General features: G+C 35.5%; 3 protein-coding genes and 1 long non-coding RNA gene across 4 annotated transcripts; 3 read left to right on the top strand and 1 right to left on the bottom strand.

Moving 5' to 3' along the window:
- Positions 1-3415: 3415 nt before the first annotated feature.
- Positions 3416-6577, bottom strand: nanos (RNA-binding protein nanos). The gene is made up of 4 exons (XM_017610185.1): positions 6542-6577; positions 5983-6466; positions 5085-5551; positions 3416-4696 (listed from the first exon to the last, which is right to left on the bottom strand). The coding sequence occupies exons 1-4, from the start codon at positions 6575-6577 to the stop codon at positions 4430-4432; spliced, it is 1254 nt and encodes a 417-aa protein (XP_017465674.1). The 3' UTR covers positions 3416-4429.
- Positions 6578-9995: 3418 nt separating this feature from the next.
- LOC108358725 (mitochondrial import inner membrane translocase subunit TIM44) lies at positions 9996-16587 on the top strand. The gene is made up of 4 exons (XM_017610187.1): positions 9996-10161; positions 10284-10364; positions 10416-10959; positions 15433-16587. Exons 1-4 carry the CDS (start codon positions 10159-10161, stop codon positions 16095-16097), a joined length of 1293 nt encoding a protein of 430 aa, XP_017465676.1. The 5' UTR covers positions 9996-10158; the 3' UTR covers positions 16098-16587.
- A 10168-nt stretch (positions 16588-26755) lies between these two features.
- On the top strand, positions 26756-45342 carry LOC108358724 (uncharacterized). The gene is made up of 2 exons (XR_001846823.1): positions 26756-27012; positions 45236-45342. It is a non-coding gene; the product is annotated as an uncharacterized LOC108358724 (long non-coding RNA).
- A 7-nt stretch (positions 45343-45349) lies between these two features.
- Positions 45350-65425, top strand: H (transcriptional corepressor hairless). Its single transcript, XM_017610186.1, has 7 exons — positions 45350-46039; positions 46097-46664; positions 49354-49524; positions 49587-50506; positions 50561-51984; positions 52118-52620; positions 64612-65425. Exons 1-7 carry the CDS (start codon positions 45806-45808, stop codon positions 64638-64640), a joined length of 3849 nt encoding a protein of 1282 aa, XP_017465675.1. The 5' UTR covers positions 45350-45805; the 3' UTR covers positions 64641-65425.
- The last annotated feature ends 6664 nt before the right edge of the window (positions 65426-72089 follow it).

Genomic DNA, 72089 nt, shown 5'->3' with positions numbered 1-72089 from the left:
CTTTGGACTAAAAATTTGGTTTTTTGCGTTCCTTTACTTTTCATGTTATTCTCTTTTAGTGAGCGCATTTGGCTTACGCTCTGGCATTTTGACACTTTTCAGATTTTAGTCCAAAAAGATAAGGAATGAACCTATTGTAAATAGCAGTTTGAACCATGATAAAAACATTACAAGGTAAAATCATTGAGAGGCAGTCTGACGTTTTCAAGCAATATAATAGGAGAATTCAATCTCAACCCTGCAAACATATTCCCCAGCAAACATTTGGGAGACATAAATGAGTATTTAAGGAGTCCTATTTCGGAGCCATTATGATCATAATGAGCTCATTTAAGAGTCCGATATGAGGGTGTTTCCCTTCCTCCGAAGGTCGACTTATTTATATATTTAAACGCCAATCGGCTTTATACATAATTAAATAATTGACTAAAAAAGTAATAACAAACGTGTGTGATTGTGGTCGCTTTAACAGAAAAAAATCAAAACGATATGAAATGATATTGCAATGTAACATATAAAATATAATTCAGAGAATTGCGAGACCCTCAAAAGAAATTTACATTCGGTGCATGTTGGTTGACAAGGTTCGCTATCCTGTTGTATGGACCAAAGGCGACGTAGTTCCCATTTGCCTGCACAACATCTAGTAGCCTTCTAGTTCGGAGATCAGCTCTATAGGGTAATAAATCTGAACTGCTCCAGTATTTCTGGTGAGTCAGTCAGCCCATTGACGACTTTGTAAACGTTCCCACGATAGTCGGGTCTACGTAACCGGAACGACCCAGATTTATATTTGGCCAAGGACTGTCACTCCAGCAACACTCCCCAAAAACTCTTTGGGGAGCTTGTATGCTGCTACAACAACAACAACAACGACTTTGTAAAAGAACGATAGATCCGCCATTTGCCTTCTGCTACATAGAGTTTTAATGTTGTTCCTGAGATATACATCATTGACGTCCATTATGCTTTCGACGCGCGAGTGATACAGCAAAAACTTGCAGAACTTTCGTTGAAACTTTTCAACGTTGTTGGTTTGTTTTTTCGGTATATGGTGCCCAGGCAATGAAACCATATTCTAGTATTGGTTGGACGAAGGTCGAGAAGAGTCTGAGGAGGGTTTTTACATCCTCGAATTCCTTGCCAAATGATATGTGGTTGATGTGATCAGAAAAATACAGTTTATCGTCAATCATCACCCCCAAGTCCATTATGGTACTGACTATCTGTACACACAGATAATAGTTGGCGGGCATTCGATTATGACGTCGGTTGCAGTTTATTCATCGCACTCCACTCTTCTAGTTCCGAGATATCCTCCTGAAGAGCCTCCATGCCGTGATTGTTACCTATTGCTCTGAATAGTTTCATATCATCGGCATATAACAAGTACTCGGATTTAAGTTTCACACCTATGTCGTTTATAAATATGCTGAACAGAACTGGTCCCAGATCCTTGTGGTACACCAGATATAACATCAAACTCATTTGACGGATGACAATTGGCACGGACTTGCACACGTCTGCCATATGAGCTTAAATTCATACATCAAATGAGCCTCAATATGAGTCGTATCGGACTCTTATTGGCCTCCTATACGGCTCATTTTGGACTCTTTAAAAAAATTTTAACTTGCTACACCTTAATGCAATCAGCTCTTTTCCGCATCAAAATTGCCATTATGCAATTACTGCTGCAATCACTAAGAGCAGCGTGGTTCGCGTAGTGGTGTCTTTTTGGAAACTCTTGCTTTGCCAACGGGTTATAAGATTTAAAAACAAATCAGAAAGATGAAAAACCGATACCTAGCGGGGCTTATATTTCTATTGTATGCTCTAGTATAGAAAAAATTGCAACTGAATTCGAAATTGCCATCTTAACTCCATCCAATTGGATTCACACTTTTGAAATTATTTCATTTTACCGTTTATCTTCTTTCAAATTGTTTATAAGATTTTGGTTTGTCACTTTTACTTATTCATAACTTTTGCACTTCAGTCTTCTTTTTATAAAATGGCAGTCTTTGATTTTAATCGCTAGATTAAAGGTTTTTGTTCAGCAATTTTTTCTCCAATAACTAGGTTTAAAACACTCGACGAGTCGAGAAATATAACTGATTTCGAAATTCGCCAAAGCATCCATAATATAAAGATTTTGACACTGGTCAAGGATTAAAAATTAAATTTTTTCTCATTCTTTAAAAAACGTCAAAAATACTAAATAGTGGCGGCCGCTGTGGTGTTGTGGTAAGCAGTGCGCGCTTCCACTCCGCAGGGCCTGGGTTCAAGCAACATCCATCGTAAAAAAATGTAGGACAAATGTAACAACGGTCGCCCCTCGGCAGGCAATGGCAAACCTCCGAGTGTAATTCTGCCATGAAAAATAAAAACATCTTAAGTGCCATTTTACCTTTAGAAAGCTAGTATTCAAAAACGTTTTTGTCCATTTTAAACAAAATAAATTTTTACACTGCTTAAGGGAGAGTTAAAAAAAACTCGCCTTTATTGTCGCTTACGATAAAATCGGTCGATATATTACTTACATGAAAAGTAATATCTAACTCCACAAAAAAATATGCCGGTGGGTGGCGTAGGAGTCGGGCTATTTGGAAAACCCGTATATATGGTCCGATTGGTTGTGGCTATTTTTCCATTGTTTGTTTAATGTTTACCATATAAGTCCAAATTTTTTTACAACAAAGTTTTTATTAGGATTTTCTAGAAAAGTTTTAGGTATGCCCATTAAATTATAGCTTAAGTAGCTAAGAATTCGCGTTGAAATTAAATAATTTTGATAATTTTTTTTTTGGTGTTATTATTTTATTCCATACAAAAAATTGTATAATGGGCTATAAAATTGCATACCTTTTCTAGAAAATCCTAATGAAAAGTTTGTTGTTGTTGTAAAATTTTTCTAGTAAGTTTGAAATTTGGGACTTATCTTGTCAGATAATGAGCTGTATTTTTATTTAAAAAATAAACATTAAACAAAGAGCTTTTGGACGCAGGCGGAATGGTTGGGCGCACTGCTAACCACTACACCACAGTGGCCGCCAATATAATAATAACATACATCTTTTTGCCTTTTTAAACAACGTAAGCTAGTCTGACAAATACAAAACAGTAAAGGAATATTTTATAATTGGACCACACCTTCAACAAACGTGGAATATATACGGCCTCATCGCGAATTCCATGTGAACAAACATTCCCAAAAACGATTTGTTCACATGAAGTTGACGATACGGCTGATAAATAGTATTTACATACACATGCATGTGTACATAGTAAATATTAGGATTACAGTTATACCAACTGCGATTTTAGACAAACCGTAACCTTACCAAATTAGTGAAATTATAGAACCAATATTTAAAGCATATTTTTTAAATTAGTTAACTACGGTATGAAATGATTCAACACAAAATCAAGGATTCTTATTTATTTTTAAATGTTTATTTGATTATATTGTTTTTGTAACTCTTCAATATTTAAAAGTTCACCATAAGTATATTTCACATATGCTGGTATGTAAAATAAAAATTGTACTTAAAGCTACAACGTAATCCAACATCCAGCATTAATTATTTACTAACTACACAAAAAAAAAACCGAAAGTTCACGTGGGTATAGATTGAACAATAAATTTCAAACGTTTTTCGTAATTTAAAAACGATATAATTTAATATAAGAAGTTATCTATTAAAAATATGTTTCAATATACCAAATTGCGTGATGTTAAGAATTCAGTTACAAATATTATACGCAATACTTGAATACATAAATCGAATCGAGAACAAATTAATTCTCAAATAATATTTACGTAAATTATCGTAATTCAACGCAAGTAGATGAACTAGCTCTATAGCTATTTAAAAATAAATACTGAGGATGATTTGAGTTAGTACCATAATTAATTTCTGTTCCTTTGCAATCGGTAAAAGTAAAATCGACACATTTCAAATTGGTTAAAACACATTGTTCACAATTAAAATGTCTTTCATTTCGATATTTTAAAATTATTGTGAGCAGTGTACTTTATTTCACTGTACACTTAAAAGTCAATAGAAGATAATATAGCTCATACTTTAACGTACATAATTTTTCTTGTACAAATACTTAAAAACTACATTTACTAAAAAAGAAAAGTCGATAAGTAAGAAAAAATTAACAAATCTTCGTGAGCAATAAAAAGGAGACTATGTAATAAATTCGCATAATTTCCAAAATGTAATTTTATTCTAAATTTTTGGGGATCTTTCCAAGATACTTTTTCTTTTCATACTTATGGTAGTTTCTTCAATTAGCTTTTGAAATTTAACTCCCTTTTAAACACAATTTTTGTTCAAAAAAAAAAAAACGTGTTATAAGGGCAGATCAATTTAAAAGTTACTTGAGAAAACAATATATAAAGTTTTTATATAAATATCTACGCTTTCGTTCCATGCTTATAATAAGAGCTTTTTGCTAAACGTAAGGATTCTGCTTTAACAGCGTCTTCCATTGTAATAATAGGCTTTTGTGGACAGTATTTAACAGTATGTGCTTTATCACCGGATGCCTTGCAAATTGGGCAGACATAAGTGCGCAGCTTCGGACATAGTACTCGACCGAGGGAATCGCGAACTGCATGGCTCTTCACTACAGCTTCTGGTTCATGGTTGTTTTCACAGAAGACACAATGCTTTACCGCAGCCTGAAAAATATAATTCAGTTTTACTTAAACAAGAACTAGCCAATGTTTTAAGCGGTGATGGGCAAACGCTGCGCGCTTTTTGAGCTTTTTGTGCTTTCAATGTACTACCCCCCTCACCTTTAGTTCATACACTTCACACTTCCAGTTCATACAATCCCGAAGTAGAAATATTTCAAACTATATGAACCATGATAAATAAATAAATATATATATATATATATGCTGTTTTTACCATGGTATGAACTAATGGGCAGGGTAGTATTTCGAACTACACGCCAAAGATTAAATCTCTAACAGTTTTAAAGCACGGTCCAGTCGTTATTTGGCTAAATAAAACATTAACTTGCTTAAGCAAAACAAGAAAACGAATGATGTGTATTTTACTCACAATTTTGTCAAATTTTGTACACCCATAGCGTTTTTGCAGTTTCTTTATGTTTTGGCTGTTATATTCGATGTTCGCAGCAGCTGCTGCAACAGTTGCTGCATGGTGTTGGGCGGCTTGCGAAGTAATCCCACTGCCCAAAAAAGGCGACGGAGTGTGAAAATGCAACTTCCACAAGTTTTGATTTAAACAGTGCGGATTAAAAATAGCTGCGCTATTATGGTTGTTGGGAATAGTATTACCACTACCTGCGTTACTTGTTCCAACATTTATTATATTAGAATTCAAATTGCTTTCGACACCATTATTGTAGTTATTATTCGAACTATAATACTGGTCAATATGTGATGAAGTTTCCACCGAATCATTTCCATTTCGATAGAGATTCGATTCATCTGTCACATATCCATTACAATAGAAGTCTTGCATTACATCATCCACCAAAGAATCCGTATCATGTTTAATAGGATCTATTAGAATCAAGACAGATACATATATATAAGAATATGCCATGATTAATTATTGAATCATGTGAATATGCTGCATTTTAATTTTTTTTTTTTTCAACTTACATACTTCAACAACGATAGAAGTATTTATTTCATTAATTTGACCAGCTGGCCAAATTGTATATCTCCAATTGGCATATTCATTTTGGTTTGTATTTACAGATTTATAAAATCCAATTAGAGAATATGTAAATATGTACATACATATGTAAATATGTACATACATATGTACATATAAAGATAGATTTATGTCGACAGACAGGCGCCATTGACGGCGCCAAGCGACTACTACCCGTTACAGAAAACATTTTACACTTTAATTAGCCCGAGGGTTGAAATTATTATATCACCTTGAAAGCCTCTTATGCATATTTTTTATATTTTATAATTACCATTTCTATACTTGCAAGCAGCCAACATTGCAAACATTTTTAGGGATTTTGATATCTCGTTTTTTTGTTGATTTTGGGCCAATGTGGCTTTAGACGTTCTATATGGTTCTTTATGTTGGATATTAAAGTTTTCGTCGAATTTGCTAAATTCTTGAGACTGATATGTATTTTTCTTTCCCATAAAACCTGAATGTAGTGCCGTGTCTGTTACAGATATTCCGTTGCCAATATTAAAATATCCATAACTATGTGGTTGCGGCTGTGACATAGTTATAGGACTAGCGTTGCTGGGACTTGGCGTCGAAGAAAGCAATGGTAATGGAATTGAGTTTATCAAATTAGGCGAAAGTTGAAACATGGACGTTTCTAAAGACGAAGGTGAGATACTCTTTAGTCCATCAAAGGTGCTTGTAGTATCCAGATGCATTTCCTGCATGCACTTAACGTCAAGAGATCCAATTTCCAAGAACGAAGCAAAATGGTCCTTTTAGGGAGTATTTAGCAGTATTCATTAAGGTTATGTTATTGAATAAATAACGGGTATTTCACTTTCTCTTACCCTTTTAAGATCTACATCATTGTGCGTGCGTAGCATGATTTCAACTCCAAAGCAGACTCTTGCTCTAGATGCCCGTTATTTTTTTTACTTTTCACTTCACTTCACTTGCTCAACCAAGAAATTAAAACATATTACCATTACGCACTTATAACTTGCAAGTACTTTTAATTTGCCTCTAGAATTTAGGTTTTTAGGGCAACCAAAGTTTCTCACTCCAATAAATTCTTTACTCAAAATACATATTCTGTTGATTCCACGAATTAAATGTTTGTTTTTGTATTTTCCAATTGAAGGCACATGCTAACGGTTTTTGTTATGTCGTACAGGGTGTTCGTAAATCAAAGAAATTGTATAAGTACCAAGTGGCATTTTATTTACTTCAACGTTTGGCATCTCTTATAGGGAATTTACATGAGGCGATTTTTAGTTTAAAGCAACAATCGCCTGGTGTAAACGGCCTTTCAACTAATCGCTTTCAATGAAGTTGGTCGGCTGCCTACTTTCGTTCAACTTTTGGTTCAACTAATCGCCTGTGAAAGGTGAATCATGTAAATTCCCTGTTAGGGTTCCCATTCCCAATACCTGCAAACATGCAAACAACCGGCCGTCTTCATCTCCTTTTAACCGGCTGTCTCGCACGCGTTCTCACCCCTATTCTGCAATACTTTCGTATTTACGAATCGTAGAAATGGTATGCTGCTATCCGAAATTCGTAACAATGGCATACCTAAAAACGAACGAGTAATAAATTGACAGCGTTTTTGCGTAATTTTGTACGTAACCATTCTGCGTCGCAAGCGAAATAAAAATTAGTCAAAAAGATGTAAGTCGATGTGTGGTTTATTTGAACGAACTAAAAGATTTGTTGCCCTTTATAGAGAACCTTGGGTACGGTTGTTATTCGCACAAGGTTTTTCAGTTGTTGTGTCCAAACGCATGACCCGAACCTAAAAGCTTTAACATACACGTGTAGTCAAAGGATTAAGCTTCAATTTAACACCCCTGTTCTGCAATTCTTTCGTATTCGGATTTTGCTACGAATCGTAGAAATAGTATGCTGCAATCCGAACCGTATTTTCGAATTTTCGAAATTCGTAACAATGGCATGCCTAAAAACGAACCAGTAAGCTTTTTTTCGTAATTTTGTACGAAAAAAATTCTGTGTCGGAGGCGAAATAAAAGATGTAAATCGATGTGTGTTTGCAAGAAATATTGGTGGTGTTCATTTAAACAGATAAGTTTGCCTTTCGCATATACGTATATTTTTATCCACTGCTTTATATATTTTCGGTTGTTCGGCGTGGCCGAAGGCAGAAGCAAGCGCAACAGGTGGTGGACCTAACAAAGTCCATGGCCCGTAGTTATAGTCAAAATAAAGTCGACTTTAAAGTTAAAAGCAGGTTTTTTGACAGATATCCCATTGAAAGTTATGTCAAAAAGCTGCTTTTAACTTTAGAGTCGACTTTATTTTGACTATAACTACGGGCCCATGTTTTCAATGGCTTGGAAGAAGTTATTGCATTAACTGGATTGAGAACCAGTTCTTCAGGCATAGGAGTAGTTCTGGCTTGTGGTTCAACAATTTAACCAGAAGCTGACATATACGCGCCCATGGTTACTATGCCCGACAGCTCCGCATGTCTTTGTGAAATCATTCCCATAGCGCCCGCTTACTCTGCTGCTATAATTGCAAATGCAATAGAATCCATAGTTTCCTCCAAAATATGTAAAATCAAACAATTTTACTATAAATAAGCACTTCATGAGTGTTTTTTTAATTCCTTTCCACTTTGTTTTCCTTCATTCAGCTATCTTCGAAAAACAACTGATAGCTGGCAATGCTGCACATGTTTCCGCAAGGGTTGTAGCATGTGGATTTTTCGTTTTTCGTAGCTTAGCTACGAATCACGAATTACGAAAATTCGGGTTCTACAATAAGGAGGAAAATTCATGTAAACTTTGGGTGTGAATTGAGATTTTGAAATAACACCCGTAATGCAAAATACTTGCGATTGTAATTTAGAGCTGTAAAATGATTGAATCTGTAGGATCGGCATTCACTTGGCATTCGTTTCAAAATTTTGATTGTTTGGTTGTATAAAAAAAACCTCATTCCTGAGTGGCTTAAATTATTTTGAAACAAAAACAAACGTAATCTGTTATTGAATGGCGGAGTTCCATTCAGTATAGAATGTGAATGTAACAAAAGTATTCGCAATCATCGTGATTGTAAATTTTGGTTGAATGCAACCAGTTTTAGTAATTCATTACTACACTGAAAAATATGCCTTGACACTAGAAGAAAATCTGTATAGGAGAAAATAGTCGTTTTACTTCTGCCTTTCTACTACTGCTACAATTTGGCAAAGACGGCCGGTCATAATGCGAACATCGGCTCTGCCTTCACTCTTGGGGCTTAAAATCTTTCAAGATAAATTGAACAAATTTTAATTAACATTGGAAATTTTAAAATAATTAAGGAATGCATTTTCCGTAAATTATACGTACAAAATAAAAATATTTTCTTGCGTCATAATAAGCGTTCAGCACAAAAATTATGCAAATACTGACGCGATAAATATTGAGCATGTAGCATTCGTGCGCGGTCCATCAATCCATCAATATATCGTGATAATTACTGACCGTGAGACAGAGCCCTGTCGATCTTGGTTATAAGACTGTTATATACGTATGTTTATGTGTACGGGACCGAGGCGAGAATTTTTAGCTGTTTCCTTGACGACAGCGTTTTGAAAATAAAATTGACTATCAAGTTGCATACAGTCTACGATATATCTGTCAATTCAAATAAATTTCGACAAGCAGTATGTGTGATCAATTTGACTGCAAGTTCACGATTGTGTAAACACACCGAACCCAAATTAAAATTGTCATATAGTGTGAGTCCGGCAGCGTTAACCTTTGACAGTTCTGATCAGTGTTGCCATTATGTATCACTTTTTTAGCTCCAGAAAGTTTAAGTTGTATTTGGTATATATAAGCCAAAACTTTAGCGTTGATAATTTGGAAAATTTCGAGATGCAGTGTATCCACCATAAACTCTTGGATCTAGGTTAAAGAATTCAAAAATTAATTAAAAGAAAAACCTTTTTCTGATAGCGCGGATTTTTTTAAGGAGAGCTTGAAGTAAACTTTCCAAAAAAATTTTGCGAAAAAAGTATTCAATACAAATATCTGAAATTTCAGACTTAAACAGTTTGTAAAGTATTTTTAGTTCATTGTTATAAGTGCCATAGCACCGAATTCGAAATATATGCACATTATTTTGGTTTTAAAAGATTTTTTCAGCACTTAAACCTATAAAATTCGTTGTTTTTATTGAAATTGCCGAAAATGTAAAACCAACCTTACGTAAATAAAAGCTCTTCATTTTAGCTACTATTAGCTCTTATTTTCGATCGTTTTAGCTCCAAACGAAATATATCTGGCAACACTGGTTCTGATCAGATTATTACGTCTGGCACTTCAGCGGCATGATTTCTTCAAAATATTCCCTTCATTGGCAATAGCTCGAAATTACATAAATTCATTTGGACATTTATCAAATCATTACTTTCAATTCCATTAAAATTAATAGTTGCACGAAAATTAAAAACATGGTAAGCGAACACAATTTTGATATGAATATAATTGTTGGAATTAATCATGTAATACTTTTAACTCATGGTTGGTTAAACTATTCCGGTGCTCGCTTATTTGTGTATATTTGCTTTCATTGAAGAACAAATTCTTAACGACGTCGCGCGGCACATGTAGCCGGCTTGTGCAAGGCTACAATTTTTGGAGAGGGCATTTAAATGAGGTAAGTTACTGTGTTTATTGCAGAATTTGAATTCTTATATGTAAGTTGCAGCGCTGGTATACGCAACCAAGTCGAAGGCCTGGGTTTTTCTCGAAGTTCATCGACAATTTAAAGTCTGAAATGGATAAAAATAAGGAAATGAAGGAAAATATAAAAAAATTCCGAGAAGAAGCACATAAGTTGGAGCAGTCTGAAGCCCTTCAATCCGCCAGACAAAAATTTAACATTGTCGAGTCTGAAGCACAAAAGTCTTCGAATATTTTAAAAGAACAATTAGGAAGCATAAAGGACAAAGTCAGTGATGCAATTGACGAAGCAAGTAAATCCGATATTGCAAAGAGAGCATCCAAATTTTCTGAAGGTATTTCGAAGACAGCTAAAGGTGTAACAGATACCATAACCGAAAAAGGTGAAAAAATTGGGCAGACAACTGCTTTTCAAGCTATATCATCTACAACGGAGATGATTAAACAGGAAATGGGATCTCAGAGCATAAATTCTAGAGTTTATCGTTCTCCTCTAAAACTACGAAGACGCGTTGAGGTAGAGCATGGGAACGACGACCGTGTAGTCGAGCCTAATGTTGATGCCACAGGTAAGAATAGAGTTAAACATTTTTTGCGCACATTATAAAATTGCAAAACCATGAACTATGTTTATACATACTTTGTGCAGTTTGTATTTAACATGTATTATGCTTACGGTGACCATTCGTACCGATTTTGGCGGGACAGTATCGATTTTGAGAAAATTGTTCCACTGAATTTTTCATATTTCTTAGTGCAACAAGAGTCTTCCAGTACTCTGGCCCAAAAAAAAATTTTTCATACAAGCGTGGCAGCACTTTCGTTATCGAACATACATGCCAATTCTTAATACTCCCGGGAAGTTTGTTCTCCGGGAATTTGTTTCGCTCGAGAAATAAATCCCTCAATAATTAACTTCTAGGAGTAACATTTTCCCCGAAAACTTGGGAGGAGGAAATTCGAATTTCGAAAAAGGGTTTGCCACTTTTTTGAGAGCCAACTCCTCCATTATTTAATATAAAGGATCCTGGTGAAATTTTTATTCATGATAGGCGGAAAGGAAAAAGAGAAAACCCCGGGGAGTTTCTGTTCAGAATCGGCCTTATAGAATATAGGGGAGCCACAAATATGGCAAGTATCCGTATTTTCTATGAACTTTCGTTATGTTTTGTTCTGTCAAACTGGTACGTTCCCTATATTGCTGTCATTATTCTTGCTAACAGTTTTTTAAGGTCTGATGGTATCAGATTTTGAAGCGTGTCCTAAAAAGTATGTCAAGTGAAATTCTGTTTGATTCTGAGTAACGTAAAATTTTTATATTTTAAATTGTGGTCTAAAATACACGCTATCTTCCAAGGAACGCGAATGTTTTTACCGGTCCTTGGGGAGATATTTATGCCTTTTTAGGAACAAATTCTAAAAAAAAAACGCTTTAATTGGTATTGATTGATAGCGCATTTTCGAAAGGCTTTTAAAGTAACAATTTCGATCTGAAAGTGGTCTAAGTCGCTAGGTCAGTAGAAGATGGTTGCTTAACAGAAGGATTTTAAAGTAACAATTTCGATATGAAAGTGGTCTAAGTCGCTAGGTCATTAGAAGATGGTTGCTTAACAGTTACTCCAAATGACGTTGTATTGTGGAGCCAGCCCATAATAGTCTGTACACGAGTGTTTTCATACAAAATGATGTAAACTACTACTACAAACGTAAGAAGTTAAGTAGTATTAAGCGTTTAAAAACAAGTTTTAAATTAAACTAGTAAAAAAATATTTTATAACTATTTAAAAAGCTAATCAGCCTCATCATGAGTTTCATTTTCCCCGAACGGGTTCACGTTTCACTTTTGGTTCCATCTTTCAGGTGAATTTTTTTTTCCCGGAAACTCGGGATCACGGTTAGAACCATGATAAAAAAGAAGGTAATTTCTTTACTACAATTTTTTGATTAGAAAGCAGATTTTTGACATTTATCCAGATATAAACATTAAGCATAGCTGTGCCACACCGGAATTTTTTGAGAACGGATATTTTTCATGATATAATTGGGATTGCATACAAAATTAATATTAGCATACAAAAAATTACAAGTTGAAAACGGTTTGGGAATCAATAAAAAATACATGTATTTATTAAAAAGCTTTAGATGTTAACAAATATTGGTTTTTCTAACTCAATTACAGTGCCGGACAAAAGTATTGGCACCAGGGTACGAAGATAAACTATATTGTACGTTACTATTTCGTTTCGTTTACTCACGAAATCCCGCGATCAAGCCCTCCGGATCCCGAGATAGAATTTAATTTACTACCAAACTAAAATAAAACGACATTCAGACGCTGTAATGGCATACAAGAATAATAAAATGCAACCCTACAAATAATCAAATAATATATTACAATTCTAATACTACTATTATTCTGTTATAATATATATAACATACATATGAGGCATTCTTTTTCATACCGGACACCAAATTTGGTGTCACAATTTCGATTGGCTTCATATTTTTCCTTTTTTCTTCGGATATACATACATATGATCTGTCAAATTTTGGATTTTTTCGTGATTCTGACTAAATACTTCTTCAAATCTTTATATCTCGGGTTCTGTTCATCGCACAGTGGCCAATTTTTCGAAAAAGCGAAGTCGAAGCGTGGTGCTATTGTAATCAAACCTTGTGTATTCGTCATTATTTTGGTTGCTGGTTTTAAATTTCACCACATAATTTCGAAATTGAAAATGGCGGATCCATAATGGCTGCTGTGGTCGCTTAGAATAATCAGATTTTTAGCAAAACGGAGGTAGTTAAGTAAAAAATGTCATGTGTTCGGCTTTTTTGTTATATAATGTGATGTAGCGGTTAGCAATATACGCTATCATTCCGCAGGGCCTGGGTTCAAGCCCAATTTCCGACCAACATCAAAAAATAAGAAACAAACAAGTTTTTTTGTAATAAAGTCGCCCTTTGGCAGGCAATGGCAAACCCCCGAGTGTATTCAACCACGAAGAACAGCTTCTCATAAAAATAAAATCCCCGTTCGGATTCGGCGTTAAACTGTTGGTCTCTCCCCTTTGTGCGCCAACATCAAGGCGCACGCCACAAATCGGAAGAGCAGCTCGGACAAACACTAACGAGGTCTTAATGTTTGTTTCTAAAAATCTTGATGTTCAAATTTACACGGGAACTGCGGGATTTTGAATGAATCAATAAACAAGACATACATATTTGTTGGTACAGGAATATATTTTTCAGATAACAAATTTATACACCGTCAGACTCGCAGTCTTCTGAAGTATCCAAGCTTCTATCTATATTTACTGATGGCAAATCCGCATCCGCATTTACAACAGTTGATAATAATTTAATGGCATCTGACGACAGTTTATGATTTTTTTTGGTGGGTTTAAACGTAAACTTGAAATGACAGGGGCCGAGGATACAAGCAGCCGATATTTTTTAATATCCTTATTCCTTGACTCTTGGGTTTCTTCGGAAATTTACCCAATTGGCAGGGGTGCCCATTCAATAATGAGAGGCCCATGGATGAGCACTCTAATATAGTAGTACTTTCTGACATCATATCTTTAAAACATCAAAATCTTGACAGAAATATTTTTTTACATAATTTAAATCTTTTAAACATAAAAAAATTAAGAATCGCATATAAAAACTGATGTCCAAACTACAGTGGCGGCTTGTGGCAGGCGGTTTTAACCAAGGTGGATGGGAAAAACTTTAGTATATATGAAAAAGAAAATTAGACCGCTAATCTTGACCACTCTCGTAACTATTTTCCTAATCTATAATATAATGAGTAAACAAAAAAGATCCATCCGTGAATATCTATGCCAGTTTTTGGATGGCGTGACAATGAAAAAACATGTTTTACATACTCTAGATTATAATGTCCATGAGCGGATGCTTGAAAACTGTTAATTTTTTTTAAGAATATACCACGATTTTAACAAAGACGAAAACTCTAATTTACGAAAAGTTTAGAGCGAATTGCTAGCAACAGTCACTTCGATCTTCTGTAACACTAAATGCCTTAAGAGAATCGACTTGTTGTATAACGATACGCAGTAGAGNGAGTCACTTCGATCTTCTGTAACACTAAATGCCTTAAGAGAATCGACTTGTTGTATAACGATACGCAGTAGAGCCCTCCTAACAATATAAGATGGTTATGCCTACGAATGCACCAATTTTTTTTTTAGTTTTGGCCAGGGTTTTTCACAAATTGGCCACTGTGCATCGTAGAGACTTCATTGTTGACTCCCATAAAAGAAACCACCTCGTCATAAAAAAAAATTAAATAGTTCTTAAAAAACTCCCAATTTTTGAAACATGTAATGTGTAATTTTAAATCCCAAATTTACTGGTCTTTACTATGCAAATCAACTTAAAAAAGTTCAATGTGTGGATACCTTAATAGTCCATGAAAATTCCACACTACCTCAACTTCAAGGCCCAACATCTCAAGAAATATCGATCTTAGCGATTTGGTGTTGCAAATTGAATGTCTACAAGTACGTCATTTATATTTTCGAGATAGTAGCAAAAAACGATTAATGAAAAATTGGGTTTAGTGACCCGTACTACCTCGCTGGTGGGAGTAAGGATTACACCGCAGTGAACACTTTTGTTTTGTGGAGCATTCAATTCTGAAGAAAACTCATCATTGACCAAGATTATACCGTAAAATTCCTCTGAGTTGTAGACTTTTGAAGAAAAACACTCAAAGTTTAAGTGTATTTTATATTGGAAATCTTTGCACGCCTTGAGCGAGTACTTAATGTTAATATTAAGGGTTAAAATTGTCAGGGTGTTTTTTTTTTAGGCGTTTTCCACTAAATTTCGAGGTAGGAGTGACAAAAAAAACNTTCAGGGTGTTTTTTTTTAGGCGTTTTCCACTAAATTTCGAGGTAGGAGTGACAAAAAAAACACCCCAATATTCATACAAGTATTTGAATTAAGATTAGCTTAATTTTTACCAATAACATTCAGAACTTCTAACTTTAAGCAATTTTTAATCCTTCTAGGTGTGGAACTACACAAGGATTCGAAATTCTACCAATCGTGGGAAAATTTTAAGAATAACAACGCATATGTTAACAAAGTGCTTGACTGGAAACTTAAATATGATGAGTCAGAAAATCCTGTTATACGCGCCTCTCGCCTTTTGACCGATAAAGTTTCAGACGTTATGGGTGGACTTTTTTCGAAAACAGAGCTTTCTGAAACGCTCACTGAACTTTGTAAAATTGATCCCAATTTCGATCAAAAACAGTTTCTTCGTGATTGTGAGACTGACATAATACCGAACATCCTAGAAGCGATGGTTCGTGGAAATTTAGACATTCTGAGAGATTGGTGCTTCGAAAGCACATACAATATTATAGCAACACCAATAAGCCAAGCAATAAAAGCTGGTATGTACTTGGATTCAAAGATCCTGGATATCGAAAATATAGACTTGGCAATGGGCAAAGTTATGGAGCAGGGTCCGGTGTTGATAGTAACCTTCCAGGCTCAACAGATTATGTGCGTTCGTGACCGTTATCACCAAATAGTGGAAGGTGATCCTGATAAAGTCATGCGCGTGAATTATGTGTGGGTTCTATGCCGAGACCCAAACGAGTTAAATCCAAAGGCAGCTTGGCGGCTTATGGAGCTGTCCGCAAACAGTCAAGAACAATTTGTATAATAAACTTTTACATGTTAGCTTTTAACAGTTTCACACTTTAATGCCAACATGTCACGAACTGTTTCTAGGTAATTAATTGTTTCCTATATATGTAGATACGCATATGTACATACATACATATATTAGATGAAAATAATTTTCGGTTTTCGCTAGCGAATTATCCAAAAACATTAAAGCATGAAGAGGTAGGTTGTAGCAATAATTTCTTGTTACGTTGGGCAAATTAAGTTAAGTTATTAACCACTTTGTATATAACTAGTTTAAAATAATAAAAAATAGTATAGTATTTCGATTATAAAAAATTTCGGCACCGTTTTAAATAACTTTTTTGCATAATTTTTAAATCATGTCCGAGACCTCTATCGCATATTTACGAATAATAGGTTTGTTTTTTTTTTAATTTTCGGGCTAGTTTCGGGCAAATGACTGGAAGAATGAAATGCTCTTACAAAAGTGAGTAAACTGCCCAAAACCACGAGAACGTAAAACCAGGGACCGAAAATAATCGTTATCATGAAGGATTTTTATTTAAAAATCATTCTATAATCGTTATTTTATGATTTATATTTTTTCAATCAAAAATAATCGTTATAATAATCGTATACTGATTGGTCAGCTATGAGGATTTTCGTCGTGGAGGAGTTATCCATTTATATAGATAGGCACATGCAATTTCGCAATATTTCCACCCATTATCAAAAGAATAATTACAATAAAAATGACGAATATCGGGTCGCTATAACCTACAGCCTCCATACAACTGATTGTTCAGATATGAGATTTCTTTTTATAACTTCTCCATTTATGCAGCTGGAAACATGAAATTTCGCAATATTTTCACTCATCAACAGAAAGTTTACAGTGAAATGAACAAAGACCGGGCCACTATTTCCTTTTTATTACCTCCATACAACTGATTGTTCAGATCCTAGGGGGTGAGAGCATTACAATTCCGACTTTACTGTTTTTAGACCATCCTAGTGTACATATGCATGCCTTGTAATACTGCTTTTTAAGTCAAATCTGTGCACATTCGGTTTATACATTAAAAAACTAAGAATAACCGCTATTTTTGATCGAAAAAATTAAAATCATAGTATAACGATTAAAAATGATCGAAAAAATAGAAATCACAAAATAACGATTAAAAATGATCGAAAAAATAAAAATCATAATATAACGATTAAAGATGATCGAAAAAATAAAAATCACAAAATAACGATTAAAAATGATCGAAAAAATAAAAATTATAAAATAACGATTAAAAATTATCGAAAAAATAAAAATCATAAAGTAACGATTAAAAATGATCGAAAAAATAAAAATCATAGTATAACGATTAAAAATGATCGAAAAAATACAAATCAAAAAATAAAAATTATAAAATAACGATTAAAAATTATCGAAAAAATAAAAATCATAAAGTAACGATTAAAAATGATCGAAAAAATAAAAATCATAGTATAACGATTAAAAATGATCGAAAAAATACAAATCAAAAAATAAAAATTATAAAATAACGATTAAAAATTATCGAAAAAATAAAAATCATAAAGTAACGATTAAAAATGATCGAAAAAATAAAAATCATAGTATAACGATTAAAAATGATCGAAAAAATACAAATCAAAAAATAAAAATTATAAAATAACGATTAAAAATTATCGAAAAAATAAAAATCATAAAGTAACGATTAAAAATGATCGAAAAAATAAAAATCATAGTATAACGATTAAAAATGATCGAAAAAATACAAATCAAAAAATAAAAATTATAAAATAACGATTAAAAATTATCGAAAAAATAAAAATCATAAAGTAACGATTAAAAATGATCGAAAAAATAAAAATCATAGTATAACGATTAAAAATGATCGAAAAAATAAAAATCAAAAAATTACGATTAAAAATGATCGAAAAATACAAATCACAACATAACGATTAAATTTTGATTTTTATTATAAAAATCATAACGGTTACGGTCCCTGCGTAAAACACATATTTTGTGCCCGAAACTAAACGTCAAATCTCACAAAATTATAAATTTAAGATTTGAAACTCGCCCGGAAAAATAGGCTGGGCGATCTCGGGCTAATGAAAAACTAAATTTGCTCTCTCAAAGTGACACTCAACCGCTCGAGAACCTACCAAAGAAACATAAAATGGGCACTTTCGTGCAGCAAAAAAAAACAAACGTAATCAGCCTCATTGCGTAAGTCGTAAATTAGGCTAAGGGCCGGTTGCTCAAAGCCTGGTTGACACTAATCTCCGCTTAAACATCGTTATCGACATTACCGACACCGTGTTATATGCATGAAGTCGAAAACGTCGATAACGATGTTAACCGAGGATTAGTGTCAACCAGGCTTTGAGCAAACCGGCCCTAAATTGTACGCCTCGACAACATCTGCATTGTCGACTGTCGTGCTGAAATAAGTAAACAACGAAATTCGGTGAAAACTATGCAGTGCTGCCAAGTTTTTCTGTTTTAATACACTAGTCGAGCGGAAATTTTAGACAATGACGTGAAATTTTCGATAGGATTCGACTCTCTAAAAACGATTTGCATTCGACACGACTCTCGCAATGAGGCTGAATATCAAATGGACTCCATTACTGTACATCANAAAACGATTTGCATTCGCCACGACTCTCGCAATGAGGCTGAATATCAAATGGACTCCATTACTGTACATCAGCATGTTTGCAGCATAATCAGCCTCATTGCGTAAGTCGTAAATTAGGTTAAATTGTACGACTCGACAACAGCAGCATTGTCTATTGTCGTACTGAAATAAGTAAACGACCAAAAGCGTCGAAAACTATACAGTGCTGCCAAGGTTTTCCGTTTTAATACACTAGTCGAGTGGAAATTTTAGGCAATGACGCGAAATTTTCGATACGATTCGACTCTCGAAAAACGACTTGCATTCGACACGACTCTCACAATTAGGGTCATTAAGAATGAAGACTGAGCAATTTAGTAGACAAGAAGTCTGAGCCTTCATGGCAATACCTCCGACAACGCAGAGAGGCCAGAGTAACAAAGATCTTGAAACATTCATCATAAAAATATTTGTGTAGTCTATCCAGAAGACGCTTTTGGAGGATGGTTCCGTGCGCAGGAGTGGAAAACTTTTGACTGCCATTCACCTGGGAGTGGCCAGAAGCGATTCTTGTGCGTACGGTTCAAATCGCAGCTCACAACGTCCGGATATTTATATCCACGTATCCTCTGGGTAGCAACCAAACACCCGTTTGGGAGCGAGCTAAAGTGAGAAGGCGTAAAACTTCGCGTGCGCTGGGTTTGGGTCCCGCCACGTTAAAACCCCGCCCAATGAAAAGAAAAAAACAGCCTCGGATGAGACCCCCTTTTTCTGATGACGACCACGGCAAACGTATAAAGGACTATGATTTAAGGGTATGCACCTGGAATATCCGGACCCTTAATGGGGAAGGTGCCTCTGCCCGGCTGGTTGATGTCCTCGGGAAGACAAAGGCTGACATCACCGCCATCCAAGAAATGCGATGGACGGGGCAAGGTAAAGTAAGCGTGAAGCCTTGCGACGTCTACTACAGTTGCCACGTAAAGGAGCGCAAATTCGGTGTTGGATTCGTGGTAGGAGAGAGACTCCGTCGCCGAGTACTGGCGTTCACCCCGGTGGACGAACGTCTAGCCACAATCCGCATCAAAGCTAGATTCTTCAACATCTCGCTCATCTGCGCCCATGCCCCGACGGAAGAGAAGGATGAGGCGTCCAAGGATCTCTTCTATGAGCGCTTGGAACGTACATATGAGCGCTGCCCCCGACACGATGTCAAAATCGTGCTTGGCGATTTTAATGCCAAGGTGGGCAAGGAAGGGATCTTTGGCGCCACTGTCGGAAAATTCAGCCTCCACGACGAAACGTCCGATAACGGACTGAGGCTGATCGACTTCGCCGGGGCCCGAAATATGGTAATATGTAGTACTAGGTTCCAGCATAAGAACATCCACCAAGCTACATGGCTGTCTCCAGATCGAAAAACGAGAAACCAAATCGATCATGTTGTGATAGACGGAAGGCATGCTTCAAGCGTTTTGGACGTACGTACACTCCGAGGGCCAAACATCGACTCGGACCACTATCTTGTTGTAGCCAAGATACGCACCCGCCTCTGTGCAGCAAAAAATGTGCGCCCAACAATGCAAGGAAAGCTTAACGTCGAAAAGCTGCAATCACAACAGACGGCCAATTTATTCGCCACTCGACTCACACACCTGCTCTCTGAGAGCACTCTTCAACAATCCGACGTACGCGAGCAGTGGAACCACATTTCCCGATCATTAAGTACCGCCGCCGAAGAAGTAGTTGGATTTCAGCGAGCCCGAAAGAACAACTGGTACGATGAGGAATGTCAAGAAGCCGCAGAGAAAAAAGATGCCGCCTACAGGGCCACGCTGCGATCGGGCGCAACGCGAGCCATGTGGGACCGTTATAGGGAACTGAAGAAGGAAGCGAGACGTATTTGCCGCAATAAGAAGAGAGAGGCCGAAATACGTGAGTGCGAAGAGCTTGAGATGCTGGCCGACAGGAAGAACGCCCGAAAATTCTACCAGAGGGTTAGGCGACTTACGGAAGGTTTCAAGACCGGGGCGAACTCCTGTAAGAACAACAATGGCGACCTAGTGACCGATGTCCAGAATATACTTAAATTGTGGAGGGAACACTTTTATAACCTACTGAATGGTAGCAGCGCTGAAAGTAGTGAGGAAGACGAACCCGAGTCCCCAGTCGATGATGATGGAGTAGCTGTCCCACCGCCTGACTATGACGAGGTACGAATAGCGATTACGCGGCTGAAAAACAACAAAGCTGCTGGAGCTGACGGCCTGCCAGCCGAGCTATTCAAGTACGGCGGCGAGGAGCTGATGAGGTGCATGCATCAGCTCGTATGCAGAATATGGTCAGATGAACGCATGCCCGACGACTGGAATTTAAGTGTGCTCTGCCCAATCCACAAGAAAGGCGACCCCGCCATACGCGCCAACTACCGCGGAATTAGCCTTCTAAGCATAGGTTACAAGGTCTTATCGAGCGTATTGTGCGAAAGACTGAAGCCCACCGTCAACGAGCTGATTGGACCTTATCAGTGTGGCTTTAGGCCTGGAAAATCCACCATAGATCAGGTATTCACAATACGCCAAATCTTGGAAAAGACCCGCGAGAATAGGATCGACACACACCATCTATTTGTCGATTTCAAAGCCGCTTTCGACAGCACGAAGAGAAGTTGCCTTTATGCCGCGATGTCTGAATTTGGTATCCCCGCGAAACTAATACGGCTGTGTAAAATGACGTTGAGCAATACCACCAGCTCCGTCAGAATAGGGAAGGACCTCTCCGAGCCGTTTGATACCAAACGAGGTTTCAGACAAGGGGACCCCCTTTCGTGTGATTTCTTTAATCTTATGTTGGAGAAGATAATACGAGCCGCAGAACTGAACCGCTCAGGCACAATACTTTATAAGAGCGTACAATTGCTGGCGTATGCCGACGACATCGATATTATCGGTAAAAACAAGGGCTACGTCTGTTCTGCCTTCTCGGGATTGGATAGAGAAGCAAAGCGAATGGGTCTGGTGGTGAACGAGGACAAAACGAAGTATCTCCTGTCAGCACACAAACAGTCAGAGCATACGCGTCTTGGCACCCACGTCACTGTTGACAGTTACAAGTTTGAAAAAGTAGACGACTTCGTTTATTTGGGAACCAGCATTAACACCAATAATAATGTCAGCCTTGAAATCCAACGGAGAATCACTCTTGCCAACAAGTGCTACTTTGGGCTGAGTAGGCAATTGAGAAGTAAAGTCCTCTCTCGTCGTACAAAGATCACACTCTATAAGTCACTCATCATGCCTGTGCTGGTGTATGGCGCGGAAGCATGGACAATGAAAGCATCTGATGAGGCGGCTCTTGGAGTTTTCGAGAGAAAGATTCTGCGAAAGATTTACGGACCTTTACGCGTTGGTGATGGCGAATATCGCAGACGATTTAACGATGAGCTGTATGAGCTTTACAACGATATAGACATAGTGCAGCGAATTAAAATTCAGCGGCTCCGCTGGCTTGGCCATGTCGTTCGGATGGACAGAAACGCTCCTGCTCTGAAAATATTCAACGCGGGCCGCGATGCTGGTAACAGAGGAAGAGGAAGGCCTCCTCTGCGTTGGAAAGACCAGGTGGAGAAGGACTTGGCTTCACTTGGCATTTTCAATTGGCGTCAGTTAGCACAGAAGAGAAATTACTGGCGTGCTGTTTTGGACTCGGCCAAAATCGCTTAGGCGGTTACAGCGCCAAATAAGAAGAAGAAGATCCAGAAGACGCTTTTAATCTAACACTCACCGTTCGCGTGAAAAATGCAAGAAACGGGCCTTCGTGACCTTTGACCTTGAACATTTTTTTTAATCAGGATCGGTGGGCAACTTTGATATTTTAATTGTAATACCGAAAACCTGTACACATTTTGTAACGATGCATTTTTGCTGCCCCGTTGTTTCTACAGTGCTGGGGCATACTCGCCGTGACTAGAGTTTGTCTGCAATAAGTTTATAGTTTCGTGGCTTCTTACAAATCGTACTTTATTTCGTCATTTAGTGTTTTCTTAACTATTACAAAAGCGTATAACTTTTGTCACTGCTTTTATAAACAAGCAAAAAAGAATATTTGAAGCCCCTTATCGAGAAACTTGGGTCCGGTTTAGTTATTTTTACAATGATTTGCGGTTGTTGTGTACAAACGCATAACCCGAATCCAAATACTTTAACATACACGTGTATTTATTTAAGATAAATGTTTCAAATTTCCTACCACTAGCTTATTAATAAATTCGGCACTTTTGCTAATTTCGATGTGGGTTCTGCGCAAAAATACTGTGGATGGCGTAGCCGGAGTGATAAGCACAAGAAATGTTGTATAGCATCGACATGCGGAAGCCCCTCTTCTCCGGCAACACAGAAAGGCGAATTCTACTTAGTAAGGGTTATAATCCCCAAGCGCGGCCGAAGGCAGAATCAAGCGCAATAGGTGGTGGACCTAACAAAGTGCGTGTTTTCAATGGCTTGGAAGAAGCTGTTATTGCATTAACAGGATTGGGAACCAGTCCTTCCGGCATAGGAGGAGTTTTGGTTTGTGGTTCAACATTTCAACCAGAAGCTGACATAGATGTGCCCATGGTTACTATAACCGACAGCTCCGCATGTGTTTGTGAAATCATTCCCATAGCGTGCTCCTATTCCGTTGCAATAATTGCAAATGCAATAGAATCCATAGTTTCCTCCAAAATATGTAAAATTAAACAATTTTACTATAAATAAGCACTTCATGAGTGTTTTTTTTTTAAATTCGTTTCCACTTTGTTTTCCTTCATTCAGCTATCTTCGAAAAACAACTGATAGCTGGCAATACACTTGTTTCCGCAAGGGTTGCAGCATGTGGATTTTTCGTAGCTTAGCTACGAATTACGAAAATTCGGGTTCTAGAATAACTCTTTCCAGCCTGTACACGTATACATTTAAATTCGGTATATTCAATGACAGGGACACTAACTTCCTCGATCGATGAATGCACCGCAAAAAGAACACCACCGCCGATTCTGCCCTCGCGGTCACTCCTGTATATTTGATATTCATTTGGAAGAATTTCGGAATTAAAAATATGAGGTTTGGGTTTGTTTCGGTTTGTTTCAAGGAAATAATATTATAATTGCAGTCAAAACCTTTTAAATATATGTCAGCTAATTTGGTATTCAAACCTCCAACGTTTTGATAGTAAATTTAATTAGACTTGCGAGTTGGTTTTTGAATCATCATTTTCAAGAATTGACACATGTATTAACAGGGTTGCATCGGAATAAATTCTGTTTGAAAGTGTGTTCGATCGACTCATTTCTTGTGTTGCATATAAACACTTGCATTTCAAGCGAGCTACGCTGACACGAGATAATTCGATACCCCCGTTCTCTCAATTCGTCGGCCGTGATTTTTTTTTTTAAGTTTGCCAACATTTTAAAATCACATAAAATTGAGAGTAAAATAAATGAATTCTTCAAAGTAGTTGTTGTTTTTTGAGATTGAAAATGAGAATGTGTGTGTGAGTTTGTGTTTAAAATTTTAAAATTAAATTACTTGTAAACGTCAAGAATTTGAATAATTCCTCCCAGCGGTTCTACCCAAGGTGTATTAGGCATTCAGTAAGCGGTCTCTAGTCACTAATAGTGACTTTTGGGTGGTGAACTTGGATTTTGAGACTATTTGGCATTCAGTACGCTGTGTCACGTCTCTAGTCTAAAAAAAAAGTCACTAATTTGTCAGCTGGCTAAGAGCAGGTCTCAAAACTAAAAATATGGAGAAAAAGTGAGTTGCTTTCCATTTTATTAAAAAAACGCGAATACGAACCGAGGAAATTTGTTCAATAAGAATTTCGTTAGGAAATAAACCAAAATACTCTAATATACAAGTCCATTGAAAAAAAATATATATTTATTTTTTTACATTAAAATGTAATGATTATTAAAAAAAATTAAGCTAATAAAAAAAAGAAAAAAATACTAAATAAAAAAAAATAAAAAATCCTCTACGCCCGAGGAGTACTCGAACCCGTACCCTCTCGTCCGGCAGCCTAATGCTTTGACCACTCGGCCATTGCGACTCTTCGGGCGGCGAGGCAAAGGCATACATAAACACTGTCAGTTGACTGTCTGTGTTTGTTTTCACCACATATTTTTGGTGAACTTTTNGTCCGGCAGCCTAATGCTTTGACCACTCGGCCATTGCGACTCTTCGGGCGGCGAGGCAAAGGCATACATAAACACTGTCAGTTGACTGTCTGTGTTTGTTTTCACCACATATTTTTGGTGAACTTTTTGTGACTATCCTACTGAATAGTCTAATTGCTAATCTCAAATTTAGTGACTTGAGATGAGACTGAATTACCGAATCCCAGGGTTAATCGCTAGAAAATCATTACGAGGCGGTAGAAGACGGTGCAAACAAAACCGAGAAACATCAAAAACGCTACAAAAGTTTTTTTCTGAAAATCGATTACAAATAAAAATAAAATGGCTGATTAGGTGATCTTTAGTCGTTGGTTCATGTATGCATATCATTTATAATAAGAATAAATAAAGAAAATGTGAAAAAACTGTAGTTTTAATACATTTAAAGTTTTTGGGGCGTCAATTGAGAATTGTCAAGATCGGCGAAACCAAAATAGCGGTTTACGAAACGCCTCAACTTCGTTTGCTACGGCGTGCTTGACCCTATGAAAGGTCTTAACATAAAATCCCTTAATTCCATGTCCCCACCGGAGATTAACCACGTAGTTAAGGCTGTTGAGTTGTTTATCCCGATAACCCACTTGATTTAGCGTGGTCGAATTGTCCAAAAAAAAATTCAATATGGCGAAAACAAATCGTGGCCAAGTTTTCGCCTTCAAATTCTTTTCATTATTTCACCCTCTGAAAGGTCTAAACATAAAATCCCTTTAACACGGTGCGAGTGGGACAAATAGCGTAGTTGGCAAATTTTCCCACGCTTAAAGGAATTTTCCCACGACGTATACATTTGGTTCACACAATCGCTGTCAAAATCGCAGCTGGCTTCAGCGTCGGCAGAGTTCACACGAACGCTACTCGTTTAGACAACCGACAAAAACTCTTCAATGGGAATATCGTAACGCCATTGCAAAGAATTTATTGCAGCAACAACAACCAGTATTGCCAGGTGTTGAATTTGAAGAATCACTAAAACCCAAGAAAAATCGCCAAATTTCTATTGGTCTTTGTATTCATTGAATTTGTGTCCAGAGTTGCTGTTGAATTGAATATTTTTTCCTGACTGTTAAATGTTATATTTTTCTTCGTTTTGCTTAATTTTCTTTCCTATCAAACAAAAGCAAAAAGAAGAAATTTTTCAGATTTGGTTTCTTCAAACCAAAAACAAAAGCACCAAACAACTCAGCGCTAAACTCAAAAATGTTCTTGTTTTGTATAAAGAAAAGCACTAAATTAAGTGCGAAAAACACCAAGTTGGCAACAGTCTCAAAAACTGACGTCTCTCTTGATAGAGCGTGTGAATTTTGAGCACGCCCTCTCCTGCTATTTCCAGAGAGCTTCTAGGCAGGGATGGAAAGTTAGGCTTTCAAATAGAAGCTATTTTCGGAATAAATGATACCTTAAACGCCGTCTGTATAGTGCAGGTTAATAAACGATCACGATTGATAGAATACAAAGGTTGCGCCGATCTCGGACCGCTATTCCTCTCTTAACGAATTTGACAGAATCGTTGTTTGCATGACGTCACGCTGGTGCAACTTGTTTACGTTTTCCTTGCAACATTTTTGCTTCTTCTTCCGTTCTTGGCATTTCTCTCTCGCAATTGCACCAGTGTGACGTCACACAAAAGTTATTCTCAAAAATCCTCTCTGATCGGCGCAATCTTGTATTCTATCATTCTTGATAAACGATGCGTTGTATTTTGTATATATCTGTAAAATATGAGAGAATGGCTTGAAAATTTTAAAAAAGGACAGAAATGGTTTCAATTGCACCCACAGTTCCATCACCTCTACTAAGTTCTCTGCAAGCGCTTGCTTCGTTCGTTTGTACGCTCGAATGACTGTCCTCTTTGCTGTCATTCGTTTGGTTCGTTGCTTCATCGTTGTTTGTCCATCCATTGTGTGTTTCGCGTTGCGCTCTGCATTTTTCATTAATAATTTCGTTTAAGTTCAGTATTTACAATTTATTTGCTTATTCTATAATTTGAAGACGTTGGAAACATAATAATTTAATTACTAAGTGTTTTACAACGATTTGTGTAGTGATTAAAGTGAATTTTTCGAACAGAAATGCGGAAAAATATGTACATATAATCGGTAATTGGTAAATCTTTTCCCCCATTTTCACATTTTCTTCAGCTCCGTCTTCGTCGCCTTACTACGCCTTTCCGATGGAGTGTGCATACGAATATATGTACACATGTATGCATGTTTTTATATAGATATGTGAGCACAGTGTGTTTGTATGCCAGTTTTCGTTGACGTCGCGCCGCAGTTAAGACAAACGTAGACCAATATATGTACTTAGATATATACACGCGATATATCATTATTTCCTTCCATAAGGGATTTGATTATATTTGACTATTGGCCTATTCGCAAATATTGGTGCTTAGTTTGATCTTAGACAGCAGGTTGTGACCGCTACAAGGTTTTATTGACAGAAGAAATCCACAATTCTTTAATGATCCCACCGTCGTCTTTATTGTGAGCCATACTTGCAAGTTCGCTTCAAGTCTGGCACGCTTATTTCCTAATTATGTACATTCATATGGATCTATATAATATCTAAAGCACAAGTATATATTCATACCTATGTACATATATAGTACAAAATACAAGCATATGTACACATGAACGCATTATTAATAAAGAAACGCCAGTTATTTTAAAAGTAATTCACAGAAAATTGTATGTAGAATCTACTTAAGATTCGCTGCAATTAGACTGGAGATCGGTTAAAGGCAGCTGCAGACGTGGTAAAATCTGAAGTTTTTTGGTTGACTCCTTTGTGGCTGACCTTGCTCCTGGTAATCTTGTGCTAATTTTATTGCCCAATAAAAATTTGGGTTGGAGGTCAAGTGGAGATCCAAAACATATTCCAATTTCCAATGCTGATATTCATGTGTGCCTTAATTGGATCACCATAGCATTCTCAAACAAACACGAATTATTTTTGTATGCAACAGTGTTGCCACAAAAAAATTGGGAACAAATGCAGTTTGGCTCCAAATCTCAAATTAGAAAACAAAATATTGGGATCGATAGACATGATTGAGCTGAGTATAACGGCATACTTCTTTTTTTTTAGGGAAACAACAACAACAATTATCAAAGGTTAAAGTTCAAAATTAGCTATTTTGAAATCGAGATTTCTTCAAAAAAAATAAATGGATTTTGAAAATTTTGATTTCATTTAATAGGATAGGATAATAATTCGATTCCCTTTAATTTGGTTTACGTACTTTATATATATGTAGTACAGTTCTTACAAAAATTGAATTAATGTAAAATAATTATAAAAAAAAACACCTTTTGCAGAGAACACCTTTCTGCGTAGGCGGCCTTCGGCCGCACTTAGGGATTATAACCCTCACAAAGTCGAATTCTCTTCCTGTGTTGCGAAGAAAAGGCACTGAACACCTTTTGCAGAGAACACCTTTCAGCGTAGGCGGCGTCGGCCGCACTTAGGGCTTGTAAGCTTTTTTTTATAATTATCTTACATTAATTCAATTTTCGTAAGAACTATACAACATATATATAAAGTACGTATACCAAATTAAAGGGAATCAAATTTTCTTTTAAATGAGATCAAAATTTTCATTCAATGATATCAAAATTTCATTCATTCGTTTATGAGAAATCTTGATTTCAAAAATTGCTTATTTTGAACTTTAACCTTTGATAATTCTTGTTGTTGTTGTTTTCCCAAAAAAAGAAGTGTACCGTTATACTCAGCTCAATCATCTCTATCGATTCCAAGATTTTTTTTTTTAATTTGAGATTTGGAGCCCAACTGCATTTATGCCAGAAATTGCCAAATTCCTCAAAAACAAATGAAAAATCCTCAAAATCCGGACAAATTACTCAAAATTTTCTTATTACAGATATGAGTATTGTGTACTGCATACTATTCACAGGTACTTAGTATAAAAATTAATTACATCCCTAAATTCAATTGGTACACTTGTTCTTGCGGCTCAAACAAAGTATCACCGTTATTTTTTATGCCTTGCTTTGTATGTAATAAGAAAAGGGCTATATTAATAATGCAGATATAATTCGTTTTAATTGGGAATCTGAAAAATCTTTTAATTCCAAAACTTTTTTCCTATAATTTTCTTGATCTAATGAAGAATCAATATGGATATCCTTATGATTGAACAATGCGTGTTCTCCATTCGTTACCAAGATTTTGCAAGTTCAAAGTAAGTTGAAAATACAACGATGGAATGAAAAAAAATATCGATAAAATTTTGAATATTTATCAGCAAATGCAGATCGTCGCCTGGGTAAAAGATTGTCGTAAGCGTCATATGTACATGCGTAACATACGACACTCTTTTACCCAGGCGACGAGATGTGCTTAAGAGCAAAAAACACCACACAAGCGGCTTGATAAACCAAGCGAAATATCCCTTTCCCATGATAACAAATATTTAAAGGTAGTTTCAGTTCTTCTTTTCCACCATTGTTCCCATTTGACGTAAACTGTGCTTTTGACGTTTTCTTTTAAAGTGAAGCTACCATATTCTTTGAAGAAACTAAAAAGTGGTTTTTAACTTCAAAAAAAATTATTTCAAAAATTATTTCAAGGAAGATATTTTGGGCATCACTTACTAGCGAGCCTCAACGGCTTGTCAAACAACAACAACAAAAATCAAAATTTTTTGATTTTCTGCCCGCTCAGAGCGAGAGAGTAACATTGAAAAGTACGGGATCGCTTTCTAGTAAAAAATGGTAACTTCTGTCTGGTTTTAAATTTTTGCTTATTTTGTATGTAAACACACTCAGCTCAAACCTGTAAGTAACCAAAAATACTTTCAAATTAATTAGAATCCACTTAAACAAGTAATTAAATACTTTCGACATGAATTAGCAGAGTGCACTTTTCTTTTGTTTACAATTGGTTGCCAAACACACTACAGCTGATCGTTTGACACATTTACCAGGATTTACCAGCAAAAAAATCTAGGACTAAAACTGGTAACTTCTGACAGAGAAAGAACCGTATTTACTCTCTTTTTTGTCCTCTCAATAGTCAGAGAACCGAGTACGGGATCGATTTCCAAAAGTCCAAAATCTGACTGATTCTGACTAGTCCGGACTCGTACGGGATCGCATCTATTGTGTATGATATATATTATGAACTGGAAGAAAACTAAAATGCCCGTAGAGCATCTATATGCAATTCCCCATCAAAAAGAAAATTTTGAAACAAATGTCATTAAAATAATTTGGCGGAAAAATCAGTACCCAATTGTTGCATGGAAACATCAACTGCTCTTGCAATTATGGAGTGGATCGTCCATTAAAGACAAACAGCGTTTAATATCAAATGCAATTAAAAATGATTTTTTGACAAAATATGCCTATATGTACAGTATCGGTCATATCTATAGCACGCCATTTCAAAGTGATATTGTGTGCAACTTATGTTTATTTATTTATTTTTGAGAATTTTCAATTAAAATACAGTTCTTTCTTTACCAACCCCAATAAACCCAAGTTGAACAATTTGTAGAAAAATCAATGGTAAATTTTAGCCACTTGAAACTTGCACATTATCAGATTAAAATTGAATGGGCTANTTTTTCAAGTGGCTAAAATTTACCATTGATTTTTTTGGAATTTTTTTCGTCGAAGGTGTTGCGGTTTTTTCCATATAAAAATAATCCCTGTTAAAAAATCGACGGTTATTTTTAGCCACTTGAAACTTGCACATTATCAGATTAAAATTGAATGGGCTATAAAACTGAGTACTCAAAAAATTCTAATATTCGGAGAAACAGTTGCAAATTTATGGGAAAATTTGTTGCATTTTTTTGTAGTATTTTACAAAGTTTAAAACTTGGGCTTATATGGGTTTTGTTAGACAATAAGCTGTATTTTAGTTCATAATAATAATAATAATAATAATAATAGATTGGCGCTTACACATATGTTAGTGTTTGGCCGAGCCTCTCCTCCGATCTCACTGCTTACCACTGCACCACAGCGGCATAATTCTTAAAAATTAATAATTAAGGATAAGTGGCAAACCACATCACTTTGAAATGGGGGTACTATAGATATGACCAATACTGTATGTACAAAAAAATTGAAATTTATTCACCTTTTTTACGAATATTTTAAATAATTTAAATTTTTGTAATAAAGCGCAGTAAAAATAGATCAAATTGGTGCGAAGGAAAAAATAATTTGTAGTAGCAATTTTTTAACGGAAGAGTATGGATCCAGTCTCGCCCCTAAATTTCATATAGCAACATTTTGCCATCTTGGATTTTAGGTGTTGTTTGGTTTTTATGCGAGTTTCATGCGAATTTTTGAATTTTTCGTAAAAAATAGTTATATACAAGTTTGTAGAGTATCACATTTTTTATATATTATTAAACATTTTTTACTGTAAATAAATAATTAGCAAACTGTTTATATATTAGGTAAAAAAAAAACATTTTTTACTGTAAATAATAGCAAAAAGTTCGAAACAAATTTACATTGCAACGGTTTTCGCCTTTTTTGAACAATTTCTGTTGAAAATACTTAGCATATTCAAATGATAAAGTTTCATTCTCCACAACTTTTGTAACGGTATTTTCGAAAAATTCAAAAACAAATATGCTGAAATACTTGATCCAAATCGGTGAAAGTTGGAACGTGAAGTAAAATTTTGGCATAAAATAAGACAGTTATGAAATTGTTAGAAAACGGGCGCGGCACCGCCCACTTATGATGAAACGCTGTATCTCTGTAGTCCTTTTACCAGTCCGCACCAGCTCGGTGCGAACATTGCTTAGAGTCTCACTAAGAAACGCGTTGACAATTTTTAAAATTAAGCAAGAATCACACCTCCTCCCATATTTGTAACGGTAATTTACAGAAATGCGAAAACTGTGATAAATTAGTGGGCACCGCCCACTCGGTAAGCGGCTTATCAATTTTTACCAAACTCGGTACAATTATTAAACTTGGCGCAAAAATGCAATTACGCCCACTTACGGTATATTTCAAAAATACGAAAACTCCGGTAATCCAATAATTAAGGACGCCAATTTACTCCAACTTACAACAATGTTATAGATTTTTGGAAAATGGGCGTGGCACCACCAACTTATGACTACATACATCAGTGTGCATCGATAACCGCTTTATCGATTTCCACCAATCTTGGTTCAACTACTTCAATATATAATAGCATATTATCGAAACTGTTTGAAATCGGGAAAAATACTCCTGCTTATCATGCAGTTTACCGAAAGGTGAAAAAAGAATATTCAATACGTGCGCCGGGTCATTTCCTAAGTACCCCGATCTAGTACCAAAAAAAAAAATATCATTTCTTACATATTTTACATTCGGATTCTACTTTGTCTTTGCAAAATGTATAACAATTTCTTATTTCCATATCAGTTTTACGACTCGTTTTGAACAAAGCTTAAGTAAATAGATTCTTCAAGAACATGTAGAATAAATGAAATCCATATATTGTGTTAGACAGTTCAGTCAAAGGAAAACTGTTTATTTGCGAAGTTACAGAAGGCGAAATTGTAATGTGTGGTAAATACTCTAACGCTAACAGCCGATATCTGAGTTGATAAATAACTATAAGTTAACAAATAATTAGTAAATCAATAGTTAACTGCCCAATGTTGACGAATTAACTATAAGCTAATTATCTATTAAATACACTGAGAAACTGACAAGAAGAGATAATCTTTTGATTATAATTAAACATCCACTGAGAAAACGGCTGTAAGCGGTATAAAAAAAGCAATCGGCTTGGAACAAATATTGGTAACGAAGCGATATTTTGCCGAAATCCGCGGTAAAATCTGCGTTTTGCTAATTTTAGTTCTGTCTTGAAGAAAAATCTTTCCATACAAATGTTATATCTGGATAGGTTTTATATCGAAATCTGTAATAAAATTTTACTTTTTGAAAAAACCCGATGTTCAACACCTTGCCAAATTTATCTCAACATAAGTTTTCGAAAAAAAATCACCAAAAAATTGTCGATTCTCACAAAATAAACCATCCCGCCATAAAGAAAAATATCTTAAAAATAGTTCTTGAAAAATCCCGATTTTTTTAAACCATTTTTTTTATAGAGAATTAATCAGGGATTACGATGGTATAATTTTAAATCCCTAATTTACTAGTCTTCACTATGCAAATCAACTTCAAAAAGTTCAACTGTTAATAGCTAAGTTAGCTTTAGGACAATCTTGACCATCTTATATATAGAAATGCTATAGCTTTGAAATGACGCTAAGATGAAGTCTACGATGAGCAGAACCCAAGATATAACGATTTGAAGAAGTACATGATTAGTCAGAATCACGAAAAAATGCAAACTTTGACTGATCATATCTCCGAAGAAAAAAAAGAAGCTGTTAGCTTATTTCATTTATAGGACCCACAAAAAAAATTTTTAGCGAATCGGAGACACGATATAATTTTTTTTTATGAAATCCGTCCAACTTCAAAAGAATGGCACATACACGGAAAATGCTCTACGGATCATTCTGAGCAACTTTGCTTGAGAAACTATGGGTCTAAAACGAATTTCGAGCCAGCGACGTTTATGATAAAGTTTTTGAAAATGATCGTGGTACTTATGACCACATATGTGAATGAATCTCGGTAACCGTTCGATCAATCATAAAAGCAAACCTGGACCCTGCCTGGTGCCGACAAAAAAATAAATAAATAGGTAAAATAAAACCTGAACCTGTAGCGCGCCTGTTGGCTAACCGAGGCCGGTCGAATTTTACGATTGTACGTTGCAACAATTTCACCACCTTGTAACTTACAAACTCTAGAAGAATACCTTATAAGAGTTTATGTTCCCATGTACGTTAACATTAAATACTACCATTCTGTTATATACGGCAGTCCGCTTCTATTCAAATTTATCCGCCTCACGCATTTCTTCCGTCTAAGGAGCGGCAGAATTAACTCATACTTTGCTATGCTATGCGATGATCGTAAATCTGAACGCGGCCAGACAATAAAAAAATTGTGACTACCGTGACAACCCAACATCTATACATAGAAGGTCGCGCAATCCGCGAAATAAAAATTGCATCTCTCTGCGCATATCGTCTCGGCGATTTTTTACTTTCACGCCTTCATGCCGAAAAGCTACAAAACTTGTTTTTTCACAGCGGCCAGATAGATATACATTTGCATTTATCTATATCACACAATATTCGCAATGTTTTTAATAATGATTATTCGGTAGTTTTTCACGANCGAAAAGCTACAAAACTTGTTTTTTCACAGCGGCCAATTTTTGCGAAATTTGCATTTATCTATATCACACAATATTCGCAATGTTTTTAATAATGATTATTCGGTAGTTTTTCACGAAAATATAGTTGATATTTTAACAAAAACCAAACGAATTAAATTTTAAAACTTTTTGCAAAACTTAAAAAATTCTACAAATTTTCATCTATATTTCAAATTTTTGACTCACATTTTTTAGAGAAAAATTGCGTTGTTTTTTGAGATTTCATTTTCTCAATGGTGTTGAACGTTTTCTTCCATGCAAAACTAAAAATATTTGTCATCTAGAGACGAGCGACCGCTCGTGGGTGTCATCATAATATAAAAGTTATAACACTTTAGAACTACTTGTTGTCTAAACCTGAAACTTTCCCAAAAATATCCGTATATATTTGTCTTTAATGCTGCATTAAAACAAAACAAAAATTTTAAACTTCATAACACAACTTCTGCATTTGTAAAAATCACCTCCTTAATTTTTATAAAAATGTTAAAATATTCGTAATTTTGTTTTAAATAAATATTAAGAAGTGCAGTAAGACTCATCTTCTTCAGAATAGAATCTAGTTTATTGTGTACAAATTTCAAATCAATCGAATCATAAACGTCTGAGATATAGCGAGTTTAAATGCAAATTTCGCAAAAATTTACCGCCGTGAAAAATCCGATTTTGTGGCTTTTTCGACATACAGGTATAAGTAAAAATTTGGTTAAAATTAACTGTAAATGTATTTTCGAATAAGCTATCGATTACAATTGGTTTGAAATCGCGGGAAATCTTTAGCTATTTGTACAACGATTTTAGGGGTGAGGGGAGGAGGGGGTGGGGTATGGCTCCCCAAACTCCCCCTAAACGAAGGAGAATGAACGGCGCTTTATGAAAAGTTAAGTTAAAGTTTGGAATTTAAATATACTCTCATAGTAAAAATCAGAGACCATAACATTTACAAGAAATAAAACTAATTATTGTGTGTAATTATTATTGAACAATGGAAAAGTTGTGTTCGTCTCCCTTTTCGTTTTTAAGTATGTACACACAAATTGAAAATCAATACGTTACCTAATGAAACGCTATATTTCAACGGGAATTAAAAGAACGACGGAATGCTATCGAAGTCTTTACGAAGACGCCAAAAAAAGTCCTCAAAGCCTTATAACCGATTATTGCTATAATTAATAGAAATCTGAAATATCAACATTTTCACCTCATTTTTTTATGTACCTGTGAATTGTTTCTTTACTGCATAAAAATTATCAAAACAAAAGAATCTGTCAGATTTCTCCGATTTTCGTGTATAGTTGTATTCATGATACATATTGTGTTTATGCAGCATATTTTAGCCCAAATTCATGAAATGATTTCGTGAATTTGCCTACGCACAAACATAGTATATATGGCCTTATTGCGTATAGTGTGATTGCACCACATATAAAAACCATGTGTCTTTACAAGTTTTGGGGCCAATTTCCGTTGAATATTTAAACGGCACTTACATACGTTTAATTTTTGAATTGTCATTTAGCTTTCGTTAGGTTTGCGATCAACTTTAGCTCTGATCCAGTACTCCATGAACTTACAGGATTTTTCACGAACTTGCAGGAAGTTGCAGGAAAAATGTTCCCGTACTCCGAAATTCTCCAAAATCCTGTAAATGAGAGCGACTTTTGGAGAGTTGTGCAGAGAATGAAGTTGCAAGATTTTACCCGAACTTTTTCTTCTGGTAAAATCATGAAAAGTGTCAAGCAATCACTGGTTGACGTTTTTACAGGAAAAATGGTTTTTTTGTTCCCGTACTTTTTGTTGTTACTCACTTTTTACTCTCACTTCAGAGAGTAATTTTGCTGTTTGACAGTTTTACAGGATTTTGTCACGAAAAGTATTGGGTCAGAGCTTTTATTTAAATATGCCAAACAAGTGGCCACACTATTGCTTGTTCCTTGAAATTGAACAGCTGGTTGTCTATCAATCTTGGTGGTTTGGCTGGGATAAAACGAGAGGAAACAAATTATTTTTACTAAATTTTCGGATTTCTCGCTTTACTTGTCGGGAAAGAATTATGAAAAGGCTGTTACTGAAAAAAGATCACGTCGGAAAAGATATTTTTATACCCGACCGCACTTGTGCACAAGGGTATTATAACTTTGTTCACATAACGGTTGTTTGTAACAGGCAAAACGAATCGAGATAGATATAGACAAATGTATACATAAATGATCAGAATGAAAAAAGAAATCGATTAAGCCATGTCTGTCTGTCCGTCCGTCTGTCCGTCTGTCCGTCCGTCCGTGTACACGATAACTCGAGCAAAAATTGAGATATCTCAACGAAATTTGGTATGTAGGTTTCCCTTAATCCAAGGTAGGTTGGTATTGAAAATGGGCGAAATCGGACTGTAACCACGCCCACTTCCCATATAACGGTAATTTCCAGAAATACGAAAACTGCGATATTTTAGTAACTACTGAAGATAATTCACTCAAAATTGATATTTACAATAATTTTTAGACGAAAAATAAGAATATTATAAATTTTTGAAAAATGGGCGTAGCCACGCCCACTTATGGTTACATGTGTATATCTTGGCAACCGCTGCACCGATTTCTTCCAAACTTGGCACAGTTGTTGGCTTTGATACATCATACCAAATGGCCGAAAATTTTTAAAATCGGACAATAACCACGCCCACATCCCATATAACGGTAATTTAGAGAAATACGAAATCTTCGATAAAGCAGTAAATATTAAAGCTAATTTATTCTAAATTGATGCTTGCAGCAATTCTTTACCAAGAAATACGTTTATGATAAAATTTTGGAAAATGGGCGTGGCACCGCCTACTTATGATCACATATATGTATCTCGGTAACCGTTCTACCAATTTGTACCAAACTCGGTGTGGTTATTGTGCTTGCCACATAAAAGCAAAACGTTTAAAATTATTGAAAGCGGACTAAAATTACCGCTTTTCATATAACGGTAAATTTTAGAAATGCTTGAAACTTCAATATTTCGAAATTTAAGGACGCTAGTTTACTCAAAATTGATAAACCCCGAATTACGATGTAGCGGTAGCTTTCGGAAAGGTGGAAAACATATATTTAATATTTGCGCCGGGTTTTTAATGTTCGGCTCCGCCCGAACTCAAACTTTCTTACTTGTTTATGTTTCGTTTGGGCCATGTTCCTATGTGATTATTTGCTGGGTTAGAGCTGCTTCGGCCGTTAAATATTTCTGTTTCTGTGTGCCTAGTTAGTAGCATTTTGTTTCTTTCTCTTTTCTTTTTTCACAGCTCACCCTTAAGCCCACGAATTATTTTTTCTTATAAGAATTTGGCTAAAGGTTTACCCTGAATATATACTCTACGGAGTTATAACTATTTTAAGGCTTTTATACAGGTTTCTTTTTTAAATAAAGCAATTTTTTTTTAATATGCGTGATCACAAGTTTTCTTAACTTACCAAAAGTAGTCCTGCCACAACTCACGTCCGTGCTCCTCAACCACTTCCCATTAATTTAAATGTAAAATAAGTAATTCCTATAAGTTTCCAATTAGTACGAAATAACCGTAAAAATCACTGAATCCATCGTAGGTTCGATTTTCATTTAATCTATATACGAAATGGCTATCAGTGAATAGCTACGAACGTGAATTCGAAATTCTTAGAGAGCCTTCATTGAATCCGTTCGTAATGAAGTTTCGTACAGATACTCTGTCGGAACAAATTTTAAAGTCGCTGAATCTTAAAAATAATGCAAAAAAGCTGCATAGTTAATAACTATGGAACGGATTTTTAGGACCTAAAAACCTATAAAAAAGGCAAAATAAAATAACGAAATAGGCAGGAAAAGGCACTAGGTATTGCAAAAAAAGCAAAATAAGGCACTAAAAAAGACAGAAAATACGAAGAACAATCAAAAAATACATTTATTTTAGAAATGTTTATATTACAAGTAAAAGAGAAAAACTGTGAACTAGTTTCATTATATGAAAAATTTGTACCTTGAATCTTTGCCTATTTTATCGTTTCGAGTTTCTAAAACTTTAATCTGTATAGTTGTAGTAACATTGAACCACAAGATGCATTTTGAAGTTTTCTGGCAGCATTTTCATTCGATTTTCGCGAAGAAAAGCCTTGAATGTAGTAAATGTGCGCTCGACGTAAGTTGATACAAGTGGAGCCCAATTTAAATATGGAGCGTTCGAAACGTTCATATTATCAGGAATAAGGGCGTTTTCCTTGCCCTTTACAATTTTATCCACACCCCTTATTGTCTCCAAGCCTACGTTAGCTGAGAAAAGGGCTTTGAATTTTTCCAACACCAATTTGGCAAGAGGTCCCTGCGCTTCTATAAGCCGCATGGGCAATGTGTATATTCTTTAATCTTAAAAAAAAAAATTGTAAATGCTATAATCACTTTTTTAAAGCTAGAAAAGGCAAAAAAGGCAAATATCTTTAAAAAGGCAAAAAAGGGCAACATCAAATGTGTATATATGGAATCAGGGGAAAGCTAAATCGTGGACATTCTTAATCGAATATACTCTATCTCTTTAGCAGAAAAAAAGGCAATTTCCATAAAATCCGTTCCCTGTTAATAACAAATATTTATTATACTCCAAATTCGGTATAATAATAATAATAATAATAATAGATTGGCGCTCACACATATGTTAGTGTTTGGCGTAAAATACCAATGATGAATGACAAGCAAGACTTTGGCCATCGAAAGCGGATCTCGTCCAGATAAACGTTTGCTTTTGGCTGAATGCTGAATCTGATTAATAGATCCGCTAGCTATTTATATCTTCACCTTCATTCAATTCCATTTTATATTGCATATTACTGATTTTATGTACGTACATAACAGAGCCTGATCCTTCAGCTCTGCAATAAAAAAGTATAAACAAGCTCGCTTCCTAGGTCCTTTTTAAAGTTAGCACTCGAAAAATTGTGTACTCACAAAACTATATAGTATTTCAAGTGAAAGCGTGTTATAAATTTCATTGATATTTAAAAAAGCAATGCTTGACCAGAGATATACTAAAAAACTGATCATCAATCAGATGGGCTTATTATGGCTGCATTTATTTATTCATTCTGAAGAATATATATCCGCACAAGTAGAAAAATTAATCAAAAATTAACAAAGTCATTAACAATTTCATTTTGCTATGGAATCTGCGTTTTTACAACGTTTGGTCCCTGTGGTGGCGGCATTAAGATTGCGACTTAACTTTTTTAGGCCACCCTAAAGTGCCTACACTGATCTGCTGGATGCAATTTAATAAATTAATATTTTTTATTAAGCGAGGCAATATTCAGCCTCATTGCGAGAGTCCTGCCGAATGCAAATCGTTTTTCGAGAGTCGAATCGTACCGAAGATTTCACGTCCTTGCCTAAAATATCCACTCGACTAGGGTATTAAAATGGAAAAACTTGGCAGCACTGCATAGTTTTCGACGTTTTTCGTCGTTTACTTATTTCAGCACGACAGGAGACAATGCGGATATTCAGCCTAATTTACGACTTACGCAATGAGGCTGATTAGTTTAACAACAGTAACGGTATTCAAGATTCCGGTATTGCATGCCTTAATGCATGTATGATGTATACCTTTTTAAAGCGGTGTGAAATAAAAAAGAAATTCACACTAGGGCTAGGAGCGTCCGGATATTCGTATATACGGATAAAATCCCCGAGCTCACTTGTGCACAAGGGTATACAATTTTGTTCACATAACGGTTGTTTGTAACAGCCAAAACGAATCGAGATAGATATACACCCTCATTGCGAGAGTCGTGTCGAATGCAAGTCGTTTTTCGATAGTCGAATCGCATAGAAAGTCTCACGTCATGGCCTAAAATTTCCACTCGACTAGTGTATTAAAAAGGAAAAACTTGGCAGCACTGTATAGTTTTCGACGATTTTCGTCGCTTACTTATTTCAGCACGACAGTCGACAATGCAGATGTTGTCGAGGCGTACAACATAGCCTAATTTACGACTTACGCAATGAGGCTGAATGACAAATGTATACATAAATGCTTAGAATGAATAGAGAAGTCGATTAAGCCATGTCTGTCTGTCCGTCCGTCCGTGTACGCGATAACTCGAGCAAAAATTGAGATATCTCAACGAAATTTGGTGTGTAGGTTTCCATTAATCCAAGGTAGGTGGGTATTGAAAATGGGCGAAATCGGACTGTAGCCACGCCCACTTCCCATATAACGATAATTTCCAGTAATACGAAAACTGCGATATTTTAGTAACTACTGAAGATAATTCACTCAAAATTTATATTTATAATAATTTTCAGACGAAAAATAGGAATATTATAAATTTTTGGAAAATAGGCGTAGCCACGCCCACTTACGGTTACATGTGTATATCTTGGTAACCGCTGCACCAATTTCTTCCAAGCTTGGCACAGTTGTTGGCCTTGGTACAGCATACCAAATCGACGAAAACTTTTAAAACCGGACAGTAACCACGCCCACATCCCATATAACGGTAATTTAGAGAAATACATGCTTGCAACAATTCTTTACTAAGAAATACGTTTATGGTTAAATTTTGGAAAATGGGCGTGGCACCGCCCACTTATGATCACATATATGTATTTCGGTAATCGTTCTACCAATTTGTACCACACTCGGTATTTTTATTGTGCTTGCCACAGAAAAGCAAAACGTTGGAAATGATTGAAATCGGACTAAAATTACGGCCGCTTTTCATATAACGGTAAAGTTCAGAAATGCTTGAAACTACAATATTTCGAAATTTAAGGACGGTAATTTACTCAAAACGATTGATACACCCCGGCTTAACATCTAGCGCGAGGTTTCGAAAAGGTGAAAAAACATATATTTAATACTTGCGCCGGGTATTTAATGTTCGGCTCCGCCCGAACTTACACTTTCTTACTTGTTTTAATCTGAATTTTTAATACTGAATCTATCGAGTGTTAAAATAATTAATAGAGGACTTCACTCTCTTCTTTTTTTTGGCGCTGTAACCGCCTAAGCGATTTTGGCCGAGTTCAGCAAAGCACGCCAGTCGTTTCTCCTCTGTGCCAACTGACGCCAATTGGAAACGCCAGGTGAAGTCAAGTCCTTCTCCACCAAGAAGCAAGGCAAAGCCTCGGATGAGAGGACTTCATTACTACGTAAAAATTATTATTTTATTGCTAATTTTTTAGATACGGTTATTCTATTCAGATAACAGAATGTCAGCACATTGTACATAATCCGGATACTCAGATTTTTATTCAAATATTCGAATAGCCGGATCGTCCGGATAGAACTTCCAACCCTAATTCATACATGTGTAAGTTTGTTTACATGAATGTACATTACAGTGGCCCTTATTTTTGAAAATCGGATATTTGCGGGTGCTACCCCCTGAAATGGTTACCTTTATTGAAAAAGTAATTCCCTAGAAATTTTGGACCAATTAATCAAGTCTAACCCGTCCCACAAACGTGTCGAGATAACGACAGTATCACTTGCGTCAATGCTGCCTCTGGCTAGCCACCTTAACCATTAGCGGCCTTTGCACGGTCACTATTATATAAAAACTTAGCATGATGCAAGACAAAATTATTTCGGTTGGGCACCATCATTCAAAAATAAATGGAAAATAGGTTTACTTTGCTTCTTTAACATATTGGTATTTCCAATCTGGCTTAGCAATTAAATGTCTCCTTAATCTGTAAAAAAAAAAAATACCACCGTTGGTAGTAGCGGTTTAAAGACATTAGTAAACATACGCGCTTGCGTGACGTTACAAAAAACAGAAGTGGATCTTGACTTCGATTACAACGAATATACTTTTTATTTTGACATCAGCGCCAGCAGCAGTTTCATTTGTTGCAAATCTATGTCTTATTACCCCTGTGGTGTAGTGGTTAGCAGTGCACGCTACCACTCCGCAGGGCCTGGGTTCAAGCCCTGGTCAAATCAACATCGCAAAAAAAATATAGAAAAAATGTTTTTCCTTAACAGCGGCCGGCTCTCGGCAGGCAATGGCAAACCTCCGAGTGTATTTCTGTCATGAAAAACCGATTATAATATATCGCTAGCTTAGAGTGAAAAGTTGCTAAGTCCACTTTTAATGAAAACTCATATTTTGATATAGGAGGCTAGAGAAATTGAATACGCATCGTTTCGAAAATTATAAAGGTACTTGTTTTATTTTTTCCTCTTCATAAGCAATAAAAGGAAAATTTGCTAAGTCCAAAAGAAGCACCACAAATCCCATAAGGCCAAAATAATACGACATCTTTTAATAAATATCGAATCCTTCTGATTCTTATGGAGTTTTGCTTTGCTTTAAACGCGCAAAATGTTTGATTCAAAGTCTTGCGAAATAGTTAAAGAAAATGGCTATAGGAACATTTTTTCCTCTCCTTTAAAATTTTTAAAATGGGACTTAGCAACTTTTCTTTCTAAGCTAGCGATATGTATTATTACGTTTCAACTAAACATGCCAAATGTGAAACAAATCAGAACATAAATACGGTTTTTTAAAATACATATCTCGACCCTGGCGCCACCTTGGGTTTTCTCCAAGTCTGTAGCTGATGGAAACTTTATGCTACGGATTCGTAATCAGCATAAAAAAGTCTATCAAAAATAGCTTTAACATTTGCCGTACCAAAATGTTTTTCCATTTTTATTGGCCTCTGCTATTGATTATTTCAACTCGTTAGTGGCACGGGTTAATCTGGGTCAATTGGGTCAATATTATATGAGAAATATTTTATGAATATATGCAACTATTTCAGGGGCAGCACCTCAAAAAACTAAACAAATTTTGTGTATGGGATCAAGCGCCACTCTAATGTACGTTTATACATATAGCGCTACTGTGCCGAAGTGCAATGGGTAATTAGCAATAGTTGCTCTGGCAGAATCAACAATAGACTCTGCTCCAACAATTGCAATAACTGCTGAAGCTATAGTGCCAGCAAGTGCTGAATATAGCAAACGGTAGCGATGACGCCAACAACATCAACAACTACAATTTCTACAAATAACATGAGCTTACTTCATACTTACATACAAACATATACTAAGTCATAAAACAAAATGGCAGTTGCGGAGAGTTGAGTATTGAGTTTAACTCCCCTTCGTTATATGGTTGAATCGCCTTAACTTGCATTTCTGTTAGCCTTTTAAAACCTTACTGCTGCACCGCCGAACTGTCTGACGCACGTTGGTCATAGTTGCCTCGATCTGTCCGTGGAGGTTTTGCATTCAAATAGTCTGTCACTTAGTTAATCATCTATGCTGGCAATGCGTTAAGTTGGATCGGATGTGTTGCGAGCAGTTGGATGATGTCGCGGAAAAAGAGGGGTCGGCAGCGGTTTTTGGGGATTGCCGCGTTAGAGCGCATAAGCCGCTCTCGGATGTGAATGAACTAGTGTGGCATTGCCGCATGAATTCTTGAGATCTCAACCGACTGGCGCTGGGGCACGGCGTTGAAAACATTTCGCTCAACACTACCAAATAATTAGAGCAATATTGGCATGTCGCGGGCCACATAAACAAGAGAAACGAAACAAGTTGCTGTCATACCGTGGTAGTGACGATACCCAATTTGCCACAGGGCGAAGACGAGTTCGAATCGCTCTTGTGCTGAAGTCGTTTGGGGGAACGCGAAACGACGTCGAAACGAAGGTGTTTTCCGAAACAAAATGCAACGTCGTTCCGACGTCGTTTTTTCTCATCAATGCGAGTTTTGTGTTACTTCAAACCTGTGTTCTATTATACTAAAATTTTATGGACTATAAAACTGCTTCCTGTGTTTCTTAAATGCAGATTAAAAAGATAAAATTTTGATGAAAGCTTGTTAAATTTTTTTATATATATATGTACATATATATCGTCGATGTTTTTGCAAAACCGCCTAAATGAGATTTGGTAACCTTGAACTCCACGCATAGAAATATATGCATACAAATCGTAAGCGCGCTTTTAAAACAACAGATTTGTAAAATAATAGCCGGAGAAAATACCGCCTTTCAAGTCAATGACTTCAAAGGAAAATCGTTTTTTCGCTCTCCTGTAAAATTTGAGTGACATAAGATAGGCGGTTTTGCAATTGGCCGATGGGCGGTTTTGGAAAACATCGACTATATGTACATATGTATATTGCACATTGAATGAATTTTGAACTACATGGTCCTTGTTAAAAAATAAACCCAATTTTTATAAAGATAACTAAAATGAAGTAGCAAAAAAAAAAATAAATTACAAAATTATAAGTTAGTAATGTATTAAGGTTAGTTTGTATTTTATAAATAACTGAATATTTCACTTATTTTTGTTTTTAAATAATTAATATTTCCCTTATTTTTGTTTTTAAATAATTAATATTTAAGTGTGTACATTGAAAAAGTATTAAAAAAATCAATTGTATTAAATTAAACTATTTTACATCAAAAATTTGTTTTTAATTTTGTAGTATTGTCTGCACTTTTGAGCATCGTTTTGCAGTTCGCTGCTATATCGTTTATGCGGCCCGCCCGCGAGTCGTTTCTGCTTTACATCCGACGGCGAGTTCGCCGGCAAGTCGTTTGCGAACGTCGCCGGCGAACAAATTGTTCACCAAAACGAGTCGGAAGCGACGTCGTTGCGAAGTCGTTTGGGGAATTGGGTAGCATTTGTATTGCACTTGTACTCTTAAGAGAGGAGCACACTTACACACGCAAGCGTTGTCAGTTGAGTTCATTGAGAGTTTAATCTCGATTCAACCAACATGACCAGAGTGTCAGTTCTGCGCAAATGTCAATTTAAAGTGGTATAAAAGAGCAATAGTTGGGTGCATAGTATGTACCATGTATGTTCATACTAAGTTAATTATTGAAGCAACAATTTCAAAGAAAAGAAACAGCGTATCTATGTATGGATTTGTATGAAATATTTGTGTGCGTGTGTGTGTGTATGTATTGGGGTGATATCTCAAATATATTTTTGTAGTTGTAAAGATTAATGAAACCACCAAATAAACTATTAATATATTGCAGAAACAAGAGTTCCAGTAGAGGAATCGCTTTATTCATCAGTAGGCGCATCACTGGATGAAAGTATTTATTGTGGAGAAATGTGAATCAAATGAGCTAAATGTGCAAAANGAAAATTATTCACTGAATCACTGGATAAAAGTATTTATTGTGGAGAAATGTGAATCAAATGAGCTAAATGTGCAAAAAAAAAACAAAAACAAACATTTGACGGGACAAAATCGCCTACACGAACAATAAATAATCATCTTGTAAGTAAACGCATACATATGTACATAGGTGCATACGGATGTATGCATGTTGGTGGAAGTTTCTACATACATACATATGTATATGATAAAGTCCTTTGCTTGGCTATTGTAAAAAAAAAAAAAAAACTATTAGCCTTAGGCTAGGCGCCTGTGATGACAATTACAACGATTAAGGGCGAAAGGCATAACCTCAAGGAAACGCGAAAGCACCAAGAACGTTTCAGAGCTGTCGTTTATTTGTTAGATTATTCAGATATAGAGAAGAGGTAATTTCAAACATGCACTTAATAAAGATGCTGCAACAAAGTACTTGAATTCAAAAATGACAGATGAGCGTGGTAACTCCAACAATAAAATTTGCTTTAGTAGTCACAGTGAAGAAACCGCTCTGAATGAAAATAATAATCTCAGAAACAACATACGAAATCATCAACAAATTCAATTTGATCCAATAAATAATGAGCACATCATTGAAGAAGCTGCCAAAATATGCAAAAATAGCGTGAACGGTAATAATGCAAAAGCGAGGGCGCCAAAAAATTCACCAACAACGACGGTACATGCAAGTTCACTTCCGTTAGAAACAAGTAACCAAAGCTTTCCCCACCTTCAGCTCCCACCTGCAGCTCATACGAGCTTATATACATTAGATCAGAAGGAAGCTATTGAAGATTTAGTGGCGGCGTCGCCGACAAATAGGTGTACTGCGAGAAATGGTGCTGTTAGTAACACAACAGCGACAAACCTTAAAGAACTCCCGCAGACAGAACCTCAGATTGTTTTTACCCCATCGCCAAATGCTCCACCGCTGGCATTCGTTTCAACATCGGCAATATCTTCAAACAAATCTGCATTGCAACAAGATACCGATAAAGAAATGGCCGCTACTGCTGCTTTGAGTTCTGGCTGCGCAACTCCCTTATCGTCTCACTTAGTGAGCGGTATTGTTGATAGTGATATTAAAGTCACTGAAAGTGGCGTCATCGATTATACAATGAATGCAACGTCTTCAGTGGAGTTGATTGACAGAAATGACGCGCATAACGAAGACTGCAAAACTGAAAAGGTTTGTGGTAAGATCAATGGCAGCAATAGCAGCAATGAAAAGGAACGGAATCATTCCTCTTTGAGCGGTGGAAATATTGGTGGCTGTATTGGTGGTCGTTTGCAGTTTTTCAAAAGTAAGTAAAAGCCAAGAAAATGTTTAATAATTCCTTCACTTCACAAACATTCTACATATAACAGAGTATAAACTAAAAGTTGTTAGTGTATCTTGCTTATTGTTATTGTGGTGTATTAATATCTATTTCAAGTGTTATTGAGCTTTATACCACGATTTATCTTTTTAGGAAAATTCAAAAAGAGCCACAAAGTTGTTACAGTTTACATCCCCGTCATATACAGTAACTCAAACAAATGACCACGTGTTGATTTTTTTTAAATATTCGTAATGTTTTTCGAGCTAATTTTGGTTCTTATTTTTCTATAAAAATACCGTCCAAGCCTTAACCAAAACCATATAAATCACAGTTTTAAACTTTGTATAAAATTTAAGAAAATTCAACGAATTTTTATCAAAATGTCCACTTTTTAGAACCTTTTTGGGTATGCAGTTTTATAGCCCATACAATTTTAGTCTAATGAAGTGCAAGTTTCAAACAGCTAAAAAATCCGGTTAATTTTTGGGATTTTTTTTGTGACGATTTTTTTGCATTTTTTTCCATAAAAGCATGAATTTCTAATGAAATAAAACGTGCAAAACCGTTAGCAAGAAAATTTTAAAAACTCAACGCCAGTTTTAGTAAATTGCATTTGTTATAAAAACCCCCGAAAAAGTAATATAAAAAAATTCTCAAAAATCAACGCGATTTTTTAACCCGTTGAAACTTGCACTTCATTAGGCTAAAAATTCAGATTAAAAAGTTGAAAATTTATTGAATTTTCCTTAATTTTGTATAAAGCTTCAAACGGCGATGTATATGGTTTTTGTGAAAAATTGGACGGTATTTTTATAGAAAAATAACCAAAAAACATTACGAATATTTAAGAGAAATCAACACGTGGTCATTTGTTTGAGTCACTGTGTGTATGAAAAAGCCCTGCAAACCAAAGTTCCCGAAATCTTAACGAAATCTTTAGGAGTATCTGATTTCTGTAACGATTTTTTTCCGAATCTTCAAAGAAAATTATATGAAGTGGTTGACACGAACTCGTAAAGAAATTTCTGTACGAAAAATAAAGAAAATTCTGAAAAAAGTCTGCAAGAAATTCTTCATATAGCAGCATTATTTTCATTTCTTTACCGCTTTTCTTCCGAAATTTCGTAAAAGAATGGAAGTGTGCGCAATTTATTTCATTTTAGAAAATTCTGCAAAAAATCGGATGGGATCTTTCCGAATTCTTTAAAAACTCTTTACGATTCAGAATACTCTGAAAAAATGGTTTGCAGGGAGCTTAGCACCAGCTCTCAAGGAAAACAAAATTTGTGTATGTGTATGTACATACATATGTATGTAGATTCATAAACAAACGGTCAAGAAGTGTAAAAGAAATTTGTTTCTATCACAATTTCTTAAACCAGCTCTCAAATTCTCACATTTGGCAATCAGATTTTCGAATTTGTTTTTTTTTTTTGCTTACTGTTATTTGAAAAAATATAAAATACATATTTCTTGTAAGTTGAATACTAGCTTCGCTCATTTATCAGAAGGCTGTCACATCTCAAAAACTGCTATTTTTCAGAAGACGGGTTTGTGGCCACCCCGCAAAGCCACCAACAATATTTAAAAGCAGATACTTTGACCTTTAAAATTTGCTTAGGTGTTGTACACACTATTTTATTGCATGTGAAAAAATGTCCTTATTTATCGCTCAAAGGCGATATAATTTAATTGCGAAGAGAAATTGGAATTGCGAAAGAATGTAATTAAAATATGTCAAAAGCAATCTGATTGGTATTTGATAAAAAAGGCTTCCGGGTTGTTAAATGAAGTCGATGGACGTATTGATCGAAAGAAAGGTTGCTCTTAATAAGAGGGGTGAAAGGACCGCGTAAAAGCAAAAAAAAGCCACACTAACAAATGAAATTTTAATTGCAATGCGCAATTAAAAGTTTAATTGCAATTAATTTAATTGCAACTACTTTTTCAATCAATTGATTTCTTTAGCAACTTTCTCTTACTTCTCCATATATTCAAAATGTTATCGAACAAAACACTAAGATCAAGATCCATGAAGCAAAAACTTAAAACTTTAATTTTAAAAAATGAAAAAAAAAAAAAAAATGGGAGTATGAAATGTAGATACATTAATGAGCCTAGCTTANTTAAAAAAAAAATGGGAGTATGAAATGTAGATACATTAATGAGCCTAGCTTATACCATGTTCTGACCGACATCGAAAACATGTTTTCGTTGCTAAAACTGGTTTTCGACTTAAAACTTGAGTTTTCGTCCATGTAAAATCTGTCAAACAAAAACCACTTTTCGCTGAAAACTACTTGAAAACTCACGATCCACTCATTCCAATCGGTGACGTCACTTTTTTTCGATTATTTATCGAAGTGGAAGTCATATTTTATCATCTTTAATATGCCATTTCGGATTTATTGTTAATTGGCTGGCAAAAGTAAAATAAGAATGAAAGTAAGAGATTGCTAATGAAAAGAAAATGAGGGAAAAGCATTTTGGTTTTGTTTTTGTGTAGCAAAACTGTAATCAGAGGATGTAAGAAATGTCAACGAAAACACTAACAGCCGGTGTGAACAGCCTTCAGCCCACAATCCCAAAACACGTTTTCAAAGTGTTTTCGTTGGCGGTCAGAACATGGTATTAGGAAAATATTGTTCTAATTTTTTGCTTTCGCTTATAGATGGAAAAGTAATATTGGAGTTGGCGCGTTCAAAGGAAGGTGAAAAAAGTCGTTGGATTTCGGTTCCACGCAAGTTGTTTCGGGCACCATCAGCAAGTTCATCGACAGTAACACCCACATTGGCAAGCTCAATAGCATACTCTAAGAATGAAAGCTCAACTTCGTTAAGCTGTAAGTGCAAATCGGTTAAATAATAAAAAAAAAAAATCAATGTTATTTGCTCAATATTTCAGTTTCTGATGACAATAGTTCAATTCAGTCATCACCATGGCAACGAGATCATTGTTGGAAGCAATTATCTCCTCGAAATGGCATATCAAAAGCCATGTCTCTGTACTATTTTCGGCCTAAGTATGCTGTTTTAAGCAGACAAGCGCTAACTATCGCCCGGAGAAAATGTCGACGGCCATACGACACGATTTTCTGCGCTGGTGATTTCTTTCTCGTAAAAAGCCAGAAAAAATCAAACAACCAGCCATGCTGTACAGACGATGAAACTTCACAAACTTTACAATCGAGCAGCCAGTGTACTACAGAAACAACAAATATGGAAGTCAAAACAGAAATTGTTTGTGAAAGTAAAACAGGGAATGGCGAAACCGAAACTGGATTAATAAATGATGAAGATGGCTGCTCAACTTCATCTACAGCGACATTAACAGGGGATGATTGTACCGAATGCCAGATGGAGGCTAAGACCCCTACGCCTTCATCAACCTCAAAACCGCAACTCTCATCTGAGGACGAACAATCATTGGTAAAAGACGAATCAACAGACACCAAAACTAGTTGCTCAAAAGAAGATGCTAAGTTAGACAATTCAGAAAAAATGAATACTAGTGAAGATGAGGACTCGATATCTATGATAATTAAACGAGAGGACTTAGAGTCAGAAGTGACCCATAATGGTAGCGACGTGACGGACCTGTCCCAAACAGTTGAAGTAGATGATGTTGATAAAAATATTTACACAAACTGTCGTCGTTCAGATGAGAAAAAGCCTAAGATTCCTAAATTTCGTCTAAAGTTGAATGCAATTGTACAAAAATTGATCGACAGGGTGCCCGAACGTCTAGCTCAACTGTCTAAGACCCCACAATCGATTGCAGGTGCAAGCAGTTTTGGCGGTGCCAAAAATTCAGTTTCCCATAAGGTAAGTGAGTAGTCAGATTTTAAAATCGTATTATACCTCCCGTTGTTAATTTAGGCCTCACCACCTAACACATCAGCAGCAACACGACTAGTAGAGTACCCACATCAGCACGTATCACCGCGGAAGCGAATCCTGCGCGAATTTGAAAAAGTCTCCTTAGAAGACAATGCTAATGTGGCAGGAGGGAAGCGAAGTCGGGCGAAAAGTAGTGTGTCTTCTTCATTAGTGTCTTCGTACCGTACTATAAAATCGCCCTGTAATCGCAATAATTGCAACACTAGCTGCTCATCCGTTATAAATACACGCAGTTCCAATGATAATGGTGGTATTCGCCCCTCAGCTACTGTATATTCCAAATCTGAAACAACTCAGACAATAACGAGAGCCGCGCCTACCAGATTGTATAGCTCATATAGCATACATTCCTTATTGGGAGGCAGTGGTGGTAGTAGTTCATCAGTATCAGCTAAAGGGACGTCAACCACGAATAGCAACAAAAGAATGAACGACTCAGCTATCATTAGCAGCATAGGTTATCATCCACAGCATAAACATCTTTCACCGCAACAGCAGTATGGCGATCCATCATATTTGCGTTCAATGCTCGCCTCACCGCAGTCGCCAGAACAATGCAATCTCAGTGGGGGCGGGAAATCTCCCTCCACTTCGGGTACAAAACAACGTTCACCGCCGTATACCTCACCTCTACGTGATGCGTATGGCGCTAGCGATATTGGAGCATTGGTTAATAAATCTCGCCAGGCCTCTGAACATGATGGTGCCCTGGATTATGCATCTACCGCACATTCAGTCGGTCACTCAAATCTACATTCACAAAATCAGGGCTTCTACATGCCGTACATGTCATTAGCAAAATATGTACCTTCGGCGAGCTGTTCCGCCAACACAAAAAATGCATCCATATCGACAGCCAGCAGTCCTGGCAATCCACGTTCACCGCGTCACTCATCAGCTTTCAGTAGAGCATCTTCGCCAGCATTAAATTCTACGAACATTCCAATTAACCATCATTCAACATCAAGTTCAATTGGCAACAGTCGAGAAAACTCACCGACACCATCGCGGATAGGGGCTGAATTATCACGCGATGCTACGCCAAGAACTGTACCAAAAAAGACTGTATCTATACGTAGGCAATTTGCTTCACCCACAACCGCTGCGGCAAGTAGTGGCAGTCCTTCGCCAGGGGAGCGTCATTCTGATGATGTATATTCAACACAGGACCGAAGAACTCCTGTCTCGGGTGGGAGTGCTTGCGGCGGCGGATCCCATCAATTACAACGTGGATCGCCAAGTGGCAATATAGTTCCTTCAGCACTTCATCACTACTACATGTATCCACCGGCGGCCCCGAATGGCACGTCTACTCCATCTCCTCATAGTTCTGCTGTTTCACCGAACACAGTCATACCAGTTGGTCATGGCGGAACAACTAATGCTGCTGCTGCTGCTGCAGCNTTACTACATGTATCCACCGGCGGCCCCGAATGGCACGTCTACTCCATCTCCTCATAGTTCTGCTGTTTCACCGAACACAGTTATACCAGTTGGTCATGGCGGAACAACTAATGCTGCTGCTGCTGCTGCAGCAGCGGCGGCAGCCGCAGCCGCGTCGTACATTCCATCAGTAATGTCCCCCGCCTATATGAATCCATATTTCGCGTTGGCTGCACTGCGGCATTCTCCGCAAATGTGGTCAAATTACAGTAGCGCGTCGCTGCCTTTGCATCTCTCTTCAGCTGGGACATCACCCTCTGCTCGACTCTCACCACCAGTGTTTCCAACTTTTGCGTACAATGGTGTCAATGCGGCCATGGTGGCAGTAATGCAGCAGCAACATCAGCAACAACAAATATTGGCTACTTCAGCGCTTTTGCAAGGACATAGTCTGAGCTGTGCATCATCCCTCCCCAACCATCATCACACAATAAACGCATGTAGTGAAGAACAGCAATCACCGGCAATAATGACTGAGCGAGCGACTGACTTAACTGCAAGTAACGCAAGAAGTCTAGATTTGGGTCCAGAAGAAGGACCAGTAGCTGTAGTATCCTCTAACTATCGCAATAGCAGCAAGGAAGAACATAGTTCAGGTATGTAAAGAGTTTCTTCTTGTCTTCTTCTGTAACCCCGGAAGCGATTCTGGCAGAGTCCAACAAAGCACGCCAGTCGTTTCTTGTCTGTACCAACTGACGCCAATTGGAAATGCCAATTGAAATCAAACACGAGGTTTTGCTCTGCAACATCGCGATCCGCGTTGTATATTTTCAGGGCTGGAGCGTTTCTGTCCATCCGTACGACATTGGCGAGGGAGAGACCCACACCGTCGTCCACGCGCAAAGTCCAGTAAATCTTCCGCAGTATATTTTTCCTGAACACTATAAAATTAATTTACAAATTGCAACGTTGCCTGAATTCTGAATTCGTATCCTCTGTTTTCTTTCTTGTTAAGGTACTTGTTTGAAAAATAAGGTCTTTAATTTTTCGAACCTTTAACCCCTTTATAGCACCTGTAACATAGAAAAAGTTACATATCGTTTAAATAAGAGAAAAAGGCGTACCACGACTATGTTTTTACTTTTTTTTAGTAGTTTACATACAGTAATTAAAAATAATTTTTTACCAAAGGTCAAATTTCGAACTTCGAAGGCCCATATCTCGATTTCGGAGGCTAACTTCGAAAAACGGAGAAATTACTTTGTTACTTATGACTCAATCTCTTAAAAAAATTTGTTTGGTCCAATACCAATTATCAGTGAAACAAAACAAACAGAACGGATAATAATTGAACCAGATCTCTATCAGGATCATATCGGTGTGCAAAATTTATATGCGGATCCCGATTATTGCCCAAGAAAACATAGCTTGAGTTGCGACAGAGTTGCATTGGCTTCAGTTTATCAAGTTTATTCAGTGAAATCGCTGGAGAAACGAGTTTCCATACAAATTTTGACAGTTCGTTTATAAGGTTTATACAATTATAAGTTTATACGGTTTACAATGCATTTATAAGGTTTGATGAATACCCTTATTATAACTCATATTAATTGATTAATCGCACAATCCACCTTTAAGCGCTCGGCGTTAAAAATAAAATAAAAACCTATAAAAAGGCGTGATCAGCTATTTCTACAATTTTTTCAAAATCACCTATAAGTGTATGAATCATTTACATTTCTGTTGTCATATATTGAGCTATTGAACCTTGATAACATACTTTTGATATTAGAAACGTTTTGCAGCAGAAACTATTAGCCTTCAAATAACACTTTATTCGAACTATTGAATTAAGGCTTTCCAACCTCATCCTATTTCGAATCTTAGTTTTTTTTGAATTCGTTACGGAAAAACCGCGCTCAACAAAAGCATGTGAGTGCGGCAAGGATAAAATTATGAAGGCTACTTTACTTATATTTCCAAACATTTTATTGCCTGTTGCGGTTTTCACTCCGTAAGCAATTATCCAAAATTCTTCAGAGTCGGATGGAATGGTTCTGAAAAAAGTTATTCTATGGGAAACTTAAAGATTTAAATATTCATTTTCCGCTGATTTTCTTTCCTTCAAAGTCAGTTGATGACAAAATCGAACCTTTTTTAAAAGTATTTAATTGAATAAAATTCTTCGATTAGACTGATCAAAAATTTTTGACTGTTTTTAATATGCTTCTTAAGTCAAGTTTATCACGCAGTTCATTAACCTCTTCTGTAAAATTATCACGGAAAACTAAGTTTTGTATATTTTTATAATTGGAAAACATTTATTTGAATGGAAAAAATCGCCAATGGCGATTTTCTAAATTTTTACGCGCAAATATCAAAAAAAAAACATCGCCAAATTGGCGCGAAGCTGTCATTATGGAGATTAATGGACCTCGGAAACGGGTTCAGCGAATCTAAAACCTTATATATATATGAATTTTCAGGTTCATTCAATGAATTTTTTCCTACTTGACCTTCAACTGACCACGAACTTGACGTAATGGAGACTAACGGACTTCGGATTCGCATTCAGCGTGTCGAATAACATACGGATATACAGATTTGGTTTAATATGCTTACACTTTTTTTCTGTAAACCTGTGTTATTGAAAGTTAAAAAACTATCAGCTTTTAGTGTTCGCGTACACAAAAAATACTCGCAAAGTAGGGGAAATTGAGAGAGCAAAATTACATTTCATTTTGAGGGAAAGCTGCTAGTTTCTGATGGAAAAATTTTAGCCAACGGTATTTTCCTAAATTGAATTTGATGATAACTAAACTTGTAAAAAGTAAGCAATTATTCGTTTAGTCAGTTAACTGTGTCAGGATAAGACTTCGGAGTTTGTTTTCTTACGTTTTCAATTGCATACTTTTGAATGTAAAGAAAATTTCTATCAGCTGTTCTTCTAACTTGCAAGTTTCTGCTCATGATACAAAAATATAAGGTAGTTTCATTTATTGACATTCGTTGTTGTTGCCGAGCACATGACTTTTAATAAGACATTTAACTAAAATCATGCTACCGGATTCTCTAGCAGCAAAATTTGTGTTTCTTGAAAAAGTAAAAAAAAAAATAAGTTGGTGAAGTTGGCTGAAAATATTAAAAGAAAATTCTTGCGCGTTTCCAAACTGCAAGAATTCGGTACACTTGCGCAAAGGTTCGAAAACAAAGTTTTTTGCTTTTCCGAGGATAGAGTACATAATAGGATCTAACGCAGTTTGATTAAAAATTGCCGACGCAAAATATTTTTAAACCTCTAAACGATGTACCGTTATCCGTGGAAGAGGAATGAGGTGGAGTTAAAATGATGCCCTGCAACTTGTAACAGTACCAACAACTGTGGCCCTGCTAAAAAAAAATATATATATGTACATAAACATAAGCTCGAAACTTGTATTTGTGACAAGAATTATCCACATAAGATGAAAACTACTGCAGTTTTATTTTATAAAATTTTTGTTTATAGAAAAATGCATAAGTAACACAGTTAGCTTCACATGACTGAATCAAAAATTTTTAACATATACGTCTAGCCAAAGGATTAGGCTTTAATTAAAAAAAGTTCCGATTTGAAATATGCACTTTTTTGTAAATTTGGAGGTGCATTTTGCGCAAAAATACTTTGGATGGCGTAACCGGAATTGAACTGATGAGGTAATTTTTTCTAGCGCGGACGAAGGCCACCAACGCGCATAGGAGTTTTGCGCAAAAATACTGCTGATGGCCTAACGCAAGTTTAATTTTTCTTTGCGAAAATAATTATTGTAACTAGTTACAAATAACCGAACATTTCCCACGCACAACAATAAATCCTGTAATGTATTGTTTGATTGCTATCAATGTGGCAAGGTAGCGCATAATTTTGTACAATTTATGAAACTTCAAAAACTTATTTTTTGTCAAAAATTTTGAAATGAAACTACCTTATTTGTATCATAGTTTCTGCCATGGTGAAATAAATATAAGGTGATGTCACTTACATAACCTCACTTTTTCTGCATGCCAATTGCGGCCATGCATTTTGGGGTAATAGAAAGATTATAATTATTTTTACTATTTTTTGGGTACTATTTCCAATACATATGTATATCAGTGGACCCCACACCAGTTAAATGAAGCTTGTATCAATAAAATATTTTTTCTGTAAACGAGTGTAATTACAGCTTCATTTATTCGCTCAAAAGAAATTTATTTTTATTTTTTCGATCAAATATATTGGTTTTAATAATTATTATTCAGTTGTATTTTTCTACCTTGAAATTATTATTTGTAAAACTTAAAGGCCACACGGTCGTACCACACACATATGATGATGGTTAAAACCAGGGACGTGAACCGGATGAAAAATTTGGTCGGTTCGGTTCAGCGGTTCGAACCGTTGTTGCACTTTTGGATTGGGTTGTCAAAGCGGTTTTTTTGGTCTTTGAACCGGGGTTTCGGTTCGGTTCAACGGTTCGAAAAACAAAGAAATATGGCGCAATTTTAAGTGTCAACTGTCAAATGCAACAACGCGCAAGGTTAAGGGTCAAGTGAGATGTTATGAATCGCACTAATATGTTTTTAATTTGGCAAATATTCCGAGATGAAAAAAATTTGCAAGGTAATAAGATAAGGACTGTTATAAATTCACGTAATATGTATATTATATTCGCTTAAAAATAGTATACTTTTCTCAAAGTATTTTGTTGAAAAATATTGCTCCTGAATAGGGGGCTCTACTCATATTTTGGGCCTTGATTGCTTTTTTTTATTTTTGAAATAAGTGCTTCGACTTTCGAATTTTCCACCTGACGCTACAGCTCCTACGATTTCCCCTTAAGTGATGGATTATATTGATATATATTTATTTATTATACAATGTCAATAACACGTTATACAGTTGTATCTTACAAAATAGACAGATTAGCAATACGAACGCATTTTAATAGTCGTCACACAATCAGGACTACCATTTCTTTATCGATATGCAACTCAAATAAAACGAGTATTGTGCTCGAATCTTCCGAAGAACTCCTCTTCTCGCTAATTTGAGCAAGTAGCGCTGCCCGAGCAGACGGCGCTACCCGAGCAGACGGGACTACCATGACAAATAGGACTGCCCTGGCATTGTGAGCTGCCCGAGCAGGCCGCACTGCCCGAGCAAACAGCGCTGCCCTGGCAGTGCGCGCTGCCCGAGCAGACCGCGCTGCCCGAGCAAAACGAACTGCCGGAGCAGACGCAACTGCCCGAGCAGGAACAGCTGCGCTCCACACCTCGCGAGTGGTTGGCGTAGTACCCCAAGTTGCGTATGTAATTGTCTGGAAAGAAATTCGAATTTATCAATGTTAATGTTACCTACAGCTTTTTTTTCTAGAGCAACGTGTTCTTGAATATATGATTGATTACCAATGCGCATGATATCCGCTTCGGAACAAGTCAGCTCTGTGCACACAGCGGAAACGCCTTCAGGGTGACAGACGCAGAGATTGCAGTCGTTGTAAAAACTTATAGCTGGGCATTCATTTCCTTGCGTGTAATTAGCTGAAGATTCGACAAAACATTATTTAATAATCAAAATCCTAGAACATTATGTTAACATTTATTAAGAAATTAAACTACTCACAAATGCGTGGCATGTCTTTGAATTCTGGAAAATTAAGTTTATTAATTTAAAATATTATTTATTTGCTTTTTGCATATACAAATTAAAATCTATTTACCAAAACGCTTTTCCGTTGACTCAACTGAAACAGCTGCAATTAAATCATTTAAAAATATCAAAGTTCAGTAGAAAATATTTTAAGCGATAATATATGAACTTTTAAATACATACCCAAAAGTAGCGCCAAGAATATCGCGAAGAAAGTGAAGCAGCCCATGATGATGATGCCTTAGTACTGTACGCCATCCGCGCAGTATTACCGGATTTTATAGAACAGCAAAGAAGCCAGCAATATTAAAATAACGTCAATAGGAAACAGGTGTTATCTTCTTATGATAAGGAACGCGATAGCAAGACGGTACGCGCGGCTTGAGCTCATGCTATCCTAGTAGTCTTTTTCCAGTACTTTTCCTACCTTTTATATGTATTCAGCTTTCTCAGCAACTACACGGTCGGGTAATTTTAACTTACTATCGCCGTTCTTTCCTTATCTGCGAAGATGTGTTGTATTTTAAAATTATATTTTGCGAAATAATCTATGAAAAAATTCGCAATTATCGTACAAAACCAAGTACTTTATTTCACGAAATACATTGATAAAACTGAAGCAAACGTCTACCGATCGTTTCGGACGGATAAGTAAAAAAAAATCTGTGTATATACTTATTTCTAAAAGGTAGTTTTTTGTTACCAAGGGATTTCTCCTTTGTTATTTTATCAAGTTGAATGAATGATATCTCATTTTGAAGGGGGGAAACTTACGTACATGCGAAAAATAGTCACGTTGCCTTTACATTTGATATTGTCACATGGTAAAAAACATGGTAGGTATTACCATGTTCCACAAAATGAAGAAAAAGTGGGTACATTTAGCCATTGAAAATTGGTTGAAACGAACCTTTAAACCTTTACAGAAAGTGGTTCGGTTTTCGGTTCGGATCAAATATTTGTGGAAAATTTCGGTTCGGTTAAGTCCTGCCAACGACCTTCAAAGATATAAAAAAATTTAAGTTAATATTTAGTTCGAAAGCAGGAGATTTTCCGGCAAGTAATTTTGTACATTATAAGTTAAACGACGGGCTAAGTTAGAAAACCTCTCCAAAGGTCTTAAAAACTAGAAGAACGGTCGAATTTCGACAGTGGCTGGGACTCTAGTTAAAGCTAATTAATCGATTCTAGTTGTTGATCCACTGCTGTAATTACTAGCTATAAAATCAACGATGCTGTCGCATCTGTCTTTTTGAAGGTTAGATAGCCATGCATCGAACAAAGTTCTATGCTTTATTTTTGAGGAGCTCATAGTAAAATGCAATTTTCCCTCACAGTGTTACCGTTTTCGCCTTTTGGTGGCTAGATTTAGCTACCACATACTTTTTTTGGCCACATAGGTTTAAAATTGCCACTAGCCCTTTTTTAGCCCTTTGGAAAATTTATTCATCCTTGACATGAAAAAGTTGCATACGCTTAATTTGTTCTCAGTTTTTTTTCAAGAGATGAATTTTTAATCTAAGAAAAACTCTATTTGTGTGTGTATATGTATTGTTGTTCCTTACGTTTTTACACAAACTATAAAATGGTTAGGGCCGTTAACTTATCTATTAACGATTTAACTAACGAAATGAAAAATGGAAAAAAGGAAAAATGACACTGAAGATTGCACAACGCCGAAACCGGTTTGTCTCCAAACCAAATTTTACAAGGGATGAGGCAAAATCGTTCCACATTAACACCCCTATTCTGCAACTCTTTCGTATTCGGATTTTGCAACGAATCGTAGAAATAGTATGCTGCAATCCGAATCGTATTTTCGAATTTTCGAAATTCGTAACAATGGCATGCCTAAAAACGAACGAGTAAGCTTTCTTGCGTAATTTTGTACGAAAACAATTCTGTGTCGGAGGCGAAATAAAAGATGTAAATCGATGTGTTTACAAGAAATATTGGTAGTGTTCATTTAAACAGATAAATTAGCCTTTCGCATATACATATATTTTTATCCACTGATTTATATAAACGAGCAAAACGAAATCTTTGTTGCCCCTTATCGAGAAACTTGGGTCCGGTTTAGTTATTTGTACAACGATTTTCGGTTGTTGTGTCCAAACGCATAACCCGAATCCAAAAACTCTAACATACAGGTGTAATCAAAGGATTCACATTTTATTTAAGATAAATGTTTCAAATTTCCTACCACTAGCTTATTAATCAACTCGGTTTGCAATATGCACTTTTTTGCAAATTTCGATGTGGGTTCTGCGCAAAAATACTATGGACGGCGTAGCCGGAGTGATATGCACAAGAAATGTTGTATACCTTTGACATGCGGAAGCCCCTCTTCCCCGCAACACAGAGAGGAGAATTCTACTTAGTAAGGGTTATAATTCCTAAGCACGGCCGGAGGCAGAATCAAGCGCAAGAGGTGGGAGACCTAACAAAGTGCGTGTTTTCAATGGCTTGGAAGAAGCTGTTATTGCATTAACTGGATTGAGAAACAGAGCTTCAGGCATAGGAGGAGTTCTGGATTTTGGTTCAACAATTCAACCAGAAGCTGACATAGATGCGCCATGGTGACTATGCCCGACAGCTCCGCATACCTTTGTGAATCCATTACCATAGCGCCCGCTTACTCTGCTGCTATAATTGCAAATACATCAGAATCCATAATTTTCCTCGAAATATGTAAAATTAACCAATTTTACAATAAACAAGCACATGACGAGTGTTTTTATAAGCTTTTATTTAACTTGGTCATCCCGCGCAAATCGCGGAAATTTCCAATCGATTTTAAACTGACTGCCCGACAAGTTAGAGACTTGAAATTTTCAGCATAGTTCCAATCACGATGACAATGCCATTTAATGTATAAATTAATTCCCCATATGGTCCAGGGGTCTTGATTCAAAGGCGGTCAAAAAATAGTAAGATTTATGGCTAACAGAGCGTAATTTGCCAAAGAACGTAAAACCACTATAAAATGGTTAAACCTGCCGGCGATAGTGTAGCAAAGCTATTTGTGGCAAATCCTAAATATCAACCTAGTCTTGATATGAACCTCGTTCTAGGAATTAGAAGACTCCAGATGTCGCCCCGCCAGAAGCAGTTAAATATTGCGCCTAAATATATGCCATGCTACAGCGGAAATGGACGACACGCCATTTCGTTAAATAAAATTAACTGCTGTTATATGTACATATGTATGTTTATACAAAACGTAAGCAAACAACATTTTGCTTGCCAAGTCTTCTGTTCTCTTTCATTGCAAGTTGAATTATTTTAATATCAATCGCAAAATTTTTTAAATAAAATAAAATAACACTTTTTAATATACAACGCTTTTATAAATGGACTAAAAATTATAAAATAAAATAATTTAAAAAAAGATTTTTTAAAAACAAGCTTTTATTTAACCTGTACAATCAAAGGAATAACATGAAGTAGTGTAACAAACGATTTTTTAGCAAGAAAGTTTTGTCAAACTGCACTAAAATGAAAAAAAAAATAAAATAAGTTAAGGTCTCGTTAAAGTTACTAAAAGCCATTTAGTGAAAGGAGTTATTCAAACTCTAATGAAAATTACTAACAATTTGTACTAATTTACTTCGTTTTTAAAAAAGCTTGTCGGCGAATTCAGCGTACATGCATAATTGGTTAGGTATGTATGTATTTATATGTATGTATGCAGATATTTAAATGCCGGTTTGCTATTCGCGCGACCAGCTTTTTTAAAAACGAAGTAAATTAGTAAAAATTGTTAGTAATTTTCAGAGACAACAGTATGTGAAACGGATACGATTTCGGCTGGTTTTTTCCGAAATTTGTCTGATGCATGCTTTCAAATGTTTAGCTTGAGCAAATAAAATACAATTATTGCTTTCAAATGTTTAGCTTGAGCAAATAAAATACAATTATTGCTTTCAAATGACATCATCTTTTTCGAACGTGATAATCGATGATAACCGTAGGAGTTTTTTGTATGCATTTTCGGATACGGAAAATTGAACTAAACTGTACTGTCGGCAATAATTTACGTTTCTTTGCTGGCTGGGATTGTTCACAATTGTTGTTGTTTCAAAATGAGAATGTGTGCGGGCATGGTGGAATAATAACAAGGTGTTTCAGTGCTGCCGATCTTAATTTTTATACTACTATTCGTTGGGAAATAGTATCTAAAATGTTCAATTTTAGTAATTCGTTTTATCCCGATTTTTAAAGAACTTGGTGTTTTCAGAACGATATTAATATTTGAAATTGATGGATTTGTATTAAACAATTTTTATTGAGCTCGAGGCCGTTTTTAATGAAAAACTTATTGTGGAGAAGCAACAATAATTTGAAAAAATGGTAGAAGTGATAGGTGATAGCTATTTCGGAAATCACCAAATTTCCTCATCAGACTTCTTTCATTAGGATTCGAACCGACGATTCCACTGACTCAGCCAGTTGCCTAGGCACTGCAAATTATCGTTGCTTTTTTCCCACTTTTTCATTTTTGCTAAGCCAACACATTCAAGGGCAGCTATTCCGCTACGATTTACAATTGATCATGTGGTTGTTGGTTTTCGTTAATAATTCTATTTTTATAGTGTTTAACTTTTTTCAAATTATTGTTGCTTTTCCACAATAAGTTTTTCATTAAAAACGGCCTCGAGCTCAATAAAAATTGTTGAATATAATTGTTATAAGGCCATAAAATAACAAAAACATTGATGGATTTGTATAATTTTTGTCCTCAAAATGTAAAAAAAATAAAAGATATCGTGGGTATCAATGGAAAAAACGTACGCAAAAATCGTATAGAAAGGCGATTTTTTATATTAAATAACTTTTGCTGCATTGTCATAATATTGAGCCAATTGGACTAAATAGGAGTCCGCTTATATTATCGATATTTATGTTTTTTAGTCTATTTAAAAAATCATTTACAGTCTTATAGGAAATTGCCTTATTTTACCGCCTTACTTTTTTAAAGTTACAATATATGTCCAAGCTGTATGGAGCTGCCGTAACGTAACTTTGAAATGATAGTCGCTCAAACGATACTAACAGAATTACGTCGTCAAAACACTGATTTATGCATTTGTGCAATATTTGGTTTTCATGAAGCAAGACAATTTCGACACGATATCGTTCAGATGATTGTCGTCATACCTGATTCATGCCCTGGCTTATAAGCCTGTAATTAAACATTTTTCTACATTTAATTTGAAATAGTATGCACCAACGGATTAAAAGTAGTAAATAATTAATACCTTTTCTACTACTTTAAAATGACCGGAATAGACCTGCCGAAAAAGTGAGGTTAAGTAACTGACAACACCTTGTTATTATTCCACCATGGTGTGCGGGAGTTTGTGTTTTGAATTTTAAAATTATATAGCTAGAAAACGTCAGACTGCCTCTCAATGGTTTTACCTTGCAATGTTTTTATCATACGGAGTTCTTTCCGGATGTTTTGAATATCTGGTTAAACGGTATATTCGAATATGTCCGCTGCAAAAATAGGTAAGCACCTTTCGAGGTAATCCATGCTTTCTTTTAGCTTTTAGTACTAAAATTGTCATCAATACCTTACCAGCGGTCCTTACCACTTCACTGACTGACTGAATATCCCTTACTTTAACAAAGCAAGTAGGAATTTAGAATGTATGTGCATTTGGTATCAGAAATAGCCGCTTTACAAAGTAAGTTACGTAGAATGTAGGGCAGTCGCTCGGATTAGTTCGGCGCATGGAAATATCTTCGGTGGCACGTTATTTTCCAACTGACAACGAAATTCGTCGTCGGTGGTATTCATTTTGTGCCTTACTAGTAGATTACATTGGTCATAATGACAATTTTGGTACTAAAAACTGAAAGAAAACATGGATTACCTCGTAAGGTACTTACCTATTTTCCGAGTGGGATTCAAATATCTGTTTGTGTGTGTTAATGAAGCGTTCCATTATTATACCAGATACGAATCTTGATAAAATTTCTTAACATATAATTTATCAAGAAAATACAGAATTGGGCGGTTAAATTAGGTTTGTTCGTCGAGCAAAAAATTTGTACGAATTTGTACGAATTATCACGATTTTTGCCCAAATCGCGTTCGTGCAGACCAAAAAATTATCCAACACTCAAAAATTGTGAGAGCAAAGTGACAGTTCTCTTGGAGAGAAGTTGCAAATTCTTGCTGGAAAAAATTTTGCCAGCAAGAATTTGCAAACACGAAAAACATGTGGTTGTGGCGCATGGTTGCATTTTTGTCTACAATAATTTGAATAAATTAGTTCGTTAAATTTAAAAATTTATAAACACGAGCGATTTTTTTATGAAAAAAGGAAGTAAATAATTGTTGATATAATTAATTTAGTTAATTCCAATGATTTGAACTTAATTCGGCTGAAAAAAATGGTATTCGCAATCGGAATGCAATTGCAACCAGAGTCGATTTAAGAAACCCGACAGCTAGTACGATGAAGAAATTGAAATGTATGTTAAAGAAAGTCAGAACAACAAGAAATATACATGTATATCCTGTTTTTGGCCATCCGAAAGAATTTTAAAAATTCGATAAAAAATTTTTATGTTTGAAATGCAACCGTGGACGCCAGCTGGCAGCGAAACTTGCAAATTCCTGCAAATTTGCGTTCGTGCAGAAATTTGCAAGTTTCTCAACATGAGAGAGAATTTGAGAGAATTTTTTCTTACTCTGATATTTTGAGTGTTGGATAATTCTTGCTGGATTTTCGACGAACAAACCTTATGTTATGTAAAATTTCCACAGATATACATACATAAGCATAAACATATTATTTAAAAATAAACTAGCTGATAGCCTCTGATGCTAGCGCTGCATGATTAGGTTGTACATATGTTAATAACATTGTATAAGCTTTAATAAATAAATAAAAAAAAAAATAAAAAAATAAACTTTCAGTAATTTGTAATTAAATTCATTATTTGTTTCCTTTTTTTACAGATGTGCCGCTGAACCTGTCCAAGCATTGAGTGCTTCATTTGATAGTTGCGTAAGGTTTATGCATTTTAGGTTTTTCACAAGGCCGCGTAAAGTATTGTATACGAGAGAGGTGCTGATGAATAACTGATGTTGTCCAAAAGAGTGCTGTATTATTGAAATCAGTTACGAATTAAACCTCTTGTCCTATGGGAATACTTTGTGAATTACCTTGCAGATTAGACAGACGGCAGTGTTAGTGTGCCTTTATTTGTTCACAAAACTGATCTTTGACAGACAGTGATTCATTAAATACGGCGATTCGTTTGCGATAAATATATTTTTATGAAGAAAGAAGGTAAATAATAGAATTAGCAGCTATGCTCTTAAATTAACTTTTTGCTACCAATGATAACCGATATACCTATATATGTAGGTTGAGGTGAGTTTTGAATCGCTAGGCAGCTAAAAATTAAAAAAATGCATTTAGGTACATACATACATATTTGCACAAAGTTCTATGTGTCATTAGGCATCTTTGCCTACATGAAATCGGATGTCGTAAAATTTCGTGCCTATGAGTTAGATATGATAAAAGCATGTTAGCGCTGCCGCTGGTCTAAGCTAGCATTGGACATTTTAAGAACGATAGCAAACAAATTTATAGGCTTTTTATAGGTTTAGAGTTAGAACACATCAAGCGAATTCAAATATATGTATCTGTGGTCAAAATTAAGAGTCGCATAAGCCGATTTAAGACAGAATTGAGCCTTTTTACCCGTTATTCTCCTAGTAAGACTGCATATTTCCAACGTACTTTTACAAAAAGTGATTATTATATTAAAAACCATTACGGCTTAAGTCAAAGTTGGTTAGTTGTTTATCCAACTTAATGTTACTTAGTAAAATGATTTTCCTAATATATTTTTCCTAAAAGAGCTAAAGTAAAGATAAGCGAATATTCAACCATTTTTAGAACTCTGCATATCTAAATAAAAAAAAAATAAATCATTTTTTCTCATAAACACACATATTTTTTTTAATGCGTACATATATGTATGCACATTAGACTGTCCCAAATTTTGACAAGCATAACCTCTATATTTGTGCTTTTTAGCCTAAATAGCCTATATATGAAGTTTTATGGCCGTAGGGAAAGAATAACCTGTGCCGACTTTTAGTTGAAGTTTTAGTTAATAACTTGAATTAATCATGGACGAAATGCGAAAAATTCGATATGCTTTCCACATTTTGGCGCATTTCTGGTAAATCTGCATCTTTAAATTTTTAATAGGACGGCAGGATTTCTCCCAAGTACATCGAAAAAATTAATTATACCTTAATATCCTTTGCAATTTGTATCCTTTATATATTAATAGAATTTAAATTAAACTACGATCGAAATTAAAAATCTTGAAGGATAATATTTTTAAATGACATTTTTGGCATGTTCCAAAAGGATAATTAAAAACAAAGGTTATAATTAATCTTGGTTTGATTTTTTTATTTTTTATTTGATACCCATATATCCATGTTTTGTGTAAACTTTTTGAAATCTATACATAGTATAAAGGAAAGTCGCAATTCTTTGTTCGCGGTAATCTCGAAAACTACTGAACGGATTTTGACGACATTTTCTCTAATATACTCTGTATCGATAGGAGAGGGATCTTTTTTTACTTAGAACTTTAATAGGGTTGCCACCTGTCTAAAATCTATAAGATCCGCACCGTTCGTTGGATTACAAAAGATGAGGTGTCAAATGAAAGGGATTGGCCTTTAGAAAAGATCTAATCTTTTTGTTTTGAATAGGGTTGCCATCTGTTAATAAAAGTACAATATCCAATCATAATAAGCGTAGGCATCAGTTCTGTACCGTCACTGTCAAACGAAAAGACCTAGCCTCTGGATGTGTAATAATGTTTTTTTTTTCTGAGTAGGGTTACCACCTGTTTAAAAACTATAAGATCTTCACCGTTCGTTGGATAAAAAAATATGATACCAAATGAAAGTGCATGGCCTTCGCATGTACAAAAGCTTTAAGTTTTTTGAGTAGGGTTGCCACCTATTTAAAATTACTATCTTCTATACATAGCACAAAGGAAGGGCGAGGAAAAAATCCAGACTACCTGGTAAAAAACTAAAAACGCAGGTTTACTAAATATTATGCCCTAATTCTGTAGGGGGTATAGTAATACCGCCTTATATAGAAGTAAAATGAGTAAGGTAACAAAACACGGGAACTGCACAAAGCTTATTATGATAACTTTAACTGCAAGTTGGCACGGATTGCTGTGGTACGAATTGCATATAATTTTATTTGGATAGTTTTTATGACAAAACCAATAAATGAGGGGATATTCGTTACAAAAAACTACTGTGGGTTTCTTGGGACAGTCTAATGTGAATACATACATATGTATTACATTTTGCGATTAGCACTTATTTGGTATTGTATCTAATAACTACATTGTTAACAAATATTTTATTAGTTTATTAGGATTTTACGAGTAACAATCCTTAATACTGAATTCAATTTGTCCTAATATATATAAGACTTCTATACTTAAATATAATTGAGGTTTTATAGAAGGTATGCTTTTCGACTTGGCTGACTATTGCTTATGACCACAAATATATTTTTATTATAAAGAGAAATCAAATATATATTAAATTAACATTTGGACTGCCGCGAGACGCGGTAATATTTATATATTCCTCTTATATGGTTTTATACAAAACGTCAGAGTGCACGATAATTTCTGTTCCGGTAAACGAGTAGTTGACATGGTACATGATACATATTTATATTCACCGTGATGTGTGCATTCTGCCGTCAGCCTTACACGAAAAAATTGGTGTTTAGAACCAATAACAAAAATTAAATATAATGATCTATACATATTTACAAAAAATCTACCCAAGATATAAATGAGTCTTTGAAAAAGTAAAAGAGTAATATCTAAAAAAGATGTTTTAATAATTTAATGTATAGTTATATATAATTATTTTATTATATGTATGTATATGTATACAACATTTACAATAAATAATAAGTAGTTAGATAGACATATAGACATTCATGGACTTTTGGAACTGTGTGACCTATAAGGAATGTTTTAAGTCATAAAGTTATATACACAGTTTTCCTTCAAACAAAGAGTTTAGTATAAATAGTACTAATAACGTAGAATTTTTTTTTTAATGTATATTTGGAAACAGTCGAAAAATCTGGCCAACATGTTAAAGAACGGAAGACTTTTCTAGTTTTATAAAATCCATCGCTCGAACATTGTATAACTGTAAGCTTCTGAGCACCGTTGTAAAACGTTTGGTCTTAATTTTAATATACATAAATACCTACATACAAGTGTACAAGCTCAATACCATTGTAGTTAATGTAACAGTTGTGCTCCCATTTTCATTTACTTTTGCGTTTTGACATAATTTTTACTTTTTCGTTTTGGCCGTTCCTGTATTCGCAAGTTTTTATTTTGTTGTTTTGACACATTTTGGTTCCCATAAACGAGATGAGATGAGGAAATATTAATTTAAGAAATGAAGTTAACATACATAAATGCCACGCAACTTTTATTCCACTGCACAATAGGTCAAATAATCACTGTTCTGTGCGAAATTAAAGACGACTTCAAAATCATACTATTTGAACCAAAACCTTAAGAATATCGTAGACTAAATCGTAAACTAACCCATTCACATGCATTTTTTTAACCCTTTAACGACCTTGTATGCAATCATACACATATTAACTGTAGTACTTAGTCATCTAGTCGTGTTCCCTTTTATTAACACACTTCAAACACATGGCTTTCTTCTTACATTACCTCCTTCATTTTTTCACGCAAACAATTTTACAATTGCACTTCGATAAACTTACATTGGCTAAGTCGTGTCGAAACGGTGAATAATTTACACAAACACGCTGCACTCTCCTAGGTTTGTAACAGGAACGGAAAATAATCATTTGTAAATTTTAACCAAAAAAATCAACAAGTTGTAATGGTCGTATTTGTGTTCGTACGTTCTATTGTAATTTGCAATGATTTTTATTTTTCAAGTTTAACCAATAAAGATTAAAGATAATAATTAATATTTGAGTTGTATTTNGTAATAATATTGTAATATTGTAATTTGCAATGATTTTTATTTTTCGAGTTTAACCAATAAAGATTAAAGATAATAATTAATATTTGAGTTGTATTTTTTCGCTCAATGGAAATTATTATTGCTCGTTTTTATTTATTCGATCATAAATAATGATTACAAAGGCCAATTAAATTTAAATAATGTTATGTCGACTAAAATATTACAGCCGATTCTTATAGGATTTTTCCCATAGAATCCGAAAACCGCGTTTTGGACATTTGCGAGCATCTGTAAAACAATAAATTGATGCAATATATATGTCTATGTGGGAGGATATCAAAGCCTAAACACTGCCCTTAATACTCAAATCAAAAAATGATGGTTAAACATTTATCCACACACTGTATAAATTTTTGTACAGATCTTTGAAGTACAACTCGAGGTTTCATAGATTAGTCACCAAATACAGAACGGACACTGACTCTAGCAATGGAAATGAAGATGAGGAGGACACCTTTAAATCTAAATTGTTCAAAAACTATAGCCAATTAAAAATTTTTATGATCAGACTCGGTGTCTACGGGACAAATCCTATACGGATCGGCTGTAATATTTTAAATTTTGTTGGCCTGTTATGTTCTCTTAGATGAAGTTTGAGCTTCAATTTGAACTTCTTCAGAAATTTTCAGCGCCTCAGGCTCATTTAAAATAAGTGATGACAAACAGGCAAAACCAGAGTTAAAAAAAAATTGTGCGTACTCGTATAAAAAAACTGTTTCCAATTGCTTTCATTGTCCGGACCACAATTTTTTTGATTTTGGGTAGTAAGGGGCAGTGTTTAGGCTTTCATATCCATATCCGCCCACTCAGACAGATATATTGCACCAATTTATTGTTTTACAGAGGCTCGAAAATGTCCAAAAACGCGTTTTACGCCACCTTTAAATCTTGGTTGCTCGAAAACTAGAGCTATTGCAATATCTTTACGGTCAGATTTGGATTCTGCGGGAAAAGTCCTATAAGAATCGGCTGCAATATTTTACGCAACAGATTTTTCTTGGGCAGAATAATGATTATTCAAAAAATTTAAATGGTTTACCACCACGATTTCCGACGCTTCGTTTTCAGAGGTAGCGACATCCTAATGAAAGGAATAAGTCTCAAAATGTTCAGGCCGAAAATTTCATCTGGTGGCGTCTGTATGGCCTTTTAAATTTTATAGATAATCGTAAGTGGGCAAATGAAACTATAATAATTATTATCTCTGAGCGAAAAAATAAAAATTATAAAATAATCATTATTTGTGATCGAAAAAATAAAAATCAACTAATTATTTTCGTTGAGCGAAAATATAAAACTCAATAATAATTATTAATTTTAAGCGAAAAAATAAAAATTAATAAAATAATGATTAAATAATGACCTAAATTATTTTACTCATAATCATTACCGTCCGTGGTTTGTAGGTATTTTTAATCAGAATATAATAACAAAACAGTATATTCGAATTTCGCACAGCAAGAGATATAATTGGCCAAAAAAAATTAAGCGAATTACGAATTTTCGGGCCAAATTTTAAGGCCAAAATACAATAGCGCAGTGGCAGTGGCAGTGACAGTTTTTAAAATCAGCTGTTACTGCTAATATTAGGTGTGTTCGCTATGCAACAAATTTGTACAAGTTGGTACCAATTGTTACCAAATCGTGTTCGTTTAGCCAAAAACCCAGTAAAACTTGCAAGGAGAGAGCACAATTTTGATATTTCATTTGGAGGGGAATTTGCAAATTCGTGCTGGGAAAATTTTTGCCAGTAAGAATTTGCAAGCAGTATTGTGGCACACGGTTGCATTTTTTGTCAACATTAATTTGAATCAACGAGTTCGTTAAGTTTAAAAATTAACTATCTTGTTGCGATTTACTAATGAAAAAAGTATGTAAATATTTGTTTATTCAATTAATTTAATTAATTCCAAACATTTGAAAGGTACTCGGCTGAAAAAGCTGTATTCGTAATCGGAACGCACCCGACACCACTGTCGATATATGAAATCCGACAGTGACTTCCACAACGAAATTGAAGCGTATGTTGAAGAAAGTCAGAATAAGGAGAAATATACGTATAGGTCCTGTTTTGGTTTCCACCTGAAATAATTTAAAAAATTTATTATGCTCGAAATGCAACCGTGGACGCCAGCTGGCAGTGAAGCTTGCTAATGTTTGCTAATTCCTGTTCGCGCAAAACTCAGTAAGTTTCTCTCTATGGGAGAGTAAGATACCTTTTTCTGTGAATTTTGTTTCTGGGTAATTCTTACTGGCAGTTGCTTAGCGAACACTCCTATTGGCAGTCACTGCTGTAGCAAACACAATACGGCGTTGTCAGTGACTGCTTTTTTTGATATTCCCTTTTGTTTGTTTACATTTTTGTTGTTGCCTTTTAGGCTTCAGTGACATCAACAGATGTTGGCTGTGTTTCATTTATGTCAAATTCAGCATGCGAAGTTTGCTGCGATCAACGCAGTGGCATTAAATTTAGAATTTGGGCTAAACTGAGCAGTACTGCTTGCTGGCACTGCTGTATTGTGAGTCGCTTCATTGGACACCACACTGTCTAAAAAACAGCTGATTTCGAAAAACTGTCGCTGTCACTGCCACTGCGTTATTGTATTTTGGGCTTTAAAAGAAATGGAAAAATGTTTTCGATTCCGAAAATGGGAACCCACCTGTTGCTTTTTGTTTTCAAATAAACACAATAATGAATCTCAAAAGAAACATACATATATACATATGTACATATGTACATATTGTATGCAGATACATACACAACGTTACCTTATTGTAGAAGGGCACAAACAAATTTTTTTTTTCGAAATCTAGCTTTTTAAAAAGTCTGCATTTTATTACATAATTAGTAATCTAATAGAATTCGAAAATAATTATTCCAGTATTAAATTGTATACAGCCTTTGTTGAAAAACCGAGATTGAAAGCAATTCGCCGAGGAAGAACTTTACGTTTTATTAAAATTTAAAATTATTTTGCCTAAAAATTAAAATGTTAGATAGAGCCTCTCTATGTCAGGGTAACGATATACTATTTACATAAAATATGAATACTATTTTTAATTGGATTTTTTTTAGTAAAGTAAAATATGAATATCACATAAATAATTCAATTAAAAAGTGCAAATGACTTGCTTTTAGAATAAGTATCGAAAATAAACTTTTCGTGACTTGAGCAGATGTGGTAAAAAATATAGTTTTATGAATTATAACTGAAGAGAAATAAAAATACAAAAGCGAAAATATTGGAAAATCGTGCCTTTACTACACACACAAATTTCAATTTTACATTCACACTTATCGCGCATTTACTTCAATAGTGTCACAACTCAAAAAA

This window comes from Rhagoletis zephyria, unplaced genomic scaffold (assembly GCF_001687245.7).
Source record: "Rhagoletis zephyria isolate East Lansing unplaced genomic scaffold, Rhagoletis_zephyria_1.1 Rzeph_scaffold_00289, whole genome shotgun sequence".
NCBI lineage: Eukaryota > Metazoa > Arthropoda > Insecta > Diptera > Tephritidae > Rhagoletis > Rhagoletis zephyria.
Note: the sequence above shows the minus strand (reverse complement) of the source record. Positions and strands in the feature narration are given on the sequence as shown.

Bases quoted from the DNA above. Each gene is read 5' to 3' on its own strand.
- nanos (XM_017610185.1), bottom strand. From the start codon at position 6,577: ATGCTACGCACGCACAATGATGTAGATCTTAAAAGG. The intron at 6,467-6,541 runs GTAAGAGAAAGT...ACTCCCTAAAAG, and splicing joins ATGATGTAGATCTTAAAAGG to GACCATTTTGCTTCGTTCTT. The intron at 5,552-5,982 runs GTAATTATAAAA...TGATTCTAATAG, and splicing joins TGCTTGCAAGTATAGAAATG to ATCCTATTAAACATGATACG.
- LOC108358725 (XM_017610187.1), top strand. The intron at 10,365-10,415 runs GTAAGTTACTGT...TGTAAGTTGCAG, and splicing joins GGAGAGGGCATTTAAATGAG to CGCTGGTATACGCAACCAAG. The intron at 10,960-15,432 runs GTAAGAATAGAG...TAATCCTTCTAG, and splicing joins GCCTAATGTTGATGCCACAG to GTGTGGAACTACACAAGGAT.
- H (XM_017610186.1), top strand. From the start codon at position 45,806: ATGACAGATGAGCGTGGTAACTCCAACAATAAAATTTGCTTTAGTAGT. The intron at 46,040-46,096 runs GTACATGCAAGT...CCCCACCTTCAG, and splicing joins AAAATTCACCAACAACGACG to CTCCCACCTGCAGCTCATAC. The intron at 49,525-49,586 runs GTAAGTGCAAAT...TCAATATTTCAG, and splicing joins AAGCTCAACTTCGTTAAGCT to TTTCTGATGACAATAGTTCA.